The sequence below is a fragment of the Primulina tabacum genome, chromosome 16 (genome assembly GCF_025594145.1).
Source record: "Primulina tabacum isolate GXHZ01 chromosome 16, ASM2559414v2, whole genome shotgun sequence".
In the NCBI taxonomy this organism is placed as follows: Eukaryota; Viridiplantae; Streptophyta; class Magnoliopsida; order Lamiales; family Gesneriaceae; genus Primulina; species Primulina tabacum.
In genome coordinates this window covers 30,060,867-30,132,330 of record NC_134565.1, presented here as the reverse complement: position 1 = coordinate 30,132,330, position 71,464 = coordinate 30,060,867, and the positions used below count along the sequence as shown (strand labels likewise).

General features: G+C 34.8%; 7 protein-coding genes and 2 pseudogenes across 10 annotated transcripts; 6 read left to right on the top strand and 3 right to left on the bottom strand.

Annotated features, from left to right (window-relative positions):
* Positions 1–13,318: 13,318 nt before the first annotated feature.
* Positions 13,319–15,859, top strand: LOC142530111 (BTB/POZ domain and ankyrin repeat-containing protein NBCL-like). The gene is made up of 2 exons (XM_075635891.1): positions 13,319–14,024; positions 14,744–15,859. The coding sequence occupies exons 1-2, from the start codon at positions 13,560–13,562 to the stop codon at positions 15,746–15,748; spliced, it is 1,470 nt and encodes a 489-aa protein (XP_075492006.1). The 5' UTR covers positions 13,319–13,559; the 3' UTR covers positions 15,749–15,859.
* A 1,572-nt stretch (positions 15,860–17,431) lies between these two features.
* Positions 17,432–19,215, top strand: LOC142529533 (uncharacterized). The gene is made up of 2 exons (XM_075635083.1): positions 17,432–18,619; positions 18,934–19,215. The coding sequence occupies exons 1-2, from the start codon at positions 17,572–17,574 to the stop codon at positions 18,966–18,968; spliced, it is 1,083 nt and encodes a 360-aa protein (XP_075491198.1). The 5' UTR covers positions 17,432–17,571; the 3' UTR covers positions 18,969–19,215.
* Positions 19,216–26,976: 7,761 nt separating this feature from the next.
* Positions 26,977–27,919, top strand: LOC142529688 (uncharacterized; annotated as a pseudogene).
* Positions 27,920–28,046: 127 nt separating this feature from the next.
* LOC142529687 (uncharacterized protein At5g39865-like) lies at positions 28,047–29,525 on the bottom strand. The gene has a single exon (XM_075635294.1). The coding sequence runs from the start codon at positions 29,277–29,279 to the stop codon at positions 28,173–28,175; it is 1,107 nt and encodes a 368-aa protein (XP_075491409.1). The 5' UTR covers positions 29,280–29,525; the 3' UTR covers positions 28,047–28,172.
* Positions 29,526–31,045: 1,520 nt separating this feature from the next.
* Positions 31,046–37,349, bottom strand: LOC142529599 (uncharacterized). 3 transcript variants are annotated; one of them, XM_075635168.1, is made up of 8 exons: positions 37,195–37,349; positions 36,075–36,259; positions 35,215–35,320; positions 33,666–33,848; positions 32,354–32,821; positions 32,183–32,266; positions 32,002–32,074; positions 31,046–31,357 (listed from the first exon to the last, which is right to left on the bottom strand). In XM_075635168.1, the coding sequence occupies exons 2-7, from the start codon at positions 36,138–36,140 to the stop codon at positions 32,010–32,012; spliced, it is 972 nt and encodes a 323-aa protein (XP_075491283.1). In that variant the 5' UTR covers positions 36,141–36,259; positions 37,195–37,349; the 3' UTR covers positions 31,046–31,357; positions 32,002–32,009. The 3 variants fall into 3 exon arrangements, with proteins under 3 accessions (XP_075491283.1, XP_075491282.1, XP_075491284.1); XM_075635167.1 differs by lacking the exon at positions 31,046–31,357 and adding an exon at positions 31,621–31,830; XM_075635169.1 differs by lacking the exon at positions 31,046–31,357 and adding an exon at positions 31,621–31,830 and having other exon boundaries at positions 36,093–36,259.
* Positions 37,350–39,335: 1,986 nt separating this feature from the next.
* LOC142529936 (two-component response regulator ORR10-like) lies at positions 39,336–42,100 on the bottom strand. 2 transcript variants are annotated; one of them, XM_075635658.1, is made up of 5 exons: positions 41,773–42,100; positions 41,499–41,602; positions 41,323–41,400; positions 39,840–39,910; positions 39,336–39,737 (listed from the first exon to the last, which is right to left on the bottom strand). In XM_075635658.1, exons 1-5 carry the CDS (start codon positions 41,882–41,884, stop codon positions 39,416–39,418), a joined length of 687 nt encoding a protein of 228 aa, XP_075491773.1. In that variant the 5' UTR covers positions 41,885–42,100; the 3' UTR covers positions 39,336–39,415. The 2 variants fall into 2 exon arrangements, with proteins under 2 accessions (XP_075491773.1, XP_075491774.1); XM_075635659.1 differs by having other exon boundaries at positions 39,840–39,907; positions 41,773–42,099.
* A 5,637-nt stretch (positions 42,101–47,737) lies between these two features.
* Positions 47,738–51,978, top strand: LOC142529360 (protein STRICTOSIDINE SYNTHASE-LIKE 10). The gene is made up of 3 exons (XM_075634871.1): positions 47,738–48,140; positions 50,860–51,123; positions 51,261–51,978. Exons 1-3 carry the CDS (start codon positions 47,866–47,868, stop codon positions 51,826–51,828), a joined length of 1,107 nt encoding a protein of 368 aa, XP_075490986.1. The 5' UTR covers positions 47,738–47,865; the 3' UTR covers positions 51,829–51,978.
* Positions 51,979–56,797: 4,819 nt separating this feature from the next.
* LOC142529547 (protein STRICTOSIDINE SYNTHASE-LIKE 2-like) lies at positions 56,798–60,818 on the top strand (annotated as a pseudogene).
* A 1,802-nt stretch (positions 60,819–62,620) lies between these two features.
* On the top strand, positions 62,621–65,849 carry LOC142529469 (uncharacterized). The gene is made up of 6 exons (XM_075635003.1): positions 62,621–62,975; positions 63,581–63,687; positions 64,241–64,349; positions 64,455–64,616; positions 64,697–64,870; positions 65,424–65,849. Exons 1-6 carry the CDS (start codon positions 62,700–62,702, stop codon positions 65,451–65,453), a joined length of 858 nt encoding a protein of 285 aa, XP_075491118.1. The 5' UTR covers positions 62,621–62,699; the 3' UTR covers positions 65,454–65,849.
* Positions 65,850–71,464: the final 5,615 nt, after the last annotated feature.

Genomic DNA, 71,464 nt, shown 5'->3' with positions numbered 1-71,464 from the left:
AAGGGGTCAGTATAATCTTCTCCTTTCACAAATACTGTGGTCTTTGAGCGGGTGTTGGACGACTCTCCATGCTCATACGTGCTTTCAACATAACCAAGACCAGACCTACTACCCGTTCCCATATTCAGCATTGTCTCAAGCTTTGAAGAGCTTGAATTAAATTTTGCGAGTGTTTTTGATGCCTTCTCAAGCTCATCTCTGACTTTACATAGTTCAACGTCCTTCCTACTCAGCAAAGTTTCAAGACGTGAATCAGTGTTCTATTTTGCGAGTTTGGAGTTTGTCTCATTTCGTTTAAGCCAGTCATCATAGAGTTCTTCGTACATCATCTGGACAGTTTCCACAGTCAGTTCTTCTTGATCAGCTTCCTGGGTGTCACCACAACCTGAATTTTCCAGAGATTTAGCATTAAGGCATAGTGATCTTGAAGTGGTGTTGCGACCCGGTGTTGCAACACCAGTGGCAACACCGAGGGGATTAACCTGCAATCTATACATATCTCGATGAACAGCAGAAAAAGAGGTACAATTGTCTCCTTCTTTGGAACCACACTCCTCATCAGTGTCCTCGTCACTCAGCGTGGCTGCCATGATTTTGTTTATGCGAAGCCGATTGGCGCATTCATTGGCGTAGTGACCAAATCCGGAGCATTCTCGGCATTGGACTGAGTCAAGTTTCATTGTTTCTGGACGACCTAATGTTTCATTCCTTGATTTGAAATTTCCTTGAGTAGGAACGAAGGTTTTGTTTCTTTCAGTAGGGACGAATGAGGGTTTCAATGTAGACACAATTTCTTTTTGTCTCTCATCCGCTTTAAGTAGTTACCAAATTTCTTGGTAATCAAGGAAATTGTCTCTTCACCTAGATCAGATTCATTTGCCTCTTGAATTAGGCTGTTCACCGAATCATCAGTGGTTTGCAAGGCAATTGCCTTCCCTTTACTCCTTGTCTGTAACTCCAGATTCATTTCAAACGTTCGGAGAGAACTTATCAAATCTTCCAGATTGAGTGTAGAAGTGTCCTTGGATTCATCAATGGCACAAATTTTGATATTAAAGCATTCAGGAAGAGATCTTAGAACCTTGCTGACAAATTTTTCATTGGACATAGGATCACCAAGGCTGAAGGCTTCATTTTCGATGTCACGAAGTCTTCGATCATATTCAATAATGGTCTCATTCTCCTCCATCCTTAGGCTTTCGAATTTTGAGGTTAGCATCCTCAGTTTGGTCCGGCGGACACTCTCAGACCCTTCACAGTGTTTTTGAAGAATATCCCAAGCTTCTTTGGCAGAAATACAGTTGGTGATGAGACTGAACATGTTAACGTCAACAGAGGTGAATATATCATTGAGAGCTTTCGAGTTAAAATTCGATGTTTGAACTTCATCATTTGACCATTGGCTTTCTGGTTTTGCTAAACTGTCTCCATCATTGTCAACAGTTTTCGGAGGAAGCCAGCCATCTAGAACTCGTTGCCATGCTCTTTCATCAATGGATTTAATGAACATCCTCATTTTGACTTTCCAGAGAGCATAATTAGACCCATCTAGGACTGGTGGTCTGAAAGCCGTGCCAGATGTTAACGGATCCATTGAATTCTTTGATTATTTCCTGTAAAGGCAGCAGAAGACCAAAATCAATCACTTAGTGTATCAAGCGTTGGCTCTGATACCACTTGTAAGAGCTGTTGCGCATAAGTTCACAGGAAATATTGATTAAATATGGATCAGAATTTTGGTGTTGTGTTACGGTGTTGGCAACACTGTCACACAACACTGCAGCGGAAATTGATTGATCAAAAATACGAATAAATTAAGTAAAATAACCAGAGACCAGAATTCAATTATGCACAAGTACGAATACTTGTGTGATGCCTCAAGGCAACAAATTTACTAGAAAAATATATAAATCGTTTACACATAAAACAATACTAGTGAAATAACAAAACTAAATTCCTTGACACACCAAGGAATTAAAACAGTATCAACTGAATGTTTAACACCGAAACTAGATGCTATGACTGAGCATATATTAAATAAACCAAAGCACAAGGAGTCCTTTTATCTGCATCTCGTCAATCCGTCAAAGCAGCTGCTCAAGAAGTTTCATATATTGCGGCTGATCCTCCTTCTTTCTCTCTTGCGGTCGTGGCTCTACTAATTGATCTCGTTCCTTATTTATTTCTCCATCTCAATCTTCCTTGATCCTCTATCTCTACAATCAAGGAAACAAAAATGTTTAAAAGGTATCAAACTCTTATCAAGATATGGTCTATCCTATAGATATTTCCCAGAGTATAATCATTCCATAAAATAAAAAATCTATATCTAAGGAAACAAATCATTTGTATAATCTAGAAAGGCAAAAATAAACATATCAATAAAAGTGTGGAATCAGATTCCTTTCACTCCCCCTCCCCCTCCACAGAATGTGAATTGCTTTCCTTCTCATGACAACTTTGTAAAACACACACACAAACACTCATGAGTGTGTGTTTTACATGATTGGTTAGCATACTTGGAATTAAATAAAACGAGGGAAGGGCCAAAATTGACGACTCATCTCCAATTAGATTATAGCATATGTTGTTCTAGGTCATGCCTGGACATGAAGATTTGAAATAACGGATTTCAATAGTAATTTTGATGGTTTCAAATACACACAAGATATGTGTCGTTTGAAGTTCTTGACTCATATAATTTTCCAGTTCAAATTTTTTTTCGTCAAATCAAATCTATCAATCCAAACATAATATCAGAGAGTTAGGAATGGAAGTGGAAGATGTTAAAACAATAAGATAGATCTTAAAATGTGATTTTGGAATTGATATTCTAATGGTGTTAAATAGACACATTTATGTGTCTAGTGGAGGCATGAAATCTTAATTTCAAGTGTATATTGCCCTGAAATATCTCAGAAAAGATACAATTTCAGTTATATTTATATTTATAGAACATAATTACCTAATGAGACTGAAAATACATCACTTCATTGTACTTTGTTGGACTATTGTTGGACTTTTATAGTATTGGGCTTGGTCCATTTGAATGAGAAATTGGACTAGCTTGTGGATGGTAAGTGGGAACTGTCCCACATAGGAAAAAGAACAAGACATTGGTGAGCTTATATTGATTTACACTTTGTAGAGGTGTAAGTAAGATTGGTCAAGAGGCTCTCTCTCTGCGCCCGCCGGCGCAGGGGGGGTGCAAATCATGGGCCCGATTTGCAGTGGAAAAAAGCTTGACTTGTGTGCAAGCGTACGAGCGCGACCTGGGTGCGTCGAATGTCGGACCGATCAAGGCAAAATTTTCCACCAAGGGTTCACTTGGCTTTTGCTAATTTTCTTTTTCGAAATTTCAGTTATGAATGACCTTCCAGCTGCCTGACTCTTCATATGGCTTGCATGACTGTTGGTGCTCCAGCTGGGTGACGGTTGGTGCTCCAGCTGGGCTGGCCTTTGGTGCTCCAGCTGGGTGACGGTTGGTGCTCCAGCTGGGCTGGCCTTTGGCCTTTCGGATGACCAACAGTTACAGTCATATGGAACCGGAGTGCCTATAAACAGAGGCAGCCTCAACTCCATCAGGGATTATCCAACACACTCTCCTGCACTCTCAAATTTTCAAAGCTTTCTTCTGCTTTCCTATCTTGGCTGCTGCTGCTGCCAACGGCTGCTGTTCCTCTGTCATTCCTCTGCCCTCGTGATAAAGTTCAGGTACTTTTTCAGTTCGCCGTGGTGGATGCCTTGTGCTACGGTACTACTGGTTTTCCGTTGTATCCTGGGAAACAGACGTCCACGTTCATCCTCGCAGCACACACCGGAGGGGACGAATCTGTTTTAAGGACACTGTATTTCATACAGGCCTCGGTTTGCTTTATTTTTTGCACTGTCCTGCTGTTTTGTTTATCGCACTGCTTCGCTTGTTTTGCACATTGCTTTATGCTCTGTACCATTCCATATATTTTGGATAACAATCTTAAAACAGATTACTTATTACGAGCTTTGTTTCAGATATGGCTACTGAAACTAACGTGCAAAGGGAAACTGTTCAAGTTGTCCCTCCTCAAGTTGTCCCTCATGGTACCCCATGTGCTGCTGCGGTTTCTGTTCCAGCCAGCCACAGAGAAAAACCTGAGAAGTTCACTGGTGTCGACTTCAAAAGGTGGCAGCAGAAGACGCTGTTTTACTTGACGATGCTGAACTTGGCCAGATTCCTTACCGAGGATGCTCCTAAACTCAACGAGGGTGAGGGAGATGTTGAATCTATTAGTGCGGTTGAGGCATGGAATCATTCTGATTTCTTATGCCGAAACTATGTACTAAACGGATTGGCCGATTCGCTCTACAATGTGTTTTGCGAAAAGAAAACGACTAAAGAGTTGTGGGAATCCCTTGACAGAAAGTACAAAACCGAGGATGCCGGGGCCAAGAAGTTTCTTGTTGGTCGCTTTCTGGACTTTAAAATGGTGGATTCAAAGCCGGTTATCAGTTAAGTTCAAGAACTACAAGTGATTCTTCACGAGATTCACGGTGAGGGGATGACTTTGAGCGAATCATTCCAAGTGGCTGCTATTGTTGAGAAACTACCACCAGCTTAGAAGGATTTCAAGAATTACTTGAAGCACAAACGAAATGAGATGAATGTTGAAGAGCTCATTGTTCGACTTCGTATTGAGGAAGACAACAAGAGTTCGGAAAGAAGATTGTTCTCTCCTGTTGCTGCTAAGGCAAATGTTGTCGAGCATGGTCAAAGCTCGAAAAAGAGAACCTTTTCCTCCTCCAAAAGAAAGTTGAACATGGGACCCAAAGGAGGCGTTTCAAAGAAGAAGTTCTCGTGAAAATTCTATAACTGTGATGGCATGGGTCACAAGGCATCTGAATGTAAGAAGCCAAGGAGAAACCGAGAGGCGAATGTGGTAGAGAACATTTCTCAGGAGGTTTCAAACATGAATCTCTGTGCTGTAATATCATAGGTTAATCTGGTGGGTTCGAATCCAAGGGAGTGGTGGATCGACACGGGTGCCACTCGCCATGTTTGCTTGGATAAGGAGATGTTTGCAACTCTTGAGGAATCTGAGAATGGGGAAAAGCTGTTCATGGGAAATTCCGCCACTTCTGAAATCAAGGGTCAAGGAAAAGTTGTCCTAAAGATGACATCGGGAAAAGAACTGACTTTGAACAATGTGTTGTATGTACCTGACATCCGCAAGAACTTGGTGTCCGGGTCGCTTCTTAACAAGCATGGTTTCCGCATTGTGTTTGAGTCAGATAAGGTAGTTTTGTCTAAGAGTGGAATGTTTGTTGGCAAATGTAATGTTTGTAATGGTTTGTTCAAACTAAATGTAATGGCTATTAAGCCCGTGATGAATAAAGTTAATACTTTTGCTTATTTGCTTGAGTCTTCTTGTTTATGGCATGGTAGACTTGGACACGTTAATTACGATACAATTCGTAGGCTAATTAACATGAAAAGCATTCCTGCATTCCAAATTGATAAATAACACAAATGTGAAACTTGTGTTGAGGCAAAACTAACGAGATCATCTTTTAGAACGATTGAAAGAAATAGTGAGCCACTTGATATAATTCAGAGTGATATATGTGATTTAAAAAGTGTACAAACTCGTGGTGGAAATAAATACTTCATTACCTTTGTTGACGATAGCACAAAATTTTGTTATGTGTATCTTCTCAAAAGTAAGGATGAAGCTATTGACAAATTTGTCCAATATAAGAGTGAAGTTGAAAATCAACTTAGAAAGAAAATTAAGGTGCTAAGAAGTGATCGTGGAGGTGAATATGAATCATCATTTGCTGAGTTTTGTGCTCAACACGGTATCAAACATGAAAGAAATGCACCTTATTCTCCTCAGCAAAATGTCATTGCAGAGAGAAAGAATCGCACCTTGAAAGAAATGATGAATGCGTTGTTATTAAGTTCTGGTTTACCACAGAACATGTGGGGGGAAGCTGTTCTAACAACAAATTATCTTTTAAATAAGGTTCCCCGAAAGAAGCAAGATAAAAGTCCATACGAGTTATGGAAAGGTAGAAGTCCTTCTTACCAATACTTGCGAGTGTGGGGGTGTCTTGCCAAAGTAGCAGTACCCACTCCAAAGAAAGTAAAGATAGGACCTAAAACTGTTGATTGCATTTTCATTGGATATGCTCAAAACAGTAGCGCGTATCGTTTTCTTGTACATGAATCTCAGATACCTGATATTCACAAGAATACGATAACGGAATCAAGAAATGCTTCGTTCTTTGAACACTTGTTTCCATACAAATCTAAGGAAGAATCAAGTTCATCCAAAAGATTATATGAGACAATTGATGAAGAACAAGAGCTTGATCAAGACATTGAACCTAGACGTAGTAAGAGAGCTAGGACTGAGAAATCCTTTGTTCCGGATTTCATCACTTCCATGTTGGAAAGTGAACCTAAAGGCTTCAAGGAAGCAATGAGTTCATCTGAGGGACCTCTATGGAAAGAAGCCATCAATTCCGAAATGGAATCCATTTTACAAAACCATACGTGAGAATTAGTAAATCTTCCTCCGGGAAGCAAACCTCTAGGCTGTAAATGGGTTTTCAAAAGGAAAATGAAATCAGATGGAACAATAGATAAGTATAAAGCCAGATTGGTAATTAAAGGTTACTATCAACGTGAAGGGCTTGATTACTTTGACACATATTCTCCTGTATCGAGAATAACCTCTATTCGTGTGATACTTGCGATTGCCGCATTGTGGAATCTTGAAGTACACCAAATGAACGTAAAGACGGCTTTTCTAAATGGAGATTTAGAAGAGAAAATTTACATGGAACAACCTGAGGGATTTTCTGCGATTGGACAAGAAAATAAGGTTTGTAAACTGGTGAAGTCTCTATATGGCTTAAAACAAGCACCAAAGCAATGGCACGAAAAATTTGATAAAGCCATGATGGAAGTGGATTTAAATTCAGTGAATGTGACAAATGTGTATACATAAAAAACACTGAAAATGGATATGTCATTTTATGTCTTTACGTAAATGACATACTTATCATTGATAGTAATGATAAGATGATTAAATCCACAAAGAAATTATTGAACTCAAGATTTGACATGAAAGATTTGGGCTTAGCCGATGTGATCCTTGGAATTAAAATCCATAGAACATCAGAAGGGATAGTCCTAAGTCAATCACATTATGTTGACAAAATACTTGAGAAATTCAATAATGATGACTCTGCATTGGCTAGAACCCCGATTGACACCAGTCAACATCTATCAAAGAATCGAGGTGAGAGTATGTCTCAATTAGAATACTCTCGAGTCATTGGAAGTCTGATGTATTTAATGAGTTGTACAAGACCAGACATAGCCTATGCAGTAAGCAAATTGAGTAGATTCACGAGTAATCCAGGAGTTGAACACTGGAAAGCAATTATCAGATTGCTAAGATACTTAAGGTACACTCGTGATCATGGGCTGCACTATACCAGATATCTTGCTGTTATCGAAGGATACAGTGATGCAAATTGGATATCTGATATGAAAGACTCAAAATCTACAAGTGGATTTATAATCACTTTAGGAGGTGCAGCAATTGCGTGGAAATCTTCTAAACAAACTGTAATAGCCAGATCCACGATAGAATCTGAGTTTATAGCTCTTGACAAGTGTGGTGAAGAGGCTGAATGGCTGCGTCACTTTTTAGAAGATGTTCCGGGATGGGAAAAACCAGTGTCGGCTATATGCATACATTGTGATAGCCAATCTGCAATAGGAAGGGCATAAAATACAATGTATAATGGTAAGTCTAGGCATATACGTCGTAGACACAATACCATTAGACAACTACTCTCAACTGGAGTTATCTCTGTTGACTATGTAAAGTCAAAGGATAATATAGCGGATCCACTAACCAAAGGATTAAACAGAGAGTTAGTTGCGAAATCGTCAAGGAGAATGGGGCTCAAGCCTATAGAATAAATTGGTGCGAAGGAAAACCCAACCTACGCTGACTGGAGATCCCAAGAACTAGGTTCAATGGGACAACCTATTCGCATTAATTTGGAGAATCACTGTGGGGGTTATCCCTAGTCCATTCATATTATGAAACAGTGAATGTTGAGGATAAGCTTACGTCTTTTAATGATTCTGATGAGAAGTAATATAGAATCACCTATGTGAGAGAGAAGTGAGGCCGCTTCAAAGGAATTGCAAGGCTCAATTCTAGACCCTCTTGCAGAACCAGGCATTTGTTCATGGCCAAAACGAACACAATCATGAGAACTGAATAGTATTAGTAAGAGTCCTGTGTGAAGTATATCTTAATTCACACAAACGGCTGTACAGTTCAAAGACATCATGTCTACTGTCAACCAATGAATTGTTATGCTTTCACAAGGGAAGGTTCAAAGGGTAATACCTACCTATCTTATGCAAGATTCAACTGTTGAACTTTATCACGAAAAATCGTCGAATATCTTTCAATTTCCATTCATGTGGGGGATTGTTGAACTATTGTTGGACTTTTGTAGTATTGGGCTTGGTCCATTTGAATGAGAAATTGGACTAGCTTGTGGATGGTAAGTGGGAAGTGTCCCACATAGGAAAAAGAACAAGGCATTGGTGAGCTTATATTGATTTACACTTTGTAGAGGTGTAAGTAAGATTGGTCAAGAGGCTCTCTCTCGCGCCCGCCGGCGCAGGGGGGGTGCAAATCATGGGCCCGATTTGCAGTGGAAAAAGGCTTGACTTGTGTGCAATCGTACGAGCGCGACCTGGGTGCGTCGAATGTCGGACCGATCAAGGCAAAATTTCCCACCAAGGTTCACCTGGCTTTTGCTAATTTTCTTTTTCGAAATTTCATTTATGAATGACCTTTCAGCTGCCTGACTCTTCATATGGCTTGTGTGATTGTTGGTGCTCCAGCTGGGCTGGCCTTTGGTGCTCCAGCTGGGTGACGGTTGGTGCTCCAGCTGGGCTGGCCTTTGGCCTTTCGGATGACCAACAGTTACAGTCATATGGAACCGGAGTGCCTATAAACAGAGGCAGCCTCAACTCCATCAGGGATTATCCAACACACTGTCCTGCACTCTCAAATTTTCAAAGCTTTCTTCTGCTTTCCTATCTCGGCTGCTGCTGCTGCTGCCGCCGGCTGCTGTTCCTCTGTCATTCCTCTGCCCTCGTGATAAAGTTCAGGTACTTTTTCAGTTCGCCGTGGTGGTGCCTTGTGCTACGGTACTACTGGTTTTCCGTTGTATCCTGGAAAACAGACGTCCACGTTCATCCTCGCAGCACACACCGGAGGGGACGAATCTGTTTTAAGGACACTGTATTTCATACAGGCCTCGGTTTGCTTTATTTTTTGCACTGTCCTGCTGTTTTGTTTATCGCACTGCTTCGCTTGTATTACACATTGCTTTCTGCTCTGTACCATTCCATATATTTTGGATAACATACTTCACCATAATAGTGAGGACCTCTCCTTTCATCATACAATGGAAGCATCCAATTGCGACTCAAATGATTACTTGGGATTTTCTGATAGGAAAAGCAACAGCTCCGATTCTTGCTGAGTCAATTGCCTAGATTGACACACAAACCACACATACCAACCAGCCTCTGCCAAAATCTTCTCGAAATAAATATATATGTGATTTTAGGTAAATTAAAAGAAAAATTCCGATTTTAGTATCATATATTGTCTGCTTTGTGATTTTGATCGTTGTCTAATTTCAAACTTTAATTTTTTTGTTTTTAATAATATTTTGTTTTTGTATGAGAGCATGTGACTTGTGTGATAATATACAGAGTAGGTCTCTTGTGAGACGGTCTCACGAATCTTTATCTGTGCGATGAGTCAATCCTACCGATATTCACAATAAAAAGTAATACTCTTAGCATTAAAAGTAATACTTTTTCATAAATGACCCAAATAAGAGATTCGACACACGAAATTAGACCATTTCACAAGAGTTTTGTGTAATATATATAGGGAAACATGGCATCCACGTTAATATATATGTATAAGTAATACTTTTATATTCTTACACTTAGGAATTTTATATTAATATTTTCGGCTAAACCAACCACATAATATATGCTAAACAAATGTTTACTTTTCATCTTGTGCGGTTTGTTTGCTCTAATCATTGTGTCATTAGATCAAATAACATGTTTATTGAAAACTTTACCGATGCTAATTATTATTTCTAATTCCCAACTTCGTTTGACAAACGGTACTAAGAACAAAAATTGACTAGCGATAATATCTTCGAGTTTGCTTTAAATTTCAAGAATCTCACGGGATTTTCAAATTAATATAATCAAACACAAAAATTCTTGTGAGACGGTCTCACTGATCAATTTCGTGGGTCGAATCTCTTATCTGGGTCATTCATGAAAAAATATTACTTTTTATGCTAAGAATATTACTTTTTATTGTGAATATCGGTAGGGTTGACCCGTCTCACATATAAAGATTCCTGAGACCGTTTCACAAAAGACCTACTCTATATCAAATCACAACATCGCTCTTGATTCAAAATGTAATTTCTAACCAAAGATTATATATGTTTACGTGAAAATCGTTGATGGGACGTGAACTTAGTAATTTTGAATATTTGACCAGCCACAATGAATGTTGTGAGGTAGATTTGGAAAAGGGAAATTGAGGAGAAATGATAAAATAGGAAAATGCCAAAAATGTAGGGAGGCAAAGGCAGAGAGGGGGAGAGGAGTGGTGTTTTGTAAAGTTGGGGAAAGTGAAATTAAATGAAATTGGGGGTTTTGAAAAGACAAGTCAAATGTCAAATCTTAGCACCTCAAATCATAAGACAGTCAGTGTGATGTGTTGTCTATCAATATGCTAATGCCTTTTTTTGGGAAAGTTTCACCTGTCTGCAGACACTCGGCCAATGAACGATCCGGATCATTTTATATGAGTGATCCGGCCTCATCTTATGTTAAAAAAAAAAATTTGATTCGAAAAAATCCGAGCCGTTGGATCGATCCCTTGTGGATATTACCAGCAAGGGTAGGGTCGAGTAAACCCTTTTTTTGCCCCCTTTCTTTACCATGCTTTAGGGTAAAAACAAACACACCCTTATATTATATATATATATATATATATATATATATATATATATATATATATATATATATATCTTTTACTTTTAACTGTGGGATTTTAATATAAGAATATTTATTGAAGTAAATATAAATTATTTATAAAGATATTAATTGTTTGAATATATAATGCTAGGTCGATAGGTACAAGTATCTAATTTTGCTCGAGGTCAGTTTAGTTCAATTCTATACATAAATATTTGATTCATTGAAATCAAGCTTAAATTCTATTGTACAATTTTTTGAAAGTGTTTTTAATTTTAATGATATGAAAATTAATTTGTTCTTGATTTTATATCAGTGTCTATAAACTATTGGTATTACAACATAAAAAAAAGTATTTTGGTAAAAGAAACATATGTGACAGACTTGATTTAATGTTTGATATTATTGTAGCATGTCTATAAGTAGATCTAGCATATAAGTGAAATTTATCAATAATATGACCATTGTAATTTCAACAAAACTAATATAAACAAAACATAAGACGAGTATCCTTCATTAATACGACGTCTCTCCCAAAAATAACAAGTATCATTCATTAATATAATTTCTCTCCAAAATATCACAAAAACTCTTGTGAGACAGTCTCACGGGTCAATTTAGGGAGTCAAATATCTTATTTAGGTTATTCATGAAAAAATATTACTTTTTATGCTTAGAGTATTACTTTTTATTGTGAATATCGGTAGGATTGACCACTCTCACAGATAAAGATTCGTGAGACCGTCTCACAAGAGACCTATGCCCAAAATATACAGGGTAGTTTGTTTTCTAAAACAAATAAGAAACTTAAATAATTGGGACGGAACAATAAAAACCATTTACTCACACATGAATTAAAATAAACTTTCATAATTTTTGTGTGTGTCAATTATAACTATATTTCATAAAGTAGTGCATAAAAGTAAGTAAGAAATGGAACCACAATTCCCAAGGGTCATTAAATAACAAGATCCATGAGTTTATTATATGTACATGCATGTGTAAATTATTCTTAGAAACAAAGAAAAATTATGAAATTATTACTTGATACGTAATATATATAATTATTTGTGGGTTCTTCGTCAAAGACTGTTTTGCATAATTATTCATGTGATATGAAATAATGTAATTAAACTATTAATTTTACATTTGAATTTTTAAATGATCATTTCATGGATAAACTAAAGTTTTATTTTTACGAAATTCCCTAGAAACTTTTCAGTTTAATTAAATATAAATAAAAATAATTATTTAATATTTTAGTATAATATAATGGGGAAATATACTATAAATTATACACACATTAAGGCATAGTTTGGTACATAGGATAAGGGAGATATTGATAAATAATCTTCCTTATCCTACGTTTGGTACATTTTTAAAAAGCCCATGATAATTGTTTAAAAGGATAAAATGTCCCTTCTATTAGGTGTGATAATGTTAATTTAATGATAAAATACATCACAAATGACTTAATTACCCTCAATTTATAAAAATCCTAAACCATATCGTTTGATATGGAAACCCGGTTTGGAACACGTTGGATTTTTAATTTGTTAATTGTAGTTATTTTGATTTTTTAGAAAATAAACAATATTATTTTATTGTTTTTCAAATTTTTTGAGTACTTCGTTTGTTTTATAAGTGTCACATGTAGTTCTAAATTTAATAAAGTACATAATTATTTTTTGATTTTTCTTTCTTTTTTGCCATAAATTTATAAAAATAAAATGATATTTAAATTGTCAAATAATTTTTTAAAAATTATATTTAAATTGTAACGCCGATTTTGAAATTATAAATTTTATTATGAATTCAAGCAACCACTTTAAAATTATAAAATTTATTATGATAAGGTTAATTTTATCATTACAATCTAATATATAAATTTAATCACTATTGTTAAAAGCATACCAAACATTAAATATAATATCATACATCTTATTTATCATTAACTTATCCTTATATTATATATCACATGTTTATCTTATCATATGTACCAAACTATGTCTACATATATTCCAACGCACAGACATAAATTGGGAAATGAGATAATCAATTGGGATTAATTAGGTTCTGGTCCGCAATAATGGATCCCATGAAAAATTTATCTCCATTTTTCAGATTATTAATCCCATGTTATTATTTTATATCCCCAAAATAAATATTCCATCCACTTTAAAATTTAATCTCAGCCGACCATATTAGCCATTTATATTACACCTCTCTCTCTCCTCAGGTTTTTCTTTTGAGAAAATACAAACAAATAGCAAACAGTTGATCACCACCACCATCATCATCATCATCAAAGATCAATCGAAGGAACATATCAAATTAAAAGATGAAATGAATCCACCTTCAGGATTTTAGCTTCTTTCTCAATTCTTCAAGGAGAAATATTTTCCTTCTAATAGTATATCGATCTTTTTACAGGAGAAAACAGTGTATCGCAATGACCCCCGAAGACTCCTTAAGATCTCTGTCCCTAGACTACCTGAATCTGCTGATCAACGGTCAGGCTTTCAGCGATGTAACCTTCAGCGTAGAGGGTCGTTTAGTCCATGCGCACAGGTGCATCTTAGCAGCCAGGAGCTTGTTTTTCAGGAAATTCTTTTGCGGGCCAGACTCCCAGACGGGCTTAGACCCGATAAGGATGGGCCCGGGAAGTGGGTCGCCTAGAGGGTCTAGTATTCATGTGATACCAGTGAACTCAGTTGGCTATGAAGTTTTCTTGCTGATGCTTCAGTTCTTGTACAGTGGGCAAGTCTCGATTGTTCCTCAGAAACATGAGCCGAGGCCTAATTGTGGGGAGAGGGGTTGCTGGCATACGCATTGCACCTCCGCCGTTGATCTTGCCCTTGACACACTTGCAGCCGCTAGATCTTTTGGTGTGGAACAGCTTGCTTTGCTCACTCAGGTTTCCATATTTTGATCTTGGTGTCTGACTTTCATTTTTTTTAAAAAAAAATACTCAGTTTGTTGTTTGATTATTTTATTCTTTTTGTTTGTGGGTTCTAATTTTGAGATAAATATATAACAATTTTGGTTTTAAGAACTCGGATCGTATTTTTCCAGGTTATGTTGGTCAATACGGAATGATTGAATGAGCTTAATCGATCATAGTCATAAAATTTTCTTTTCATGAATCAGAGGTGGGGTTTCTATTAATGATCTAAAAGAAATCTAGTTCTTCTCCTCATTCTTGTGATGTTTTCTTCTCTTTTTCTTTTTATTTATTCCTGTAGTAATTCTTGGTCTGCAGCATATAGTCTGCTGCAAAAGTGGCCGGTTCTATCCATTTTAATTTTCACATTTTAATCTCACAAAACATGTATTCAACGTTATGTTCTTCCACTGAGATTCTTGTTATTTTTAGCAAAGGTTTCTTGGTAAGTCCTCGTCTTGATTTCATGTAACATTACTTTCTGAAATTTTTAAAGTTTTATCTCTTTGATCACTAGTCTTGTCTTCCACAGTGATCCCCAAAACCCAACTTTCCTAATTTTCTTTTGAAAATGAAATTAAAATCTTCCCGTTTGCACTCAAGGGCTTAGCTATTTCACATTATGCCCTCTAGATAGCATCAAACTATTATTAATGAGCCAATTAATACTAAGTTTTTTGATCAATTTGCAGAAACAGTTGACAATCATGGTGGAGAAGGCATCCATTGAAGACGTAATGAAAGTGTTAATTGCTTCAAGAAAACAAGAAATGCATCAACTTTGGACTACTTGCTCGCATTTAGTGGCAAATTCAGGCCTCCCTCCGGAAATCTTAGGTAAACATCTCTCAGTCGATGTTGTGGCCAAGATCGAAGAGCTTCGCCTTAAATCCTCCCTCGCCCGCCGTTCTCTAATACCCCATCACCACCCGCACCACCACGACCTCGGTGGCGCAGCTGCCGACCTCGAGGAGCAAAAAATAAGACGAATGCGCAGGGCCCTTGACTCCTCCGACGTGGAACTTGTTAAACTTATGGTAATGGGAGAAGGTCTCAATCTCGACGAAGCATTAGCTTTGCATTACGCAGTTGAGAATTGCAGCAGAGAAGTAGTGAAAGCTTTACTCGAACTCGGTGCAGCCGATGTAAACTATCCCGCTGGTCCGGCCGGGAAAACCCCACTTCACGTCGCAGCAGAAATGGTTTCGCCGGACATGGTGGCGGTGCTCCTGGACCACCATGCGGATCCCAATGTCCGAACTGTAGACGGGATTACGCCGTTGGATGTGCTTCGAACCCTAACGTCTGATTTCTTGTTTAAAGGAGCTGTCCCAGGGCTTGCGCACATCGAGCCGAATAAGTTACGGCTGTGTCTCGAACTAGTACAATCAGCTGCAATGGTGATTTCGAGAGAAGAAGGAAATGGAAACGCGCCACCTTCAACAGCCACCACCTCCATATATCCACCGATGGGTGACGAACATGCCAGTAGTGTAAGCAGCGGCGGCGCGGCCAACATGTCAGTGGCGGGTAGCGGCCTGAATCTCGATTCAAGAATAGTCTATCTAAATCTTGGAGCCCAAATGGGTGTCGGAAAATTGAGCGAAGGAGATGAAAGCAGCAGCCACAGAGTAGTCATGAATCGAATGTATCACCACCAACACCAACACCATCATCACTCCCACGATCAGTATTAACTCGACTAAGTAAACATATTCCTTCTCTATCAGTATTTATATATTATCATATTTTGAAATATAAGCTGGGATCTTGAAAATTAATGGTGGTTCAAAATTCATGAAAATTATAATTAATTTGTTGTCATTATTTCGAGGGTTTCATGCAAGGTTACAGATTCATAGCTCGTTCTTTTACTTATCTGCGGTGGGTTTTGTGGGATAGGACAAGAGTATTATCGAAGGTTTTTTGTAACCTTAACGCTGTGATGATGGAGCGGACACAGGTCAATCTTCTCAATACTTTCTCGGCCTCTATTCATTTTTTCTTGTTGCAAATTTTATTTTATTTTTGAAGAAGTTCAATATTTGCGTGTATATATATATATACACACATTTAAAAAAAAATCAATTATGATGCTTATAGTTTAAAATTATATTTTGATTTAAGTGGAATTGGTTTTTTTAAAAAAAGTTAGGGAGTTGATTTGCTATAATATGATTCAAACTCGTGATCTTGTTATAAACTTGAGACATAGTTCAAGATGAGCCTTAAAATTGATTTCAATACTTCAAAAGTTAATTTTCCACTTCGCTTACATTCTATTCAAAGAAATGGTGTGAATGAAGAAATGAAACCAACTCTCATGTTATTTCCCAAAGACACTTCGAACATTTTGATGAATTTAATTATAAATCGACAGAAATCTAAAGGGGAAGTTCAGATTTGGAATATCTACATGCATTTAAAATGTTAAAAATTTAACATCTTCCACACACACACACACACACACATACTTGTTATTTGCATTGAGTTTGTTTGGCAATATATTTTACGCATAACGTCGTATGATAAATTAAAAACCACTGCTATTTAATTGCCAATGCATACGTTTATGTAAAAGAACATATTTTGTCTGAAACTATTTATTTGTACATAAAAATGTATTCAAGAATGGTAACTTTGGTTTGATCTTGTGCTGGTAGGGTAATGGGATAATGGGGGTCTTTTGGAAGTTTATTGGGAAGTTTTCTTTTTTATCTTTTAATGAGAAATAAACTAGAAGGTACATGGACATGAGTTGTCTTTTCCATTTACTATTTATATTTTGTATATTTCTTGGTGCATGTATAAATAAGAATTTTGATTGGCAGTATTGAATGTGACCCACTTTCTTGGTCTCAAGCTCAAATCCATCAAAAATCTTCTTTGTTTGAGTTTGTCTGCAACCTTATGTAGGTTTACATCAATTATTGTTTACAAGATACTGGATATATTCGAGGTTTATCCAATGCGCGCAATACCAGTTATGCGGGTTCGTGTCTATAAAAAAAAGGCATGTTAAATTAGAACATTAAATTTAGATGAAGTGTCTTTTCATTATAATCGTATATTGTAATGCATGGAAGTAAATTAATGCGTTCGTTCGGTCATTTGTATCATGTCATGTGTATTAATTTCTTTGAGAAATTAAAATTCGGCTTCAAATTTTATGCATTTTAATGTAAATTACTCGTGAATTAAAATAATAATTCTTAAAGTTGTCCTATATAAATTATTAGAATCGTGTTTTCTTTGATTAGAACTTTTCCCTTCTTAGCTTAAATAGCATCTAGAATAGGCGGTTGTACAGCATATGCATAAGAGAACATTTTTCTTCAAATAAATGAACGTAAGCAGGAAAATGGGAGTGCTTTTCCTCCCGTCAATTTGTTCCGTCTTCATTTTCAACATGGTATCAGAGCGAGAATTGACTCTTCTGGATCTGATTCTAGGATTGATCAATCATAATTGATCGTCAGCTGTTTTTCTTCATCATCGAAGTTTCTTTGCTTTTCTTCTAATGGCGTCTGCTGCAATTGATGTGTTAGATCCATTTTATGTAAACTCATCGGACACTCCAGGGCTCAATTTGATCAATGAGCAATTGCTTGGTACTGAAAACTACGGGATCTGGAGTCGTGCAATGCAGATCGCCTTGCGAGCTCGGAACAAGCTTATCTTTATTGATGGTAGCTGTCCAAAACCAAATCCTGGTTCAGATAGTATGCTTCAATGGGAGAGATGCAACGCGATCGTCTTATCCTGGATCATGAATGCTGTATCCAAGGAAATTTTTAGCGGAATTGTTTATTCTTCTGATGCCGCGGTGGTTTGGAGCGATCTACGGGAACGCTTTGATAAGGTGAACGGCTCGAGGATCTTTGCACTACACCGAGAAATAGGCTGTCATGTGCAAGGTACCTGCTCAATTTCTGCATATTATTCGAAGCTTCGGCAATTGTGGGATGAATATGCCTCTTTAGTGACGCTGCCAATATGCTCTTGTGAGTCTTCGAAGAAATTCATTGAGTTTGACCAACAACACAAACTCCTTCAATCTCTCATGGGTCTCAATGATAGTTTCGTCCACATTCGAAGTCACATACTGATGATGAATCCACTTCCTACAGTGAGTAGTGCCTTTGCAATCATATCTCAAGAAGAATCACATAGGAGTTTGTTGAGTGTGCCTTCACAGCAGCTGGAGACTTCTGCCTTCTTTTCTGTGCAAAATAGGAAGAAGAATGACATGAGATGCGATCATTGTAATATGTTTGGACATCTTAAGGAGAATTGCGACAAACTAAATGGCTACCCTCCTGGACACAAATTTTACAAAGGACCGTGGAAAAATGGAAACCAAAAATTTATTAGGGAAGGCTATGACAAAGGCAGAGTAGTGGGCAAAGCTAATACTTCGGTTGTATGTGCTAATGAAGCTGATCAACCAAATGTGGTCCAAAATGCAGGATCCTTCTTTACACCTGATCAATATGCTGCCATTCTGAAACTTCTAGAAAAGGAACAGGTGACAGGAGAGCAGACCGTTGCTACTGCAAACATGGCAGGTACTAATCTGTCTTCCAACTCCTATCTTCACATTGAATGGATCCTTGACTCTGGTGCTAATGATCATATGATTGGATTTACTGGATTGTCACATGTTCTTAGATCTTGTGGAAATGCCGTGGGTTCAATACAATTGCCAAATGGTAGTACCACCAAAATTAGTAGTCTTGGCACCATTCCTATCAATCAAACCTTAACTCTCACAAATGTCCTCGTTGTTCCAGAGTTTCATCATAATCTCCTATCTATATCTAAATTCACTAAAGATCATCATTGTTTTGTCACCTTCTTTCCCCGATTTTGTGTGTTTCAGGGCCTGTCAAATGGGAAGATAATGGGGATTGGTAGAGAAAGGCAGGGACTTTACTATCTAGACAACACAAGCTTGAAGTCCTTGGATGCACAACATACCTCCACATCATTTGTTTCTCGATTTCCTATGGTTAGATCTTTGTTTTCAGCTGTTAACAATAATACACAAGCCACTGATGTATCAACAGAAACTTTGTGGCATCAACGCCTAGGACATATATCTTTGACTCGAATGCAAATGCTACATTTTTTACCAAATATTTCTAGTTTGTCTCATTGTGACATTTGCCTTTTGTCTAAGCAAACCCGCTTGTGTTTTCCGAAGAAAAGATCAGTAAATTCTACTTCTGTTTTTCAATTGATTCATATGGATGTGTGGGGACCCTTCCATACACCCACTTACAATGGGGAACGATACTTTTTAACCATCGTAGATGACTACACTAGAGCAACTTGGGTGTACTTAATGCATTCCAAGCTCGATGTTCTTCCTATGGTTAAGAGATTTTTAGCTTTCACCCAAACTCAATTCTCCATCACTGTCAAGGTCGTTCGGACAGACAATGCGATGGAGTTTTTCCAACATGAGTGCACATCCATGTTTCATGCTTTGGGTATCATCCATCAAAGTTCTTGTCCTTATACCCCTCAACAAAATGGCCTTGTGGAACGTAAACATCGTCATATTCTTGATGTTGCTCGCTCCTTAAAATTTCAAGCTTCTCTACCAGATAAATATTGGGGTGATTGTGTCCTCACGTCCACATATCTTATAAACCGTACCCCAACACCTCTTCTATCCAACAAAACACCTTTTGAAGCTTTGTTTGGTGCTCCTCCATCTTATTCTCATATGCGTGTCTTGGGTTGCCTTTGTTATGTTTCCACATTGCCTAAAAGGGATAAGTTTGCTCCCCGAGCTAGTGCTTGCATTTTTCTTGGGTACTCTAGCTCTCAAAAAGGATACAAAGTCCAGAATTTAACCACAAAAAGATTTCTTGTCTCACGAGATGTTGTGTTCCATGAAACCATCTTTCCATTATCTCCTAACCCTGATCGTGTGTTCATTTTCCCACCTATCTACACACCGATTATTGACCCTTTACCGTCACAAGCTTCTCATTTCCCACCTCCACAACCACAACCACATACTTCTCCTCCTGACACTGATTTTCCCCGTCGATCTACTCGCACTTCTCGACCTCCAATTTGGTCTCAAGACTACATATGCTCATTTTCTTCTTCTCCTCATCCCATTTCTAATTACCTCACCTATGATAAATTGTCCCCTTCTTACAATGCCTTTCTTTCAAATCTCTCTGCCAGAAAAGAACCTTCTTCCTACCATGAGGCAGTTGTTGATCCCCATTGGCTTTCTGCTATGAATCTTGAGTTACAAGCACTGGACAGTAATCGTACCTGGGAAATAGTTGATTTGTCGTTGGGAAAAATTCCTATTGGAAATAAATGGGTTTACAAGATCAAATATAATCCTGATGGTAGTGTGGATCGTTATAAGGCCCGCCTTGTTGCCAAGGGTTATACACAACTCTATGGGATAGACTTCCATGATACTTTTTCTCCCGTGGCTAAGATAACTACTGTGAGATGTCTTCTCAGTGTTGCTGCCATGTTGCATTGGCCTCTATACCAAATGGATGTCACAAATGCCTTTCTTCAAGGGGACCTTGATGAGGAAATTTACATGGTGTTACCTCAAGGTCTTCGAAGACAGGGGGATGATTGCAAGGGCCTTCGAAGACAGGGGGAGTTGGAAGGAACTAAGGTGTGCAAATTGATGAAATCTTTATATGGTCTCAAACAAGCATCGAGACAATGGAACATCAAATTTGCCTCCATCATGAAAGGGGCTGGTTTTTCACAATCCAAACATGATCATTCAATGTTTGTCAAGAAGGAACAAGGTTTCATTACGCTGTTACTGGTTTATGTAGACGATATAGTGATCACAGGTAACCATCAGATTTCGATCGAAGCATTGAAGCAGCATTTGCACAAGTATATCAAGATTAAGGACTTGGGGATATTGAAATATTTTCTGGGTATAGAGGTTGCTCGATCCAAAGATGGGATATGTTTGAACCAAAGGAAATACGCCTTGGAACTTATATCGGATGCGGGTTTAGCGGGAGCTAAAATTTGTGACACACCGATGGATCAAAACGCTAGGCTCACTTCAAAGGAATTTGATGACAGTGTAGGAAAAGATATTATGGATGATCCTTTGTTGAGTGATGCTAGTAAATATAGAAGATTGATTGGCCGACTCATATACCTTACTGTTACAAGGCCGGACATATGCTACTCTGTACAAACACTAAGTCAATTCATGAATAATCCTAAGTCGTCACACTTGGAGGCAGCATTAAGAATCCTACGTTATCTCAAATCTTCGCCTGGTAAAGGGATTCTATTGTCTGCCCAAAGCTCTTCATCTCTATCAGCCTATTGTGATTCTGATTGGGGAACTTGCCCTATGACAAGGAGATCGGTCACTGGCTATTGTATTAAGCTCGGAAATTCGTTACTGTCATGGAAAACAAAAAAGCAAGCGACGGTTTCGAGGTCTTCAGCTGAAGCAGAATATAGGGCAATGGCAAACACAACATGTGAAGTAATTTGGGTGCTTGGGATCCTAAAAGACATGGGAATGCAACTAACACTTCCAGTGATGGTTTATTGTGATAGCACGGCTGCACTACATATTGCGGCAAATCCGATGTACCACGAGAGAACGAAACATATCGAAATTGACTGTCACTTGGTACGAGAAAAGATATGCGATAAGCTAATCAAAACATCTTATGTTTCGACAAGTGAACAACCAGCAGACTTGTTAACCAAAGCGCTGGGAAGGAGCCAACATCAGTACCTGATATCCAAGCTTGGAATGCTAGATTTATTCCAAGCTTGAGGGGGAGTCTTAAAGTTGTCCTTTATAAATTATTAGAATCGTGTTTTCTTTGATTAGCACTTTTCCCTTCTTAGCTTAAATAGCATCTAGAATAGGCGGTTGTACAACATATGCATAAGAGAACATTTTTCTTCAAATAAATGAACGTAAGCAGGAAAATGGGAGTGCTTTTCCTCCCGTCAATTTGTTCCGTCTTCATTTTCAACAATAATAATGCGCATAAATCGCTCGAATATCGTAAATTTTTTGAATGAATAATGCATTAAATAGCACATGAAAATATTTTTATAACACAAGAATGAAACTTTTGTGGCAAATGCATTAAATAGCACATGAAAAATATTGCGGAAATCTTGTGTGTACAAATGTCTTCGACAATTTTCATGTTCGAAAAATCATGGATCTATGTATCTGTTTCTGTGTATAAATTGATGGGCTCATAATTTTAATTAAAGATGTGTTTGTGCAGATGTTTGTGATCAATTTTTGGACCTTACACGTTCTTTTTAATGTTTGATCATGTAACTAAGATCCCCTTTTTTTGTTAAAAAAAAACAATATTATATATTCGTATAAAAAATTAAAAAATTCTTAAGATCATAAAGTAAAAGTGGTATAACGATAGTATTGTATAACCTATATACGATACCAAAAATTATGGAATAAGAAAATATATATCAATATCGTGCCGAGACATTCTGTGTGTATTATTAGTATAACGATTATACCAAATTTTTGCGGTACACCTATATTTCGATATAGTATCGGTATATATTATTTTATACATATTAATTTATTATTTAAAAATATTATAATATATATGTATATATATATACTTAATTTATATATATTATTTCGGCATATCAGTATATACTAAAAACTTTCAAATTTTATATCGTTATTATACCGAAATTTTTGGAATATCGAAAATTTCGATAAATTCGATATTTTTCAATATAAAACCTCGGTATATCAAAAATTTTGCTATTTTTTTCCATCTCTATCCTAAAGTATGATTTCATCAATCAATTATTTGGGAAGAAATTTCAGTTATATATCGATAACTAGAACAATGTCACGGAGGATGATATATGTAAATGTTTAAATTATTGTTTATCTGATATCAAAATTCTAAATTTAGATGAGACATAAGGTTCAATATTCAACTATAACAAACTGTACTGTCAACTCTTTTTTCTTTTTTTTTTTAAAAAAAACCATTGTTAATTCATTATCGGTCTCCCCACATGAGGCAATGCATGAATTATGGCCGTTCGACCAATAGAAAAACTTAAAAATATGATATATAATTAAAAAAAATTCAAATCAAGATCTGAATGGTAATCTCTACCTGAGAAGTTTGTGCATCTGTTGTAGTGCACGTTTGCCTTTTGATTCCTCCATTAATTGTGTCACTATCGGCACACTGTTTAGGGAAAAATTATTATTATAGAAACTGATAAGATCCTTAAAAGATATTGTACTAATCTTTTTTTTTTTTTTGTCTTTAATTAAATAAAAAGGTTGTCGGCTCGTAGGTTTATAGAGTAGATTAGTGTCGGCTTAATCAACTATTATTTAAAATGCTTTCGCCACTTGAGAAGAGAGTGGCCAACAGATTCTGAAGTGACGGGGCAACCGCAAAATTTTTGTGTGTTTTTATAATTTGGTGGCATGCTTTCCAAGATTCTGGGCTATTTTTTTTTAGAGCTAAATGAAATTGTTTTAAAACCTTTCCGAAATATTTATCATATATTCACAAAGTTTGGATCAAGTTCAAGGTAAAAATATATTATTTACCATCCAAAGTTTGGATCTTTCATCTACAAATTAGGGTTTTACGTTTCCATAACCCAAAAATAAGTTATTTAACAAATATTTTTTAGGTGATCATTTCACATAGAGTTTGTCCAGCGCGGTTAATCGCTTGGTGAGTGTGATATGTAGTCCGAGAGTTTTATTCAATGTTCGTCAAAAGATAACAGTTTCAAGTTCCATAATCATAAAAAAAAAAATACAGACTTGACAATTTTGATAGATGATGGAGTGGGGCCATATTTTGAGTCCATATGTGTTTATATAATTTTGAGAGAATTCGAAATGAGTCTACCTGAATATCCTTTTGACCAATTGATTTTATGTACGTTTTCTTGAATGCAAACTTTCATATTTTGTTATAAATTATATTTATTTTTTGGTTGTATTTAGATTAGTATTTTTTAAATGGAACAATAAATTAAAAATAAAATATCCGAAAATCCAATGAAGGGAATAAAAATCTAAAATTAAAGTAACAGGAAATTCATGAATTTGAAATGATACGTGCCATGAAATTACTTGAAATTGCTTCAAAATGTATATAAAAGCGTAAGGAATGAGACGATGAAATTTAAAACATATAACTAAAATATGAGTTATTTTATGCTAAATCGAGAGTGTTTGTTTTGCCTCATATTTCAATATCATTAAATCGTGTAAGTCTTTTATATTTTTATGGAAGTTACATATATGTTAATGATATAAGGACTTAATTTTCCCCTTCAATCCTCTCATATCTCTAATTTTTCAATCACCCAACCAAATAATACAAAATATTTAATAATTACCATATATTATAAATATTTATATTTTAAATTTTTTATTGGAATTAAATTAATTACTAAAAATTATAATAAATAATAATAATAATAATATAGTGAAGCATCAGTGCTTTGTAATATTTATATTTTAAATTTTTTATTGGAATTAAATTAATTACTAAAAATTATAATAAATAATAATAATAATAATATAGTGGAGCATCCGTGCTTTGTAAGCATGGATGCTCTACGTGGACGAGTATCCGTGCTTTGTAAGCACGGAGGCTCGTCCACGTGGACGAGCGTCGGCGCTTTGTAAGCACGGACGATCGTCTACGTGGAGCATCTGTGCTTAGAAAGCACGGATAATGCTACACCTCATTATAACATGTGCTTACGAAGCACAGATTAAAGTTATTTTGTAAAATTATTTTATTTTGAAATATTTTTTTATTTTTAAATTAATTATAGAAAAAACCCTCCATCAATTTTTGTTCATTTTTTCAAAGAGAAACTATACTATAAAATTTAACGATAAAATTTAATACATCTGAGACGACCACGATAAAAACAAATGGGAAATGGCTGGCAATTGCATATATGATTTTATTACATCAAAAATTTATATAAAATTAGCAAAAACTTGTGTGAGACGGTCTCACGAGTCGTATTTAGTGAAACGGATCTCCTATATGGGTCATCCATGAAAAAATATTACTTTTTATGCTAAGAGTACTATTTTTTGTTATGAATATCGGTAAGATTGACCCGTCTCACAGATAAAGATTCGTGAGATCGTCTCACAAGAGACCTACTCTATAAAATTTAAGCAGCCATAAGACACATTGAACAACTTTATAATTCTTTCATCTGAACAAATGACTACCAAGTCTTATGTTAAAAAATTATTATTAACAAATGGCTACCAAGTCTTGTGTTAACAAGATATTTTGATCAAATTGCGTGTAAATTAATTTTGATATTGTATAAATTCTCACGATTGTACCATTTGATTCGTGAAATGAGACGATAAATTATGGATATTGTAGATAATAAATCAAAATACATATGATCATTTAAAAAAATGAGTTTTGATGTTTTATCATTCGCATCAAATTATGTAGAATAATGAAAAGAAAATAACAATCTATTCACTATTTTTTATTGACGAATCATTTCATCTTAGCTGATTACGGGCATCCCGATCCATATCATATTTTAGCGTAAGCTTTGCATTTAAAAAATATATAATTTTGAAACAAAAACAAACTTATTTCATGCTCATCTATTTCAAATTTTATTATACTATTAATAGAAAGTTACTTGTCAGTTTGTTTAGAATAATTATTATTTTTAACATAAAAACTTATAGAAATTATTTCATAAATCAATTTTGTGAAACAGATCTCCTACTCAATTTATGAAAAATATAATTTTTCATGCTAAAAATATTAGTTTTCACGATAAATATGAGTGAGTCGACATGTTTCATTAATTTAAATACGTGAAATTGTCTCACAAGAGACATATTCTAATATTACTCAATCAACTATCAATTTATAAATTGAAGTAATTCGAATAATTAGTTTTATTTATTTTATAAATAATAACTGTAAAAATAAGTTTACCCCCAAAAAACTATAATAAAAAAAAGTTTATTGCAATAACTTATATATTGAAAATAAGTGTATATCTCACCATTGATCTTTTGAGTCTTTGAATTTTAAAACATTAGTACAATAATTTCATTATCAATTGTTAAAAATATTTATATTTCTACATCGTAAATGTAATTATCTTTCATCCAATCATCACTCATTTGATCGAAAAAACTATCTCTACGGTGACGGTCTCAATCGGTATAATTAATATAAAATAAATTATTACTAACAATTTAATTATTTATTTAAAACTAATTTCTTGTTATTGTATCGAAATATATGACTTATTTTCTTCAAAAAGACAAATTAAAGTATATGACGTATGACGCATTTAAAAAGTTTTCAATAACTTATATATTACTAAGATAATTTATTATTTTTTTTATACAAATCTGATAAAAAATTTAATAAATATAATATAAAGATATGCAATTTAATTATAAAAAATTCTTTTTTTTTTCTGAGTGTGGAGTTACATGTATGTCCGTCTACCTGGCTATAGCCAGATGATCTATTCTATTTTAAATTTTTTTATGTTGAGATTTTAATTCAATTTGTATTTAACTCAAATTTAAAAATATTATTATTTTGTATTTTGTTAAAAAAAAAATTTAACTCGAGTTGTATTAAATTTGCGTCAGCATGGCAGCTGCCAAGGTGAGCTACACCTGTCAAATCTTGCTTGGGATGTCGGCACCGGAAGCGACCAAGTTTAATGTGTGAATTTGTACTGCTTTTGGATCAATTCCTAATCAGAGAAATTTGTCTGTTTTGCTTCGAAAAATTCATTGATTTTTTTTTAATTATTAATTAAAAATTGTTTCTATCTTTTCAAGAAAATCAAAGTTTTTTTTAACATAACATACGAATGTACTTCTCCAAACATGTTCGATTCCGAACTCGATTCCCAGGTCGGATCTCAATGCAGTGCTGTTTTAGGAACAATAGCTCAGGCCATGCACTGGTTTGATCTCTCCACATTCTACAAACAAGTCAAATGGACTCTCAAAAACCCGAATGGAGTAATTGCCGGCATGGTGTTACACCGTGCCTGAAGTTGACCCGAGTGTGGACTCGGTGTTCCAAAGATTCTACAGCATTGATCCGGAACCGTTCTGGGAACCGGAACTGGTGGACAATAAGTATGAAACTATCGAGTTTCCATTTGTGGCTGCGGATGGACTCGAGAACAATGGACCATTTCGGTTTGACTCGGAGAAGTTGATGGACGACCTGGAGGGTCTTTTGGCGTATTCAAGATCGTGGTCTGCTTACCGAACTGCTAAAGAAAAGGGCGTGGAACTTTTGAGAGATGAAGTTTGTTGAAGATTTCAAGAGGGCTTGGAGTGAAGACGGTAAGGTGTAGAAGATTGTTACTTTTATTGTTTATTTGAGGATTCGAAAAGTTGGCTCGTCTCAAATTGAATGAGTGCATCAATTTACATACACTTTGGTTCATGTATAACTTATGATTTACTTGGAGAGAGACTTTATATGTATGTGTCTACACCGTTTTATGTATGATCCTGCACATAATTCATGTAGGAGCAACACATGAATGTGATATATCCATCCGAATCCAGACTAAGATTTCCTGTTAGTTATTTGACAATAGTATTAAATGAAGCCTAGAAACGAGAAAGAACATTAAGTTTCAACATGTGCAAGCCCTTAAAACAGAGGTACAAGAAATGGTAATAACACACACTCGAGTAACAAGGAAATCTAGTCAGAATGACGAAGAAATGATTCATGAATTTCATATTTGCAAGTCCTATAGTAAAGGGGCATTAAACTCAGGTTTGCACGAAACGACGACAGTGACTTCAAAGCCAAGAAAGTATTAACACGACAGAGTAGATGAAACAACAGGTAGCATTTTCATATTGCTTGATTTCATGCAGTCTTTATTGATTAATATTATCAAAATGATAATCGGGAAAAAAGAACAGCCACAGCTACACAACATTAATATTTTGAACAATTATACACAAACACAGCAACCTCTCGTAGGGATATATAATCACAAACAATTGCCAAAGAAATTGTGTATGAGCAATTGAACTCAAGGGCAACAAAAAGGGCACCGAGTCAATCCATTCTCATTGCACTCGGGGCACCTACTCAAACTCCCTTCTTCATCATCATAAACCTTCCGGCTCCCGTTGCAATTCGAGCAAGGCACAAACCTCACGTCCCCACAACTCTCACACACAAAACCCCAATTCATAACTGGAAAACCTTTCAAAAGCTTAGCCAATTCTCCCGTTTCATTGAGCTGCTTAATCTCCTCAGCCCCGCCAATGTGATTCCCTTTAACAAACACTTGTGGCAATCCCACCACCGCCTTCCCTTTCAATGCGCCCTGCAACTCCTTCCTATATGAACAATCCATCGAAATATCCCTTTCATCTACACACACTCGAAAGCCACTCAAGATCACTCGAACCATACAACAATCCTCGTAAGTCTTCCTAATGCCCCTCAAGCTAGTATAATACAACACAATCCTATCCTCGGGACCAGATAAATCACAAGATTCACCACTAACTAAAGAGTCAACCTTTTCTGGCTTTGACATGCCATTTTCACAACTTGATAATCCATCATCAGACTCGATTTTTGACAGAGATGATTCATCGGATAAATGCTTCCACAAAGGCTTATATTTCGGTTCCTCAACAAATTCATAGGAACTCAATATTTCAGTGTCATCCACCTCTGCTTTACCTGGATTTCTGGGGTAGCCCACCATGTGAAAATCAAACTCCTCTTCATCAAGGCCTTCCATGAGCTCCCACGTATTGATAACCGAATCTGGAGAAAGAGGGTCCTCAGAATTTCCAAAATCTTGAACCTTTTTGGTCGGGACCACTGGATGATCAAAATCTTGGCCTTTGAAAATGGGGTCCGGCGGGTTAATGAGCACCAGAGATCCATAAGTAGAGGAGGTGAGTGAAACAAAGTGATTGGAATCTCCTTCCCTCAAGGGTGGATGATGGATTAAAGGGGTGGGAAGAGATAGGGTCCTCGAAACAGGAGTAGCAGAAGGCTCGGAAAATGAGTGATAAGGAGAAACAGACTGCGAATTCCAATGAGTTGGAGAAGAATTGAAGGAGGGATTCTTGCTTTGACTTATGAAATTAGTTGGACAAGAAGCTGTGCAGCCCATTATAAAGATCAAGAATCGGACTTACAAAACAACGAGACAAAGAAAATGAAAGCCAACGCCTTTGTTTCCGCAGATCACGATTACAACTACGATTGTAGAGTCTCCCTGTGTTTCATTAAATTTTCTGCAATTTCAGTCAACTGAGTAGTTGGGATTTTGTAGAGATATTTGGAGGCCACGGGGAGAAACGTTTGGTGGGAGGGATTGTCGGTCCGTGGGGACAGAGGGGGGAAGAGGAAACCGGGATTTAATGCAGTATTTAATCATCAACAAGTGTCGATTGATTACTGCGATAAATTCATCGAATGAAAAATTCTCGAAATAATATTTATAGATTATATAAAATAATGATTTTGATGAAAATATGATATGATTTATGATAAAATTATTTTTACTGTTAAAATGTTATTTTTGAAAATTCATAATATTTTATGTTTTAAAAAAAAATGAATTTTTTTTTTTTTTGAGATATATGAATTGATTGAGATAAAAGATAGAGAATACGGGAGGGTCCGTTTTTGTTGATGTGGGATCCTTAGTTTGGTTGATTTTATTTGACTTTTTTTTATTCATATATTTTACATAGTATTGTGAAGCTAATATGTTTTTAGTTTGCTCGAAATATAATCTTATAAATAATTTTAATATATGATAAATTTAGAATGCGTCAAATTAAATTATTAAAGACTAATGCATAAAATATATATTATATTTATTCTTATATGTAATTAAATAATCAAACAAATAAAATAAACAAATATATGCCGAGAAAAAATCTGCAAATTCATAATATATTGATTATGTTGACTTCAAAATTAATCCGGTAAATGTAATAATGGTAGGATATACTTTTTGCACGAGTTACATGGTGAAGACAATTTTTTTTTTTTTTGGACAAGAAAATTATAATTTTATTCATAACGAAAAAAGTCATTGATTACAAATTTTACTAACCAAATGGAAAAATCCCCCGTCTTTCACACAAAAAGTGAAAAAAATAAATAGCAAAAGAAGCAAAAGAGTGTTCAATGTCATTCGCCATGCCCATAACCTGGTGAAGACAATTATTTGACCTATGATCCATTTTATTTTTCCTAATAATATGCTTTCTAGATTAGAGATGAACAAGATTGAAAATCGGTGTGAAAAAGATTTAAAGAAATCAATTATGAGTTTTCTTTTCAAGCACATTCGATCAATTATTTCGAAAATAGTCAAATATACTAATGATTATGGAGTGAGATAATGCACCAAGAAGGGATAATATTGGGGAAAAAAAAAACATGACAGTTCTGGTGGATTGTGTTATACTTCAACGATCTTCATGATAACTACATTTCCTGTCATTTATGATAATCGAACATGTTACTTCGATTCTAATATTAATATAGAATTGAACACTTATCATTTATCAAAAATTATAGATTGTGGTAATAACGAAACTCAAATATTTTAAATCACACAACAACCTAAACGTTATGTTTCTATTATTTTTCAAGTAGATACAATTGTTGCACAACAACATCCGAGTTTTTCATTATTTATTAATGGCAACTTTAGGTTATTCGAAGTACACGTGATAGATGAGATGGAATGGAGACTTCTTTATCGTTTTCAAGGGTCATACTGCTCATTCGTGAATAAATGCACAATTTTAGACTCAATTATTATAAGTTGTTCTATTTATGAAGGTCCACATCCTTACTTTAGGGTCCCCCCTTCAATGTGAATGAAATCGATCCATCCAATGGCAACTCAATGATCCTCGTAGTAACTATTAATGGATATTCATAATTCATTCAATCATCCACACAATTTGTAGTTACTTCACTAAAAAACTTAATGTGTAATCCATATTGAATATCTTTAACACTATCAAGTCACTCCAAACCATCATGGCCGTATTTCCATACGAAGAGCAAGACTCCTTGATTCCGACCACGATCTACGGGTTCTGCTTGCGCGCACATGCCATGGGCCAATTTGATCAACACTATGGGGTGGTGTCATTCCATGTATGTGCTAATTAAACCATTTCTCACATCAACAACACACTTCAAACTATCTTTGCTCCATTTCTGTATAAAGAAAGGCTCCTCAACTTCTTGTAGCGATGGGAAGTATACAAACCCACTTAAATTAGTGAGTAAATTCAAGTCCAGTCAATTTCCAAAATTATCATTGATTAAAACTAGGTTTGGTTTTATGTCTATATGAGGATATTTCCAGGGTTCATAGTTTATTTAAGTTGATGAAATGTTTGATTGCTTAAAAACTGAGTGGGATCAGATGTGATTAATTCAATTAGTATAACAGAAAGTGTAACTGTGGATGTAGCAGATGCTCGCAAACTAACTTCATAAAGGGTAACACTGAGTATAGTAGACGATGCCAAGAATCAGAGTGTAGGAGGATCCTAATGCAAGAAAAGAAACTGATACACATGTACAAGCTTTAGCTACTTTCTTACTTGATCCTATGAACTCACACACCAATCAATGATACCTTCAATTAGTTTGAACCATTATGCTTCTCTAGTAAATCTTGAAACCTATTTACAAAAACTTCAAGTCAGCCAAGGATTCGCCCCAGCAACGACAAAATCGCAAGAGCAAAAGAACATATTCATATATGACAAAAATAGAAGTTAATGAACTAGTATGGTAGATAGGTATTTGACAACAATTCGAACTATTACACAAGTGATGGTTCAGAAGAGTACCTTGAAAATCATTCACCGCCAAAATCTTGGTAGCTTAAACCCTCTGATATAGTGTCCAACCTCCTCATGTCCGCTGAAAACCAAAACACAACTATTTTATTTGTTTCCTTTTCTTCTTTCTTTCCTCAGGAACCATGCCTATATCGTAAAAAAGAAAATACGAAGCGGGGAATAGGATTACCTTGCTGGTCATCCCTGAGACGAGAGCCCATGAAATTTGCATCGGTTCCCAGGAATGGAGATTTCGAATAGTTCTCCAGTATATCTGCAGAGATTCAGTAAAACATATAAGCCATGACAAATGAAATCAACTACTCAGAAAAACTGGAGTTCATCATTGCAGAACACTAACCCGTACTGTTAGAAAAATCAGCTGTCAGGTCCGATAAACTGAAGTTCCGGGGGATTTGCCCCAAGAACCCAAATGTATTCATCTCTGGGTCTAATATAGTCTCATTCAGAGTGTGTGAACTGGGTTCTACACCATCAAAGTGAGGCACAGATCCTTCTCCTATCACATTACGAGATTCAAGAAGATTGCTCTCTGAACCAAACATATACGGGGAATCACCTCCATAGCCAACTTCTGATTTGATTATCCCCCCATTCATGCCTCGCATTACCGTGTTTGAACCCTGAACCGACATCGTGTTTGATGGCCCATCAATCCTTCCAGTATCACTCATCATGTTGACAGCAACTTGCATGCATTGTCGCATGGACGGTGCCCCATTAGTGTAAGCATTAGGTACGACACTCATTGCTTGGAGCATGTTTTCTGGCTTTATAGATAATCCAGTAGGTCGTGGGGCTTGGTACGCTTAAATATTGTTTCATGCAAAACAAAATTTACTTCTCATGTCAGAACAGTTAGATGATTGCTGATAAATATATTTACTCGTCAAAGCAACATTGAAGTTCCGATATAAAGGTATATTATCGGTAAAAAAAAGTATTTCATTCATGTAAAGGAAGTACCTTATGGGACTCGTTCGCGCATGTGTGTGTATTATATGCATATATGTGTGTATAGATCAAACATAAGAATAAACAAATACCAAGCAAACCAGCAATAATACTTCGAATATAATTTGAGTACATTATAAAAATTAAAACCAACACATAATACAATAGTTCCAAACATTGTGCATATTAAAATCCACATATATAAAGATATAATTCAATTTTACACCCCAAAGATAAAAGCAAATGACACATAAAATTCAACAAATAAACATCTAACTGTCCATGTGTGTTACTATTTTTAGTCGCTATGTTATGCACCAACTATTTAAACAATGACTTCAAATCTAAATTATCGTGAGAGATACTTGAGGTTTTGGTTATATACACTGTCAATAGATTCGAATTCAGTATAAACTTTTTTGCTCCTCAATTCTAGTTATTTCTAATTTTTAATTATTTCAATAAAAACATTAAAATTCTCAAAAAATTAAAAATTAAAAGTAACCAGAGCAATAAACACATGGCCATCAGCCAAGTCCAATACAGAATCCATATTTTTCTATTTTGATTTCAAAAACTCTAATTAAAGTATTTGATACACACCTACCAAGTATCCGTAGCATCCAACGTGATACTTTGCCATGTTTTAAACTATTTGTGCATCATACATCAAATTTATTGATTAAAAGCAAACCTACTTGATTGAATATGAGATCCATTTGACGGAGGAATAAAAGTTGCTCCGGTTGAACATATTTGGCGCATTAGTTCCACCTGTCTTTCCAGCAGTTGATTGAATTGTAATATCTGGTCCTTAATTATCAGCCTCATATGATATGCCTTGAAAAAATCCTGATTTTCTGCTTCAAGTTTCTGCCACACTGGAATACGACCCAGAAGTTATTTCAAAAACTTACACACTAAACTTCCAATTATGGAATGGTATAAAGAATAAAGACACAAAAATCCCCTTCAAATGTCACATAAGAATAAAAAAATTTCAAAATAAATTGTATTTCAATCACCAGGTAAGCTACCTTAGATAGAATAAAGTTGTGGTTTGTCATCTATTTTGCAAGAAACAAGTTAAGGCCCGGAATCTCAAACATTCTTTCCTGCTGCTAAGACATGAGAATTGCTATAAGGAGTATATTTGAAGGTTGATATCGTCTTTTCAAGTCTCAGACCCTATTGTGAAAGCCCTGACTTTGAGATTTTCTCGTCTCCGTAGAACATGTAGATGGGCTAGCGGCCTATTCAAATAAAATACATTGATCAACACTAAGTGTTACAAGCCCATCAGATGTTACCTAAAACTTTGTGATACAGAGAACAGTAATATCACAGTGCTGGGGGATCCAGATAGTTTTAGACCATGATGAATGGTTTAAGGGATAAAGGAACTTTTGACCACATCACCACCATGTACATGCTAATCCTCATGCTCAAACTAGTCTTAAATGAAAGAGAGATTGATTCATTTCCCTGGAGTACTGGACTTTAATTCCTTTGTATGATCTCGAGATCACTGAATGACTTTTAAATTTATAAGTGATTGTAAAATGTCACAAAGATTTAAGGTCATTTCTTCAAATTGCTCTCCATTTCTAAGTTCACAGCCTTCGTGGTAACTTCGTCAATATTACCTATCAATTAAAAGGCTTGTCCAGGAAGACCATCTAATTCTCCGGAAAGGATCAATTGAAACCCTCTAATGATTTCTGCTAAATCAACATATTTACCAGGAGAACCGGTAAATACTTCTGCTACAAAAAAGGTTTTGTGATAAGAAACACTCAATTTTTCGCGCTCTTGCTGTAGTTAAACGATCCTCTTCGGATAATTCGTCCAACCCGAGGATAGCTATAATGTCCTGGAGTTAACAACAATGTAAAACACTGTAGCATTGACGAGAATGTGCAGATTTGTAGAAGATAGAAGACGAATGCAAAAAATTGCAGAGAATGAATTATTGTAATATGTAGGTCTGAGACAGTTCAAAATTTAAAAATATTCATAAGAAGGTCATATATTTTTAACATATTCAGAAGATGGCCATTTTTCAAAATTTCTCTGCAACTCCAGTCTCCTTAAAGTGAATAATTACGTCATGATAAGAAATTTACCAATACTTAAATGTAGCTTATGTAAGAATGATTCTTAAGCACAATGCATTAAATCAACTACCTAAAAACAAGCATAAACCGGAGGAGGAAAAAAATAACAAGAGGAAAGGAAATGACTTACCAAGTTCAGTGAAGCCGGGCTCAATTTTGGCCTGCTGTAATAGGGTACTCACAACTTCACCCTGACTCATGTAAAGCTGAAGACACCTTTCTATGAGATTTTGAACCTGTTACCATAGAGAGAACAAGAGGTTTGTGAAAATGACTACACTTTTTAGTACCAATTAATATAGCTTTAGATTCGATGATCGAACCTGACTAGACAATACCATCTATATCACACACCAGAGCAGGCACAAGTCAACTAGTCAAAACAATTTATATAGCCCAAAAAAACAATTTTATATAGCCCAAAACAAGTGATCCACTCCATAATCAGATATGTCCACACATCACAATATCTGAGTAACTACTAAAATTGTTTCATATATATTATGCATATAATAATTGTCTTGATAAAACAAATTAAAATTTTCTGCACAAGCAATTCCTCTACCTTCCAGTACAGAATATATGTTTCAGATTCTTCGTGCACTAAATTCAGCTGCTTATTAAAGGGAATGAATTATTCTGTGTACCAACACTTAAACATTCTCAACTTCAGAAGTTTCGGTTCTCATTACCAGAAACTCCTATATCATAAAGATATGTTTTTAAAATTACTAAATTCCGAATGATTTATCTAAAACACGATATAGTTGTTAGTGTAGCACGAAGATATTTACCGTAATTTCAGGTGAAATAAATGAAAAACATTCACTCTAGAGTTACAACCATAGTCTTTTATTGTACTTCCACGCTCATGCTTATCTTAAACATAATAATTGAAAGCACATGCCTGAACATATCGATCCATCTCTTCCCCAAAAAATGAGCACAGTTTACCAGAATAACAAAATCACAAATGGAATAAAATTATACCAATGTATAGAACCTTACAAGTTGTATATCCTGTACTGAGACTCTTCTAACATCTCCATTTGACATTTTGCAAGTTCACTGATACAATGAAATTAGGAGGCCAAAATATCATGCCACAACAGCTCAGCCACAGAATACGGTAACTTTGACTTCGTCTATCAATCAAAATGTGAAATCTACACTGCCTGGAACCATTATTCAAGATGTTAGTAGATTCAAGTACAGTAAACCCCTGGATAACAATATAGTAACAAGGGGCAATTATACCAATATATAACGCACGACGGAAGGTCCCATGAGCTCGAGCTTGTGCTTGTAGTATAAATGATAGATAACATAGTATCAATCAAGAGCAAAATGGCCTAAAACTCTTGGTTTGCAAACCCTTTATATTTTATTAAGTTGGTATTGTGTACTTGTTTTTGCTTATGTCGCCCAATCATACTCCTCCATAAACCAGATCTTAAAAAAACTGACTTTTACCAACAGGAAGAAGACAAACTAATTCGTGCTTAGAAGTACAAAATATCAATGCGGCTGGAAATCCTGGTTATTTATTGTAGCAGTCGGAATGTAGGTTTAACGAATTCAAACAAAGTAAAGATCGTCTGGTTCTAACTAATTCCTAGCGCATGCTCAAAATTTTACCCGGATATATTTCAAAGTTCTTTCTTAGTTGTTTCCGCCTTTTTTCTCTCTTTGTGAAAAATTTATTCAAACAAACCAAGAAAAAAACTCGTTTCCCAATATCTATCCCCTTACCTGAATCACATAACCAATACGAAAATCATTCAAATTTTCAAATAAGCACGCATTCTACGAATAAGGGTTCACCATCTAGAACTAAAACCAGTTGAGAAAAAATTATCACCAAAAACTTGGCAAAAGCTCAACACCGCCACCATAAAAATCAAATTCAAACCCAATATTAAACTATGATCCCGTAAACGATAACGCAAAAAAATAATCTCCAGAAAGAAAAGATCATCAAAAACAGAAAAAGAATCACACATGCAAATCACTCAATCACAGAAGACAGTGAATGGAAAAAAAAACAAAGATTAAACCCCCACAAACACGTGAAAGCACAAATATTCACAGGCTGGAAAATTCAATTCACCTGAAAATTGTTGGGGTTTTCTCACTTTTTTCCTCACAAACCAATTTCGGTTGCAAGACAGCAAGAGAATATTTTCTCGGGGAGAGGAAGTGATGGGCTTTGCTCGAATGGGTCGCGTTTCAATATATTCTAATGTTTTTTTTCCACAAGATCATAATTCCAGCAAATAATATGTTGTTGCCAAACCAAGGTACGGCTCTTTTTTCGCAACGTACAATCAAAGAAAATCCTACGTCCTAGCATTAAAAAAATCACCGGGCGTTATCCATTAAGGAAAAAGTTCATATGCCAAATAAATATTAAATATGGCTGCGGTTAGTCAAAACACAAACTTCCACACAACTTTTTTCCTTAATTGTCACGTTTCCATTGTACATAAAAATTATATGTTTGCGACGGGAGTGATTTTCAAATGTTAATGGACAGAAATTGCGTGAGACGGTCTCACGAGTCGTATTTTGTGAGACATATATCTTATTTGGGTCATCCATGAAAAGTATTGCATTTTATGATAAAGTACTATTTTTTATTGTGAATATCGGTAGGGTTAACCCGTCTCACAAATAAAGATTCGTGAGACCGTCTCGCAAGAGATCTACTCATGTTAATTAGGTTGTATAAACAATGGGAGGTTTTTGGTAGGTTTTAAGGTTAATGGAACATAAATGAATCAATCTCACATCGAAATCATATATATTCTAGCTTAAAAGATTTGATATATATATCAATCATATCAACAAGGTGCATCTTCTTATAAGGATTGTCCGAGTTGTTAGAGTAGGTGAGCGCTTGATCAATTGTCAGAAATTTGATTATTCTTACGAACACCTTCTCGAACGAGTTTGTTACATGTGATTTTTCCAGTGTGGTTTAACTAGCTTAATTTGAATGATATTTTGTTAGTATGGAGGTTTACTCAGTGTGCACTGAAAAGTAGCAGCAGTGAGTCACGTCATAAGAAAAATAAAATTATATGTTTAGGTTATAAAAATTTTGCATAAATAATCACCAAAAAAAATTAATGTTTGTAAATGATGTTGAACTTTCACGTCAAGTTGTCATGTATATGTGGTAATTGGTATACGAACTTTTATGAATTTTTATAAATTTCGAGATTTTCGCGAAGATAACGGCTTCTAAATATTAAACATATCTGTTAATTTTAGTATTTTTGGGATTCCCATTTGCAAAAACTCTAGACAAGAACTATGAACACCATTAAATCACGTGAATCTCTCTTACATTTTATTAGAAAACAACATACAATTCAGTTGTAAAAATTTCACCAGTCAGAGAGAAGTAATTGTATAAAAAAAATCTAATCAAATTATGCGAATCATGGGCTTGGGCCAACCCACATCTGATTTATATATAACTAAATTGACGGGCAAAACGGGATCCATCCTAAGCATACTCTCAAAGACAAATGGGTGGGCTACTGGATGGTAAGATTTTGGGGACGTGAAGATAAAAGTCGAAGGCCCGAGTTCTCTTCCGGCCCAACTACACTTCATTGTGTATCTAATAAAAGATCGATTCAACATGCTTCCGCCTTAAAAATAAAATTGAATCTTATTGTTCGTGGATGTTAGTGAAAGCATGTACTAAATTAAAATATGCACGTACATTTCATTTTATGGTCAGAAGCGAATTGAAAGATAAGCAGTGTAAATTTTTTAAGATAATTATCGAGGTTTATATTAAGGTCCATAAATACAACTAGATCGTAGATGTCAAAGCCGGCAAAACTCCCCGAAAATTTATAAATAGCTCAAATCATCAAGTAGGCTCTCAGTTCTTTGTCATATGTTCAGAAATTTTAACTTGAGCATCAAAGTGTTTTCGCCAAGCAACTCTGACGCCACATCTTGTTTTGTGATGCAGGTAACAAACCATGAAGTTAACTCTTTGGAGACGTTAGAGTAATAGTCGGTCGTACGACGTACTTACACAGATTTTCTCTAATCCGGTAACAACAATTTTTGCTTTTATATGAAAATGAACGCGCATGATTCGCTATTTCAGCGACGCTGTCATAAGACGACGTTCAACGTTCGGTGCGTCATGATAGGTCATATTTCTTGTAGTTGTACTGCAGATGAACGTAGTATTAATACCGCTGTTCCAAGTATTGCACATGATACAGAAAACGAATCCTTTATTGATCCTCCTAATCTAATTCTCCATGTACACATATATTCCATCCGACAACCGAAAAACCTCAACCAAAAATCAAGAAACAGAGAGAAAACACTAGAGATAATAACAAAGTAATTACAGTGAAACCACTGTATTTTTGCCTTAATCCGTCTAGTGAAAGCCCTTCATGATCACTAGATTTCCTCATGGCATTACTTTTATTTAATCCAACATTTTGCTGTTTCTGTGTCCGGATTCCAGTTTCTTCCTCCTTCGACTCTTCCCTTTCTTGATTTCCCATAATATTCTTGAATTTGGTTCTCATCAAATGGGGTTTAAGTTTATTTACATCTGACAACCTCACAGGCTTGAGGAAAAATTCTTCTGCTCCTTCTTCTAAGCATCTGTTAATTAGTAAAAAAGATTATCTGTTAAACATGAACACTTAATTCTTTCCTTAAAAACATAAATGAGCAACGACTTAATGAAAATTTTTACTCTCTTACCTGTTGATTCTTGAGGGAACATGCTCAGAAGACATGATGACTACTGGTATGTTTCTCAAATACGAAGACTGCTGTCAAATGAAATCAAATCCCATTTTTGTATATTAAAGTCGATTTCTCAAGTTAGAAGATGAAATTATTTATAAAAATAAAAGGAGGAAAGAAAAGTATAACAGAGACAGTAAACACGAAGAGTTGATGATCAAATCCGTCGACGTTCTAAGAGACTTTAAACACGAAGAGTCGATAATCAAATTCGTCGACGTTCCAAGTAGGTTACTAGATATTGACATAGCCAACTAGTTCGTACCTAAGGATCAATGTACCATGAGGGACAGATCAAAAAATTTAAGAGATGTAATATAGAGAACTGGAGATGAAAGTTCTATATAAATTGGTAATTTTTTACATGCAGCATTTAATAGAAATGTAAATTTGAATACAACAGATTTTACATAAATCACGCTTATATAGAAATAATTTTCTGCGACGCATATTATATTTTATCTGTGTAATTAATGAGTGGCAAATCTTTAAAAATAAATTTTTTTAAAAAAAGTATAAGACGACAATATGATGTATGAGTATGTCTCTTGTGAGACAGTCTCACTAATCTTTTATCTGTGAGCAGAGACGGATTCACTGTAGGACCCGGCCCCCCCGAAATTTTTTTAAAAAATTATTACTATATAAGATATATTTTATTATTTAGTATATATATTATTTGACCATAAAAAAAAATATCTATAATTAGTTTAATGGTTATAGACTTTCAAGATTTACACATGTGGTTCGCGTTCTATTCTCTGCAATTTTTTTCGAAAAACTAAATAATGGGTCCTTTACAAAGGGTCAAAGCCCCAATTTAAAACTTTCATAGTTGGTGGTGAGCCGGCTCCTCCAATCATATAATCCTAGATCCGCCTCTGTTTGTGAGACCAGTCAACCTTACCGATAGTCACAATAAAAAGTAATACTCTTAGCATAAAAAAAATATTTTTTCATGAATAATCCAAATAAGATATCCGTGAAACCGTCTCACACCAGTTTTTGTCATTTGTCATGATTTATTGTTAGATCCCAATGAATGATTCTTCTGATTTCAAAAAAGAAAAAGAAATAACATAGGAAGAATAGGACAAACATGTGGGATCCGTAAATGCGCTGTCATAATCTTGTTCTTCGATGGGGCCAAGATTTTGCAAATACTCTACTTTAAGTCAAATAAATCGCAAGAAATTCTATGGGCTCAAATGTGTTTGAAAAATAATATTCTACTTGATGCATAATTTGTAGCTCATATGACATTTCAAATTTGGGATGAGGGGCGAGTTCAACACATAATTTTAAATTTTATTTTATACCAATTTTATACAGAATTCACATATATTCCAATACCTTCTAAAATTGCTAATAAATGATAGGATTACAAAGGATTTATGATATTGTAGAGGAAATAACAGAGACCAAGAAAAAAAAATACCTTCATTTTCTTGAGTAAATCATATCCTGTCATTCCAGGCATACAATAGTCGGTAATAACAAGGTTTACTCCCAGTTCCTTGAAGGGACATAGATCAAACTAAGATTAATATTTTGACTCAGATTAAATTAGTTTTAAGTCTACATTATTTTTTAAAAAAATTAAATTAAATGAACCTGATGAATGTTGGGAGAGACAGAAGTTTCAGTTGGATTGCTTCTTTCTTCCTCAGACCAACCAAGAAACTCCAAAGCTTTGCAGCCAGAATCAACTGTCGTGACTGCCAAAAGCAATAACTAGTACATTAAAAAGAAAAAGAAATCGACATCCGAGATCGATTAAATCGAGCCCATGTATCAATCATTCCAACAAGAAGAAGGAAAAAAAAAGCCAATGGAGATAAAAATCCAAACTTGCTTCGAATTCAAGAAAACAGAATCTGGGCTGTACCTTGATAAGAAGATGTTTTGAGCAATCTCTCGATCAATTTTCTGTCAATTAAGCTGTCATCAACGGCCAAAACATGAAACCGAGACTCTGATGCAGCTGCAGCCATGCCCATTGCTGCTCAAATAATGAAATGATGAGGAGAAAGAAAGAAAGAAAGAAACAATTTGGGGAAAAGTTTGGTGCTTTTTTTGTAAAAAAAATAGTGGGGTTTGAATGAGGTGAAGGGAGAGATGAAGAGGGGCTATCAATGGAGAATGTAAGGTCCACCAAAATCCACAACCCACAAAGCAAGATCTGACCAGATTTGTTCCAAAGATTTTCTCAAACCTTTTCCCAACTTGGGATTGAATTTATGCTACCTAATTATTGATACATGGGGTCACATTGATGATACTCGAGGTATGTGTGGTTGTGTTTACAATATTTTTTGGAAATGACGAAAATTTGTGTGAGACGATCTCACAGATAGTATTTCGTGAGACGGATCTTTTATTTGGGTCATCTATTAAAAAATATTACTTTTTATGCTAAGAGTATTACTTTTTATTGTGAATATCGATAGGATTGATCCGTCTCACAGATAAAATTTCTCTAACACGGTATGCCTTCGTCGCTAATAAATCGAGGACAACCCAGCTAATCGAACTTTGAACCTACGATTCAGTTCGACTCGCGAGGGGGAGACTGGTGATACCCCATGGATGAGCCCATGGATGGGCCTACCACCCTTGGCCCATCCCCAGCCTAAATGGAGGACAAGCCCACCAAGGGCCCAGGTATTCTCTTATAAATACCAGGTTTGAGCGTATGATATTCATTCACTATATTGTTTTCAGCAGCACCCTTAGCTGTTCCCCCCATATATCTCCAGTATCTGACTTGAGCGTCGGAGGGGCTACGCCAGGACACCCTCCTGGCCTCCTCCTAACGTTCTTATTTGTGATTTCAGGCTCAGGGTAATTTCAAAACCTGCGTCTAGACCAGTGACGCTTGCTGGAATCGGACCCTAAATTTCCCGAGAGTATCAATATCCCTACATAAAAAAATATATTTGTTTAACGAATAGTTCGTAGTATTTTACATTTATATAATAAAAAATCACATTTCCTTGAAAAAATGCAAGGGAATCAAACAATATGAATGAAAGCATAAACGATCATGGTCCATGGACTATGCTCAGTTTGGACTCTATTTGAGATCTTCTCTCATAAACGATCTTTCTCTTTGATTTTCTCTCTCATGGGTTTTTCATATATCATTACTCATAGCACATCTTATCCCTTAGAAATGAGTTTCTTTCTCTCTCCCAACACTCAAACCCAAGACCTCCATGATAAATCCATAGATTCTTATAGTTCTCAATTGATACCCACATATATCTAGACGTATTGGGTTCGAATATTGAGAGAAAATGAACTCATTTTCATGGATGGAAATATGCGATGGCTAATAGCGCATCGAAAATACCGTAATGGATAAGGTCTCAGACGAGACCCATTTATGGAAGAAGGTCTCAGAAAGAGCCCAAATTCGAGAACTAATTATTTTTCTAGCTACATAGGAATTCTTAGTTGTTGGGGTAAAGTTTTGAGTGAGATTAGTAAAGAGATGAGCGACCTACTAGGAATTTATCGTTTGCCAAGCTATTCAGATTGCACTGCTTGATTTGGTTGGCTAAATGAGACATAAAAAATGACTTCAGATCTTAACGGCTGATATTGTCTTTGTTGGGGACATGACCGACGGTAGAAAAATGGTAAAACTGATATCTAATGGATATGAGAAGCATCAACATATAGACACGTACCTCCCCGAATTAATTGGCCTAACAGCCCGACCCATTAGCAGACAAGTAGTTGCACTTTACAGTGCCACAATTATAGAGAAATAAAGTTTCGTGTTGGCTAACAGCTATAAATTTTGGCATAGTAGTAAGAGTTTGATCCTAATAATTGGTATAATAGCGAGAACATGAGTTCAAGTATCCCAAGAAGCATAATTATATACTTCTTCGAGAGAGAAGTTGAGTGAAGTGCGCATGAATGAGAGTAGTAATAGGATGTGTAACCTCTTGGTAAGTTCTAGTACGTCAAACTGCTGACGTTGCGCTGCTTGATCTGGTTGGTCAGGTGGGTCGTAAAAAAGTGGCGTCAGATCTTAGCGGGTAATACCGTCTGTACTGGGGACAAGACAGATGGTAGAGAAATGATAAGAGTGATATCTGAAAGATATGAGACAGTACCAGTCGATAGACGTGCACCTTCTCAGACTCATAGACCTAACAATCCGACCAACTAGCACACAAGTAGATGCACTCTGTGCTGTCACAAATATAAAAAAACAAAATCACGTTATTGTTTAGTGCTATAACTTTTGACTTAATATTAAGTGTTTGATCATAACACTTCAAAAAATACTAGTTGAAAGCGACTTATCTCTTCAACAAACAATATTTACACATCAAATACAATGAACTTTCCTCACTCGCGCGCGCGCGCGCACACATATATATATATCTCGTGCATGAGATCTGATTCACCCTTTGATTTTAACTTTATATTTTATGTTATTATCGAAATAATTATTGCATAATTTTACCAATATATTTAATAAAAATATATTGAAAGAGTATATATATTTTATTTCCCATCTATTTATTGAAAAAAATAATTAAACCTTTTTCTTACGCCAACTTGTAAACAGCATACAAACAACACATTGCTTCTTTCCGGCCAACCTGTGAACAAAGCCAATGAAACTCGTTGGAAGCATGAAGTGAATTTTTTATTATAACTATAATTAATTTTTAAAAATAAAATGTCGATAACTTATAACACATCTTTCATAAAAGTCTCAGGTTTAAGACGATGATCTTTCTTCTCCTTAATACCCACCCTTTCCGTGAATTCTTGCAAAATACATTTCACGATTTTATCGAACTAAGATTATTACTTTTTATTGTTAAGAGTATTACTTTTTATTGTTAATATCGATAGTGTTGACCCGTCTCACAGATAAAGATTCGTGACACCGTCTCACAAGAGACCTACACTGTATCTCATTAAACATATCCCATGACCTTTTTATGTCAAAGTTAAACCCGATTATTCAGGTTATTTCAGATCTAATTGTAACAATCGACCAAAAAATATAGAGTTTAAATTGATCGATCACGTGCCGAGGTACAATAGTTTTAATATTATTCATAAAATTTATAATGAATTTTGCATACACCATAATAAACATATAACATGCAGCCAAGCAAAATATTTATTTTTTGTTTTAATTAGTATATATAGCTTAAGAAGGCACATTGTATATATTGGTCTCCTCAATTCGTTTGCAATATCCACATTCATCAAAATAAACTTATTTTATCTTTTGATTATCTAGATGGGGTTTGAATTTAGAGAATTTGGTTTTATTTTTTGTACATAATTAATATAAATTGAACAATTATTGTTTCATAAAAAACCAAAATCGATAATGATATTACAACTAAATTAATTTTTAAATCGTAGAAACAACTCAAATATCATGTTTGTATATTTAAAATGAAATTAATACTCTTATCATAATTTTTCATGAATCGGGTCGGGTTGAAGATTTGTATCGTAAAATCATCTCGTGAAATGATTTTTCAGGAGTTTTTTTTTTTTTTTGAATAATTTAATGAACACATGGTCACATATTATTCACCCATTGCTCCTTCTATAGGGCATCGCTGAAAATATACAACCCATCCAAATCTTTTGGTCACCCATCAAATCTTTTGGCCAGGTTGTACCCAAGGTTCTCTTGTTTCATTCTTTGTTTTTAAATTGCATTGTTAAAGCAAGTCGGATGACTCATGCCACACCTGATACCAAGATCTAAAATTTGGGACGAAATATCGAATCTGAGACTCGAGTATTGTAACAAATTTTCACCTAATTTTTGCACCATTGAAAAGAGATCTTAATCCATGCACATTGCTAAATCTTGGGTATTGAACATTTAATTATCAGAGTCTAGGCAATACCATTATGCGGGATTGAAAGATTCCAATTCATTTGGGGTGATTGTGCTTCAATCCAAATATATCCAAATCATTGTTTTAGCATTATACTTAGGATATCCTGAATATATTTATTTTTATATATATAAAAATTCAATAGAAAATATATCCAAATTACTTTTTGCTGGATAGAGTTGGATGTTCGAATGTGGTTATTATTTATCATGTTCACAAATTATTATAAATAATATAAATATTTCAAAATTGATCAACATATCTAAAACATTACAAATAATATAATTTTTTTTTTCAAATTTCATCAAATATAATAAATCATTGTAAATAATATATCATTCAACTCATCCATACATAACTCATTTCAAGACTCATCAAACATACATAAACTATTAAAATAATAATATAATAATAAAAAAACTCGTGGGATCAGTCCGTCCCACTCTACGACCCAAACGGACTAGCCCGTCTAAGCTCGCCTTTGAACGAGTCATTAAAATAATAACTCAACTTATCTATTTTATGACGGGATGTTTTGGCGCAAGAGACTCGTTTTGACCGCAATATTTGGAACATATCTAAAATATAAGTTGTTGAACCTTTAAAAACAAAATAAAAATAATTATGTTTTTGAAAAGGAAACATTTGTGTAGCTCGGGCTCGAGAATAATAACATTGTCTCAAATTCAAATATGCTTAGATTTAAAATTTATTAATACACGGAGTAATTGAGATTCTTGATTGCAGAATGAAAATTTATTTTATTCTTGCAAAATCTCACATGTTTAATTGAACTTTCTCCCATTTCTATTGGCGGAATTGACGGGACAAAGGAGAGGGGAGGGTTTTTAATCCAAATCTTTTGCAACATACTCTGTAATATCTCATAATCAACGCACATAAAAAAATCATTGATGGTACACAATTATTTATTTTATCCTATCCTTAAGATAATACCAAATATTTAGTTATTATAAAGAAACATGTATCTTTTTTTATGTTTTATTAATCAATGGAAAAATGATTTAACTTCTTTGTAGTTATTATATTAGGTTCGTGTTTGGTTTGATTAATAACATGAGATTGTGAGTTGTTTTGGAGTTTTATCTCATGTTTGGTACGCCACATTATCCTCGTATTTGGTATTTGGTGTGTTTAAAGTCACAACCAAAGTATTAATAATATTGGTTTAAAAATGATATTTTGTCTTAGTCTGGTGTAGATATGTCAATGAGACGGGTATAACTAAACTCAAGACCCGTCCTATTAAGAAAACTTTGACTCATTACCCCTCGCCCCGGTTAAATATTTTTCGGACCCGCCCCACCTCGAATACGAAACGGGGTTGATTACACCTGTGAGACCCTAATTTTTTTAAAATAAAAACAATAATCTTTCTTCTCACATGAATGAATTATGAAACAGACAAGCATCTAAATACAACACAATAGAACTCATTTCGTATATGTATCCACATATATCCACATATAATCTTTGAGGTGAACTACTGAAAAAATGAAAATTAATAAAAATAAAATCTTAGAGTATTTATATCTACATATATGGGATGGCTATGAGACGGGTATTATAGGACCCATAACCCATCCCATACTCGGACGGGTCCGAAAAATTGGATCTGATACCCGTCCCATGACCCATTTAGTATGCACACCTGCCCCATATACGCGAGTTCATTGCGTGTCTGGGTAAAAACTCGGACCCATTGACATTCCCTAATATGATGTTATACATAAAAATAATATCAAACATAATATTATTTATCATAGTTTATCATATTATATTATATTTTCCTATCCATTATTTTTTTATCATTTATTTATTGATAATTCAACTGGCATGAAAATCCAAACCAATCACTCTCAATAGATTGTATGTCAGGATTAAGATCGAACTAACCTATACAAAACATGAGTTGTACCTCTTTTTTTGTAATTATCGGCGTCTTTTCAAATTTCACCGAAAATATAAAAGGCCACAGCTCATCTTCGGACATTTCTAGGTTCCGTTTCATTCAAATTTTTGGTAAATTTGATCAGCATAATTCCAATTAACCCAAACCCATGAACTCGAAGCTTATCCTAATTGCAATAGCGCTGCCACTGCTCGCGGTGGTGATTACCTTCGCCAACACCGGCTTGTTCACGCCGCAGCCACTTCGTGGGTCGCACGACGTCCTCATCCAGGCAGATAGGATCCACTTCACCGGAGCAGTGGGGCCGGAGAGCTTGGCCTTTGATTCCAGCGGCCGAGGCCCTTACACCGGCGTTGCCGATGGCCGAATTCTCAAGTGGGACGGCGGAGATTGGGTGGAATTCGCTGTCACCTCATCTAAAAGGTAATTAAAACGCTCCCATCCACGCCACCTGTACTACGTGTATATGCGTGTTTTTTAACTGGGTTTTTCAGTATATAGCTTCACTTTTATGTTTATGAGCAAAAATGCCCGGCCTAAAGTCGGACAAGTGGCCGGAGAAATTTGGTCAGAGAGAACCGATTGAATTATTTATTGTGCTCCATTCTGTAAATTATGTTTATACGAATTAATGTAATTAAAATAATCTCGACTTTATTTAGAAAATTAAGCTTAAGATTTAAATAAACTAAACTAATGGGGAATTTTAAGGATGATTTTGGGTACATGGTTTGAGATGCAAAATTTAACTCAATTTCATTCATGTAAATCATATTAATTGATAATATCAGATATTCCAATTTATAGGCCAAGAACCTGCAAGTGTTATTCATGGCCTCTTCGAAGTGTCGAGTAAATATTATTATTTTAGTGTCAGTTTTGATATCACTATCAGAAATCAGTCATAAAAATAATTTAATCAAGTTTTATGGTTCTCTTTCAAATACCTCAAAAGAAATTGTAGGCTTCTTGAACTCTACAAAAATCATAGGTTGTGTTTTCTTATGATCTTATTCAAAATCTTCTCTCTCAGATGCCAGATTTGGGATAAATTTAACATCCAATTATCTATAAATTGGAAGGCAAATAAAACAGCAAGACACAAATAAATTATAATGCAAATAATAGTAGAGAAAATAATATGTAAAATATGAAATTAAAATCAAGCTCTGTAAATTTCTATAAACAACCAATAAATTTATTATAAAATAAAAAACAGAGACATTTTAAAAATATCATAAATAAATCAATACAAATAATAAAGATTACAAAGTAAAGTTGATTATGTGACCAATTAATTTTCTCCGTCTTGTGAATCAATTATCCCTTGTTCGCTCCTATGTCTCAAATTTGTGTCCCAAACCTCCTTGAATGCATAATTGTGTGGTAGTGTTGTTTGGATATTGTGTTGTTGGGTGTTCTTGGATGAAGAATGATGAAAAGTGTCACCTGCTCCTTAAAAAACGGCTGTCATCTTTTATTTATATCATTAACGGACCAAAAACCTCGCATAAGACGAATCACAGTCAGGTTTCCCTGCAGGGCCCAGAAAATCTGTGCCCCGAATCTGAACTGTATCTTTTGGGCAGCATGCTGGGCCCCAGCACTCTCGATTCTGCGAGCATTTTCTGTTTTACCGATTTTCGTGCTTTCTTCACCCCCTTGCGTCTTTTCTTCTACAAGATGAATATTAGATTATGTTTGTGCTTAAAATCAATGGAAAACATCTTATGACATATAAACATGACAAATTAGGGACTCATCATGGCACTTGTAAACGTCTTAAGACTCTCAAGTATTCTTTGATTGTTGCCTAAGATAGCTAGTACTCATCCCATAAGGTCCACGAAATCCGCATGGATACTGTCTACGCTTCAAACTTTTGGTGTTGGAGAAAACTTACACAGCCTCGATTTTATTTCTTTCCATCGTGAATTGGACTACAATTTGGCGATTGTTATCCTGTTTGATCACACTACTTTTGGAATTTCCATAAGAAGAAAGAATCTACCTTGCACTTCTGCATTGCTATTTGAGATGCAGCAAGTTCATTAGCTATGTTTTACTATAATTTCAGTGTCATTTAAGCTGACAAGAACCAGGTTGTTGCGTATCCTTGGGATAGGTGGAGTACTTTTTTTACACTTGGTTACTGAATGTTGGACTGATTGTCCTTTTTCGATCTTTGGTGTCCAAATTTGCATGTCTAGGCGAAGGAAATGTGGCTTGGTTTAGATATGCTATGAGTTCCTTGGTTCCACAATCAATGGTGGAATTGATACTTTAGTTTGGATGTTTTCTGACATCATAAATTAATCTCTTGAGTTGAGCTCTCTCTCTTGTTAAACTCTGGTTATATTACTGATGCTTTTACTAAGAGTTGGTGTAGCTGTCAAAACTATTTTAGAAAGATCTACGTATATCGAATATGGATAGGGTTGTGGTTGCTTAAAATATGTGCTCAGTATAGAAATAGGTGTGGGAAAGTCATGGTGTCCATGGCTATTGGCTCCTGATAAGGTGGATAATCTTGAACACCCACTTTGGCTCCACAAGTAATTATATTATGCTACTCAATCTTTGCAAGATCTTAAATCTAATAGACTAGTTATTCAGATCAAACTCTCAGAAGCACGATTTTTAGGTTGCATCAATGCGATCTTGAATATTGAAAGCCTCGTCTTGTTAGTGTTGGTAATGTCGGCCATGCTCACATCACAGACATGTTAAGTGCATTTGTCAACTATGACTGTGTAAGTGAAGCCATATAAATTATGTCGTGGATGTCGATTTCTCAAATGGTAGAAACTATCATATTTGCCTTTTGGGTTGAACTTTTTTGTGAGGCTTATGTTTAATAATATGGAGACATACAGTTCGATTTCCCAAATATCATGATTCATCCTCTGTGTTTTACTGATTAGAACTCAGTTAATTGGTGTCTCTGTTCCAGAATATTGAAACCCTTATCATGTTTGTTATTGCATTGGCAACATGTAGAAGATCGTTTAAATGATGGCAATTCCAAATTTTGGTTATTCATTATCTTGAGTTACACAAGTATTTTATGCCGAAATGTACTTCTATAGTTCTATTAGTAAGATTTCATTTGAAAAAATAGATTTCTTTGCCTGTACTGAAGGGAGAAATGTTCTCAACCATTCAATCCAGCAATGGAGAACGTCTGTGGTAGGCCATTAGGACTGCGGTTTCATGCAAAAACCGGAGATCTTTATATTGCGGATGCTTACTTGGGACTCCAAGTAGTTGGGCCAAATGGAGGAATGGCTTCACCGCTAGTAACAGAAGTAGAGGGCAAGCCTTTGCGCTTCGCCAATGACATGGATATTGATGAAGATCAAGATGTGATTTACTTTACGGATACTAGCACGGTATTCTACAGAAGGTATTTGGATTTTAAACTTTAATTTATTTGCTTATACTGTGATTAAGAAATTATCCTTTTTCTTCTGTAACATGAGATCTGCCCCTGATTCACGGTCTAACCGAAAGAATTTAACAAGCTTTTGTGTTTGATGTAAGGCAATTCATACCCTCAATCTTGACCCAAGACAAGACCGGCAAGCTGATGAAGTACAATATATCAAGCAAAGAAGTCACAGTTTTACTTCGAGGCCTTGCTTTTGCCAATGGCGTAGCCCTGAGTAAAGACCGTTCTTTCCTCTTAGTAGCTGAAACAACGACGTGCAGAATACTGAGATTCTGGCTTCGAGGCTCTGATGCCGGAAAACACGAGACATTTGCCGAACTCCCAGGTTTTCCAGACAATGTAAGAAGAAATTCAATGGGTGAGTTTTGGGTTGCTCTCCACTCAAAAACTGGACTTCTTTCTAAATGGGCAATTTCTTATTCGTGGTTCGGAAATACGCTTTTGAAACTCCCCCTCACGTTCAAGCAACTACACTACTTGTTAGTTGGAGGCAAACCTCACGCTGTTGCAGTAAAGTTAAGTGACGAAGGTGACGTTCTGCGCATTTTAGAAGACACTGAAGGGAAGACATTGAAGTTTATCAGTGAAGTAGAGGAGAAGAATGGTAAGTTATGGATCGGCTCTGTGCTCATGCCATACATTGGGATCTATACCTTGTGAAATAGATGCACCCAAGTTCATGGATTTGGTTCATTTTTCTAACTGGTATATTTTAGATGCGACTAATCACAGTTGGATCGAATGAAATGTGTGTAATTGACGTGAATTTTTTCATTTTCACAATTAATTTTTGATAAAGCGGTAAACATTCCGTCATATTAATATCAAAGTGAATGTCATATGTTTTATTATCATATATTGGAATGAGTGTAATCAGGGACGGATCCAGGAATAAAAGTTGGAGGGGCTTGAAGTCAATATGATAAGTTATATATTATTAAAAAAAAATTTACATTATATCGTTCAACGAAGTTGTGCCCTACGAGATTTTAAAACATAAAATTCATCAATAATAGAATTTACATCAATATGTTTAGCTAAATCTCGTTCAATATAGAGTGTCAAACAATCGGCAAGAAAGTCATCCTCCATTTTATTGCGAAGTGCCGTCTTCACATGCTTCATTGCTGAAAAAGCCCGCTCTGTAGTGGCAGTAGACACAGGTAATGTCAAAACAAGATGAATCAATCTAGTCAACATAACATAAACACTTGACCGTCCACTCTCGGTCAATTGCTGACACAACTCAACAAGTGTAGAAACCTTTAAATTCTGCATCACATCAAGTTTATAATGTATCAATTCATACTCCAAAGCAACAATTTCTTGATCTGTGAAATCTCCAGGATAAAACTTCTTCGCAAGCTTGCAAATATCATCACTGTTAAATGAGTCAAATGAATTTTTAGGATCTAAAGCTGTACTAAGAGAAAGAAGTTCCACCGATGACTCATTGAACCGAGTATTTAACTCCATCAAAATGAAATCTATTGCTGCATTAAAAACATCAAAGTGGTAGTGATGTTCTATTGTAGTTTGCCGACAGGAACGTCCAATCTTATATAGACAATCAAGGTCAGGTACATCAATTTCATTTCTTGAGCAAAAAACTTTAACTTCCTGAAGAAATTCATTCCACCCACATTCTCTAAATTCTTGAATGCAAGTTTTGGTAGTAGTGACAAATGTGATAGCAGTCAAAATGTCTTGAGATTTTTTTTGAAGAATTTGACAAAGAGTATCTGTTGTTCTCATAATTTTATGCATAAGTGCAAAATAAACACAAATTCAAAGCTTGCCATGTTTCTGTAAATCCCCCGAACTTCAGCCTTAACTCTTCCATTTGGAGAATAATCACTGAGAACTTCAAAAACTTTGCAAGTTGCAGTGTACATACCTATCAAGCTTTTTACCGAATCATAGTGAGAACTCCAACGAGTAGCTCCTGCTCGTTGCAAATTACCAATCTGGTTTGCACCACTTCCAGAATCACGTTCTCCAATTGACAACATATACTCAATTTCATTTCTTTGTGCAGTATGTAATTCAGCAATGCGCTTAGTAGAAGAAGTGACAATATTAACAATATTGTCCAAATGAGAAAAGAATTCCCAAATAACACTAACATCCTTAGCTGCAGAAACCAATATCAGTTGTAAACGATGTGCAAAACAGTGGACATAGTATGCATAGGGACAATCTTTGAGAAATAATGCTTGAAGTCCATTCTACGCTCCACGCATATTGCTAGCACCATCATATCCTTGGCCTCTGATTTTCTTAACATGGAGATCATGATGAACAAGAACATTTGATATCTCATTTTTCAAATTCATTGAGGTAGTGTCACTAACACTTTTGATGGCAAAAAATCTTTCTGTCAAAATCCCATGATTGTTCACAAACCTCAATATAATGGCCATTTGCTCTCGTTTAGATATATCTCGGGCTTCATCAACAAGAATACAGAAGTATTTATCTCCAACTTCTTCACGAACCATGTGTCGTACTCTATTGGCCATAATATGTAAAATCTCTTTCTGAATTTCTGGAGCGATACATTGGGCATTTTTTGGAGCATTCTCAAGCACAACTTCATCAATTTCTATATTCATTTTTGCAAAAACCTTCACCAATTCAAGAAAATTTCCACGATTAGATGAAGATAGAGATTCATCGTTACCTCTAAAAGCACAACCTTGAAGTGCTAGCCAACGAACAGCTACAATTGAGGTGCTCAAACACAGACGATTTTTCTCTTTTTCCTCTTTAGATTGTGCATGCATCACTTTATCAATATGTTGTGAGGGCCTCATCAAATTTTCAGCCCTTCTCTCACACATAGTATGAGGTGAAGAAGCTACAGAACCAATATGAGCAAGAAAAACACATGTTTTTCCTTGGTTTACCCTTTTCCAATTGTCAAATCCTTCATTGACCAATGCCGAGATATTAGATGAATTAACATCATTTAGGAAAAGAAAACAATAGAAACAATATGCCTTATTTGTTGAAGGCGAATACTCCAACCAATAAAATTTCTGAAACCATTTTTTCTGAAAACGACGATTCTGGCTTCCAAATTTTGTACCTGGATACTCCAACATATCTGGTTGATAAGGCCCCATATTTAGATATGAACGTCTTATCTCATCTCGTACATTAACATGATATTCACATATCTGTTTTCTTTTTCCCGGATCTCGTTCAATAAAAGTAGACGAAGACTGATGATCGTCTCTAGGAGAGGAACATGAAGGAATTTGGATATTAGGAAATAGAAGACTTTCACTGGATTGATGTTGCATTGTAAGGACCGTAGGAATTGAAGTATCTTCACTAGCTTGACGATCTCTCTTCTTAAAGAAAGAGGATATCAATGTTTTTCCTTTCTTTACAGCAGATTGATATTCTATTTTGAAATAGTTCAATTTATAATCCTAAACAAGAATAAAATAATTATTAAACAAGTAATAGTCACTCAACAACAAACAATCAAGAAACCACAAATCACACACAGAGAAGCTATAAATAACAAAATAAAAAATGTATAGCCGATTCTTACCTGGATTGTTGCCTTGCCGATGAGCAATTCGATTTCTTCGGGAGTCCGCAATTCTATTCTGTCGCTAAAGGGCTTGGGACTTGGGAGAGAAATTTTGTAGAATTGAGGTGGGGCGGATCAGAGGATATGGGATGAATTTGGTCTCATCCTTGTAAATGGACGGTTGGACTAAGACATTGATGTATGACGGTTTTTGAAACAACCGTCGCTATTAGCAACGGTTTTTCAAAAAACAGTCGCTAATAGCGACTGTTATTAGCGACTGTTTGAATAAACCGTCACTAGTAGCGACGGTGTAATTAAAACCGTCGCCGATCCACATCGGCGGCGGTTTTACTAAAACCGTCGCAAATATTAGCGACGTTTTTGAAAAACCGTCGCTAAATTATTAAAAAAGTGGGCTGGGCTACAGCCCAGTACAACCCTAGAATACATCCGTCTCTGAGTGTAATTATTGAAAGTGAGATTGTTGTGGTGCGATAATTGTCTATTATTGAACTGTGCTGCTAGGATTGTTGTACGGTTTAAAAAATTTGAGTCGTACCATTATCATCGGATATAAGTTTTGGTAAAATGACAATCATTTGGGTTTAATATTTCATATATATAGGCTGTATTAAGTTCTTGGAAGTTGTATGTATAAAATTTGACAAATCTTCTTCCTTGAGCTAATTTTTGAAGTGAAATTAAATATAAGTTCATGATCTTAACATGATATCAAAACTCACGTTCACCGTTATATGTTGTATTGTTCTTGTAATTCATCCAATAATATTTTATAAACTTGATAGTAATTTCTTCTACTATTTTCTCTTTAACGATGTGTTGTCACGCTTCCCTATTGAATTTTTACATGATTTATTTACTATGATTAAATTATTTTAAAACGCATTTATTGCTCATTTGAGGAATCTACGTTAGTAGGAAACAATTTTTAAATAAAAATTAAAGAAATTTTTAATGAATGAGACGCCTATTATTAAACATATATTATTGCCTTGGAATTTAAGCACCTCTATTCTCAAGACAATTACAGTGCTACAACAATTTCAGACACTTACTTTTATGAAATAATTTAGTACGTACCATAATATCACTCTTCACTCGAAGCGGTACACCATGCATAAATATATTTTTATGTTTGGACATTTTTCCATTTGTTATGCATGTGCATTATTCTTTTCCGAGTTAAAAAAACAAGCCACATACAAAGAACACAACATTTTGTGAGACTCTTACAAAATTGACTTATTAGGTGTCTCACGAGTCAATTTTGTAAGACGGATATTTTATTTGGTTCATCCATAAAAAATATTATTTTTTATGCAAAAAATAGTACTTATTATTGTAAATATGAACATGATTGACTCGTCTTACAGATAATCATCTTTGATCAAAATTATAATTATCCTCCATCCTTCCCCTCACCTTACCAAGAAAATAAAATTTAAGCAACTCATTTAGATGGAAATGATTTTACAGGTTCAGAAAATAAAAAGTAGTTGGATATATTAAATTATTGATACAGTAAATGCAAGTTTTTCATTTTTGGTTTTGTTACCGATCAATTACGATCCTATTCAACTAATTTACATTTTTTTAAAATTTTAATTATGTGGTGACATCGAGCACCTTAGCTGTGGTCAGCGGCCCGTGCTACGTCATTATTTCTGATATCATGTCAGCATTCTGATGAATAAATACTAATATTGAAAAAATGCGTAAATTAAACCGTGAATTGATTAACAACCTGGTAAAAATGAAAAAGGTACAAATTATCAAATATTTCAATATGATGTCGATGAAATTAAGATTTGGTACGCTGTTTAATTTAATAAAGCAACTGCTCTCGGATGTTGAGGCTTACTCACTCATAACCCTACATAATTACGTACCAATTAATTAATTGAAGATGACTTAAAAAATTTACTGTGTGCGCCAGATTTTGAAGGAGATGTCAGGCCACCCTAGGGACACGACGTTTTAAAGAGCCCCATATAAGCCTTGCCAACTTACTAGGCTTAATATATATATATATATATATATATATATATACATGCAAGAATCCCACCAATTCTTTAGCCAAACCAATGACCTTAAAGCTCCATTCAATTGCAACGGCGATTGCATTCGCAGCAACCCTTTTAGTATCATTCGACAATGTTAAGATTTGGAGCAAAAATTCCCTGGGGAATGGAACCTTAATGCCGGGAAATGATCGATTTGTTCTAGATTATGAGCTGATAGGGCTACCCAATGGAGCCATTGGGCCGGAGAGCTTTGCGTTCGACGATACTGGCAGTGGCCCCTACACCGGAGTTTCGGATGGGAGGATCATCCGGTGGCAAGCAAATGAAAGCCGCTGGGTGGATTTCGCCGTGACCTCTCCCGAGAGGTGAGTATCAACCGATGATATTATCCCATACGCGTTGTGTTGTATGATCAACTTTGCATTTCGTGAAGATATATAGAATACGTGCAAATTAATGCATTCGCATGTGAAATGTGGTTAGGATGAGTTAATATACGCTAATGCTTTTGCTTGTATAACTGATTTTGTATTATATCATTGTTTATACAAAGCCAGCATACGTAGATATAGTAAAATACAAATGTTGCTTATATATGTAAAAACATGGATAGTAAAGTAGTGGTTCATTGACTTATCTTAGAAAAACAAAAATCATTGTTGAGATGATGAGGAAAAGTAGATTAGGGTTGAAGGTGGTTTTAGGATTCTCGATCCAATTTATAAATCGGATAGGAAAACTAATGTTGTACGATGATACAAACATATCCCTACAATGATATGATATTGCAGAATTTGGACTTAAGCTCTCGTAGATTTGGTTTGGACTTTATCCAAAAAAGTATCATATCAATGTAGATATCTTGCATCTTATAAACCCGCGATCTTTCTCGTTATTTCCATCATGGCACTTAAGTATCATTCCTAATAATCATCCCATCAAACAAAAGATCGTCATTATTCTCATGGTCCAGACCTTCCCTGAAGTCCATCTTCTCCACTTGAAGCACCACTTACCTCTAGAGGTCGTCATATATTTACTTAGAACATTCACCTCATTCGTTTAATTACCCAATGATTCCACACATCATTTCTTGTATAGTGATCAATTCCAAAGTTTATTAAGCATTTTAAGTTAAATATCTATGTGGTAAAGAGAAATGAGCATATCTGAAAAAAAAAACACTCATCTTTCTTATTGAAAAATTTAGCTGCATGAAAACGAAATTCGATGGGCATATAATAATGTATAGTTAGTGGAATTCGATGTCGCATTAAAAAAAGGGTGGGAACCTAATTTCTTAACAATTATGAGATGATTGGAGAAGTGGGGACATTGTAATTTTCGAAATTTTAGTTGATGGGCAGTTGTCATATATATGTCAATAATGGCTATTTAGCATTTTAGTTGTTGGTTGGAAGTCGAATGGCAAAAATCCATTATTCTTGCCCTCGAAAAACATACCAGTCAAATGTCAAAAGTTAGTAGCTTCGAAATCGAATGCAAACAAGAGTTTTTAGGTTTGGAATTTGGATAATACAGCTATACTCTACTCCACAATTGATTATCTCTTTGTTTTCTAGAGTAGGTCTCTTATGAGACGGTCTCACGGATCTTTATCTGTGAGATGAATCAGTGTTACCGGTATTAATAATAAAAAATAATATTTTTAGCATAAAAAGTAATACTTTTCAATGGATGACTCAAATAAGATATATGTCTCACAAAATACGACCCGTGAGACCGTCTCATACAAGTTTTTGCCTGTTATCTAATCACAAATTTATGTCAGGTGAGTTTTGATATAAATAAAAGAACTTGAGTTAGGGAGTGTATACATATATATGTGTGTGTATTACACACACGAGGTTTGATATGATGTGCACACTGACTGTGGACATCTATGTGAATACTATTGAAGTGACATTCACATATTAGATGTCAGTAATTGATGTAAAAACATAACAAATTATATATTATTATATTTTTTGGAAAAAAAAAATGAAGATATGTTTAGGAGTTCCTTGTCATCACCTCCCAATTTTGGCCCATCTCATGTCAATATGGTGAGGTAAGATAATTTATATTATGAGAATCAGGACAATAACACAGTTTGGACAATATTTTCAAGTTTTTTTATATTTTTAAAAAAATTAAATTTCCTATAATTTTTACACAGATATCAATTTCTCTCTAATTTTTTATAAATATCGACTAGGTGTATTTATATTATATTAAATTATTTCATTTATCAAAATATATTGATTTGTCGTCCGTGTCTCAAAAATCCGACGAGTTAACATACGATACGCGCATCCTGTTATCCAACGATAATAAAACAATAAGTAAAATTTACCTCATAAATCCTCATATATGATCTTTTAAACCCCCTACATTTAATTTAATCATTTTATTTTATTTTACTTAGATTAAAGCTAATTTATCATAATATGTATGGATGCGAAGGTCCAAATGATCACTCGGTGATGGAGCACATTTGTGGGAGACCATTGGGCCTGCGGTTCAACGAACAAACAGGCCATCTCTTCTTATATGGGCCTCATTGCTGTGGGCCCAAATGGTGGGTTGGGCACCCCACATTGCAAAACAAGTGGACGGAGTTAGTTTCGGGTTCACTAATTCATTGGACATTGATCAAAGTAACGGGCTTGTGTATTTTACAGACAGCAGCACACGTTTTCCACGAAGGTAAGATATATAATAACAAAATCAACATTTTCATAATCCGATTGGTGATTAAATTGATTTATTTTAAAAACAGTCAAATCAGTTGAATCGGTTTAACCGAACGGTCGGACAGATATTGATATAATATAATTAATAATATATTTTAAATTTTAAACCTAAAATATGTACATAAATAGAACAAAAAATATATTTACCAAAGTAAAAACTTAAAAAATATATACATATATCCAAAATATCAATTATGGTTATATATTTTATTAAAACAAAAACAATAGATTAAATAAAATGTAGAACTATTAATAATATTTTTAATGAAGTCTTAAAATTTTAAAAATAAAAAAAAATTAAATTTTCGAAAAAAAATAAAAAACTGGTTGAACTGATTGAATTGTTTTTTTGTTCATAGTCGGTCCAACCAGTTCTTCACAGAGTTTGACAGGTTTGATCGTTAAATCAATTTTTGAGAGTGTTTCGGACCAGATTCATGACCAGCTCCTGGTCGAATCAGTCGAACTGACATGTCCGATCTGGTTTGAAAACACTGAATGGAATATCTATATATATATATATATATATATATATATATATATATATATATAAATAAATTTATATTTCGATTCTATATAATTATTTTTTTATTGTTTTAAAATTTTAATAATGTTAACTTAATTTTCCCCACGCCACGTCTATAGGAACCATATTCCCGTGATTTTAAGTGGTGACAACTCGGGGAGATTGATGAAATTTGATCCCAAAACTAAGGAAACGACTCTACTTTTGAGCAATCTCATGTTTCCAAATGGAGTTGCATTGAGCAAAAAGGGCGATTTCTTACTTTTCGTAGAGACGACTACATGTAAATTATTCAAATTTTGGCTCAAAACATCGAAAGCCGGGATTCTTGAGCTCTTGACTCAGTTGCCCGGATTCCCAGATAACGTCAAACGGAATAAGAAGGGCGGATTTTGGGTAGGGATCAATTCGCGAAGAACTAAATTATTGGATGTGGTCATATCAAATCCTTGGATTGGAAACCTTCTAATCGATTTTTCCGTGGATTTAACAAAATTACACGCGCGCTTGGCTCGGTTTATTGGGAGCCCAGGAATGGGAATTAGGTTGGATGAAGATGGGAATGTGATGGAGGTACTTGATGGCACAAAGAGAAGCAGATGGAAATTTGTAAGTGAAGTTGAGGAAGAAAATGGGAACTTGTGGATAGGATCGGTGACGAGGGCTTTTGTTGTTAAAGAAAACATGTCGAGGACTTCTTCAAATCAATATGAAATTTTTTAGTTATCTTTTTTAAGAGGCAAACTTATATTATATTAAATATAAAATGGAGTTGCGAGAAAGTTTGTAGATATTAAATGTATTTTTTTCATTTTTGTATTGGAAAATTGACTTTATCGGGGTTTAATTTACATTCAAGACGATTAAAATATTGTTGAAAGTTGGAATACTAATGCATGTATCAATAAGAGTTTTTATTATAATCTCTCTCATTTATAAGCTTTTTGCACTGAATTGATAAAAGGGCATATTTATCACGAGATTTCGTTCATTTTCGATTGTATCAAATATATAGTTCATCTCGAAATATTTAGTATCATTTTTTCTTGTTGTTTTACTAAGTTATATATGTAATGACCCGACACCACTCACCCGCAATCATTACTCATAGGACTTCTCCAGCCCAGGCACTGAGCTTTTACCTTTCCAGGATACGAACCCAAGACCTCCTGGGCATATTGGTCTTGGCAAAGCAATCCTGGTACCAATTGAGGTATGTCCAGGAGGTCTTGAGTTCGAATCTTGGGAAGGTAAAAGTTCCAGTGTCTTGGCTGGAGAAATCCTATGAGTAATGATTGCAGTGAGTGGTGTCGAGTCATTACAATATCACTATTATTTAAATCTCGCTAAAAATACACACATTTTTTGAATAAATTTAATATATATAAAATAATTTTTTTTATAAATTTTACTTTTCAAATTATTTTTTTTAAATTTGTGTCAAATATAAGCAGCTCTATATCTACTACTCAATCAAGAATTATTTAAAAAAAAAAAAATCAGACGCAAAGACCAAAAAGCTTGATGTTTTGATAGATCAAATGTTGAGTGCGTGGAGAATGCAAAATTTGAAATTCAAGAAATGGGACCCACCCTGAATGTATTTGATTGGCTGGAAGGGTATTCAAAAGGCTGTAACAAAAAATGGGTCCCTAACAACATAAACCACAAAATTGGGCAGCCTTTCCTCCACAAATTAATTTTGACTTTTTTCACTCTAAAATCTCGTGGTCTTCTTTTGTACATAAAAAAGTTATTGTACCAATTTGGACCACTAGGAAAATTAATATATAAATACAATATATCTATATATTAAATGAAAATGAAAAACATTGATTTAAGTTTTAACGACGTCATTGAGTAGATATCTTGTGAGAGACGGTCTCATGAATATTTATCTGTGAGACGGGTCAATCCTACCGGTATTCACAATAAAAACTAATACTCTCAGCATAAAAAATAATAATTTTTCATGAATGACCCAAATAAGAGATCTGTATCACAAAATACGACTCGTGAAACCGTCTCATACAAATTTTTGTTCAATTCTATATAGGCTTGTCAAGAAAATATGTGAGACATAATTTCACTTTAAAGTGAAATATATAAATAAATTTCAAATTTTAATTTTCTTTGGTATACAAATTCTAAATGAATTTAAATGTAGTTCATATCAGGTTATATATAATCTCAATATTTATTATTGTGGATCTGAAACGCAGATAAGATGTGTGTCATTCGAACGAAAAATTTGAACTAAATCTATGATATGATGTGTTTAGAGAATACATCAAAACGACAAAAAAATAAATAATTGAAATTTGAAATTCATTATGTAAGTAGATTACCAAGTAAACCAGAAATTTTGTTATCATGATTTTTAAATCTTCAAATTCAAATCCACATGTTGGAATTTAAATGGAAGAATTTGTATCCGATTATTACACATTGATTTAATGTAATAAAAAGAAAATCATATATACCAAGATATGAATCAGGGGTATAACAGTAATTTAACATGTGAACGTCTTTCCATTTATGCTTCTCTCTCCTTGCTTTAACAAAATTCTCGAGTGTATAACACACACAGACCCATTCCTAGCAGTGGCACACAGCTCAATGTAGGATCACTTTCGAATCGATTCCAAGGAAAAATGGCTTCATCGGCAAGGACCAAGATCAGCAAACTCTTCGGTATCACGGCCTCTGGAGCGCGGCGTCGATCGTCGTCTTTCTCGACCTCCGCCGCCGTTGCGGTCGATCCGCGGCCGCTACCGCCTCCGGAGGAGGTGTTGAATGGGTCGAGGTTACTGGGGTTGGTTAAGGAGTACGAGGATTATCGAAGGAATCTCTACGGTGGGCTGACGCATAAGGCTTTGTTTGTTGATGCTGTGGGTACTCTACTTGTTCCTTCTCAACCCATGGCTCAGGTTCCTTTCTTTCTTTTTTTTTCTATTTTTGCCTTTTTGCTTGATTTTCTCGCAATTTTATGTACCTTATGTAATCTTTTTTTATTTTTTGGTGGGGATGTGATTTCTAATTCATTTAATTGTTTATAATCAAGAAAAAATAATCTCGAGGTACAAGAGTTTCAATTTTTCTGTGTGCGCGACATGCATGAGATGCTTGGGCAAATCAACTATTTTGTGTGCATGAATTATGATTATTATTGGGGTTGAGGGGTGAAAAAAACTTTGTCCTAAATGATTATTTTTTTAAAAAATGTTAACTTTAATTATATGGAAACACGCCATTTCCGCTTTCATTAATTCCTTTTAGTACTGTTGTACAAATTTATGCACATAATTTGCTTTTGATGTTTTGGGCGGATTTTTTGTTCAATCCTTCGCATCTACCTAATTCATGTTATGGATAATTTCTTCTGGGTATTTTGCACAATCAGTTTTTGTTGGCATTTAAGTTCCATATTTTACTGGCATTTAAGTTCCATATAGAGTGGCCCTTGTGCCTTCTCCATCTGTTTTTATTGGCATTTAAGTTCCATATTTTACTGAAATTTCTTGTTGTGATCCAGATTTACAGGGAGGTTGGTGAAAAGTATGGAGTGGAGTACTCAGAAGTTGAGATACTAAACAGATATAGGCGTGCTTATGGTCAGCCTTGGGGTAAATCTCGCCTCAGGTCTTATTCTCTTCTCCATAAATTTTAATGAAGTTTCAATATTTTTTAATTTACCCTTGTTGTAAGCGAAACAGCAGCCAGCCATAGGGGTGTTGATTAGTTATGTTGTCTTGTTTGAACTAAATATTGCAGCTTTGTTATCATCATAATTCGAGGTGGATTCAGATTTGTGATTCATTTTATCCTTCATATTTGAGAGTAGTGTGTGAAATTGTTAGTTTTTTGTCTTCCCAATTGGTCTGAATGAATAATTTCAATGAGACTAAGTAGTATCTAAAAACCAAACCGAATCTTTTTCACTTTTCGATTCATTTCCTCTCTCTCTTGTTCTCCTATTCATTCAAGCTTCTATTTCCACGATTAACTTTCTGAGGCTTGCACGTCGATCTTGCTATCTTTTATTGCATAGTTTAGGTTACTAATGCTAGTTTTAAATATTCCTTAGTTCATTGAGTCCAATTTCGTTTCGTGCACCATAACATCAATGGATACCCTTAACGAGTAGGCTTGCTTTGTTTTGGTAGTGCATGAAGACATTTACTTGTGCTTGCAGATATGTTGATGATGGGAGACCATTTTGGCAGTTCATAGTCAGTTATTCAACCGGTTGTTCAGATTCGCAGTATTTCGAGGAGCTATATGATTATTATACCACTGAAAAGGTTCGCCGGTAAACTGCAAATGTTGTTTCTGCTTTAAATTCATTAATTTAATTCGTTCTATAAACAGTACGGTTTATTATTTGTTTGTTATTGTTTCTTGGACAGGCTTGGCACCTATGTGATCCAAATGCCGAGAGAGTTTTCCATTCTCTTCGAAAATGTGGAGTAAAAGTGGCTGTAGTATCTAATTTTGATACCCGGTTAAGGCCGTTGTTAAGAGCTCTCAAATGTGATCACTGGTTTGATGCTGTGGCCGTGTCAGCTGAAGTAAGTGGAAGTGACTCTTTTTTGCATTTCCATTCATTAAGGCTCTTAATATATGAAAACATAATTCCTATCCGAATCAGGTCGAAGCTGAGAAGCCAAACCCCACGATATTTTTGAAAGCTTGTGAGTTACTGGGTGTACAGCCTGAGGATGCTGTGCATGTCGGTGATGATCGTAGAAACGACATATGGGGTGCTAGAGATGCTGGTTGCGATGCTTGGCTTTGGGGAAGTGATGTTAACTCCTTTGAAGAGGTATATATCTTAATTATTTTTCAGCCAATGTTTCTGTTTCTACTTCTAGTCTTAGGCAAGCGTTTTTGGAACATGTTGTTTTTAAAGAAATGGTATTTGGTTTGCTTTTGTTTAAAAAAAACGTTTGGAAAGCCGAAAATAAGAAAACAAATTATATTGTTATTAGGATTTCTGCATTGGCTGCTCTTCAAAAAACGTAAGATAAAAAAATGGAGACAGATAGTATGATATAGGTCTTTTGTTCCAACTTCTGTTTGGAAAAGATAAGAAAATCTCGTTTTTACTCCCACATGCAATCATTAAACTGCTTTGTTTTCTCTCTCCTTTTCTTTTTTTGTTTTTAAAGTTGGGCATTTCTGTATCTGAATTCACCGTTCCTCTTTCAGCACTAGTTATTTTTCTCGAGTACCAGTATACCTAGTAGATAATGCACATTTTGTGCCAAAGACTTAGAGAGTTTGATAACATGATTTGTTTTATAATTTTGTTCCTACGAGATCTTGTATGACGAGATATATCGACGAACAACTGGACTTTTGTTTTTGCGATACAGGTTGCTCAGAGGATAGGAGTTCTGGTCTGAAACTGGTTTCTTGTTTTACCAGAAACATGTGGAGATGCAGTTGCTGGTATTGTATGAAGTGTTCGATCCTTGGAATGGTTTCATTGTATATATTTTGTTGTCTTCGTTATTTTTCAATGTGTTGTAAGGGAGAAATGTTAAGGACAGAGGTCATTTTGTATAATATATACAACAAATGGAATGGGGGCAGAATCAGAGTCAAATCTAACTGTGGTTGCTAATGGCTATCCATGCAACCGGGGTGTATAGATCTCTCGGTATAGCGTAGCCATGACCAAAGGAGTGGTGGTAGAACCAGAGACAAAGCTAACAGTGGCTAAAGGGATGACCTTATCCAGCAAAAAGAATCAAATTTTATGCCTAGTTTTTTACAATGGAAATTCTCTTTAAGTTTATTGAGCAGTCCAATCATTTTTCCATTTCGCCTCTCTTTCAGTTGCCACAGTCCCGCCAGAGAACTAGGACAATTCAGCCACAATTTTTCTTGAAAATAATACGCTAAGTAATAATTCCAAGTCGAGGTTTTCATCTCCACGTCTCTGATATTCATTCCTCCTTGAATTTCTAAAATCGCATCTAGAGGAAAATATGAAAATATAAAACGTGATGACGACTGAACCACAGGCTATAATGACGTCATTCATATCAACACCTTTCATGTTTTTGTATGTTATTTGATCAAGAAAAGGAATATTAACAAGTTGGAGCAAAAACAAATAAACAAAAAATGCATGCGGGTGGGAGAAATGAGACAACCACATTTGGTATGAATTCCAATGACAGTGAGTTCCCATTCTTATATATTTAGTTTACTTAAACTAATTAAAACTTATTTTACTAATGAGAATAATATTAAATTTATTATAATATTATTATTATAATATTTTTTGAGCAGTTATTATTTTAAATTTTTAGTTTGATAATATTGATCATTAAATATAATTTCTTTTCTTTCTTTTTTTTTTTCATGTCTTGATGTACAAATCATGGAATTAAATTAATCTACCATTTCATTTTCATTTTTAATCATGTCCTAATTTGTTTCATTCCAATGTACCAATGATATCCTTTTTTTCGAATATTTTAAGCTTTCCTGATTTAACAGGGCTGCTGATCCAACAGATAATTACAGAGTCTAACATAACTGAATTCAAGAAAAAAAACTGAATATTCATAAGAATAAGTTTTTAAAGGAGTCTAATTGTATAGAGCTAGACTCACAAAACATACAAATGATACTAATAGCCAAACCGATTTAAGGATATTGATGAAACCCAATCGACAGTCTATCTAAATCGTTCAGTCAGTCCGAATCCAAGCATTCCCTGAATAATCAGTATAATCAGTTATAAAGGATCGAAGCCCAGCTAAACGAGCGGATAAAGTTTTTCGTACCAGCAGTCACTGAATCTTAATATAATATCACGTTCATACGCACTACTAGGACATGTCGGAAAGGAGATGACATGGCAACGACGACATGACAATGGCGACATCTATATTTGGAAACATATATTATTTTGAAAAGATTATCATTATAGATTAAGCTATAAATATATCAGTTGAACAAGTTCTAAAGATTATACGGTTACATAAACGATCTCTGAAGTTTTGAAAACTAATTGATCTTCTCTGAAAAATATTTTTACGAGCCAAATTGAAAAGCCAACACACATTGATAAGTTATTAACTAATCATTCTGATGATTAAATTTGTGCTTATAATTTTTTTGGGAAATATGTGATATTGAGAGTAAGAAGTTTTATTGCTCAAATCATTTTAGATTGAAGTTTACTAAGAATTTCAGTTAGACAGTGTTAAGTCTTATTGAAGTAGGTGATTTCAAATTGCTTATAATTATCAAACTCTTTTAGTACAATCTTTCTGTGAAGAAGAAGGGGTAAATTAGGAATATTGAAGTCTCCGACATCCAGAAACAACTTTGAGCGTACTTAATTCTCAGTTTATCTACCTTAAATACTACTCAGCAGACTCATTAGAATTCAACTGATTTTCTTGATAAGACATTTGTTCGAATGGTCTCAATCGGTCTACTTTCGCACAAATCATACTAGTTGACTTAATAAAAACCAAACCGACAAGAATAAAATTTTATTGTTGCTAACCCGACTGAAATATTTGTTGGAATAAATTTATTCACCTCTCTAAATTTATTTTCGATCATAACAAGTGGTATCAGAGCGGATTTATTCTTATGACTGAACACAATATTCAAAATGGCTTTCAGCAAAATCTCAATGTTTTCTAAAAAGATTTTGATGATTGAAAGATCAAGATGCATGCTCATCTAGCAGTAGGGGTGGGCACGGGTCGGGTTTTTCGGGTTTCGGGTAGTTCGGATCGGGTACCCGATTTTTTCGGGTTGCATTTTCATTACCAGAACCCGATCCGATTCTGGCCAATACCCGCCTTTTCGGGTACCCGATGAGGTCGGGTTCGGGTAGGGGTCGGGTTCGGTCTTTTTTTTTGACAAAACAACATTTTATCATTTTGTGCTTATCAAATAATATGTGACGAGGAAATAGACTTATCAAAATAACATTGTCTCGTGAATGTCTACAAAAGTTAAATACAAAAAAATCGAGAATAAACTATTTAGATGCATATATAAGAAATTAACAAATCTAATCTGGAAATCCATATGTTTTTTTTTTTTTTTGCAAAATGGGTTTTCAATTTATTAAACTGGACCGGTCCAATTATAAGCCCATATGTTTTTTTATTTTTAAAAAACAATCGGGTACCCGATCGGATAATTCGGGTAGCAATTCTATACCCGAACTTGATCCGACAAAAATATAATCGGGTTCGGGTACTACCCGAACTCGAATAATTACCCGATTTTACCCGACAATTGCAACCGATCGGGTTCGGGTCGGGTGAAACCCGAAAAACCCGATCCGATTGCTCACCCCTATCTAGCAACACAAGATGATAATATATGGTACGTCGTCACTAACACTGTCATTGACATTTCTGATAGTGTTCCTCAGATGATTGAAAAATCGGGAAGTGAATGGACTAGTGATGACAAGAAAAAAGGCAAATCTTGACAATGTTGTCACTGACATACTATACAAGACATTGAACAAAAATACTTTTAGCAAGATAAAAAATGTGTCCCACTGCCAAAGAGATATGGAATACACGCATAAAATTATGCGAAGGAAATGATCAAATAAAAGAGAACAAATTGCTTGTGGCAATCAAAAAATTTGATAGTATCAAGATGAAGTTTGGATAATCCATGTCGGAATTTGATGAAAGAGTGATCAATATACTTAGTGAACCAGCTGTTTTTGGCAAGGAATACGACAATATGGAAATAATCTTGAAAGTTATGAGGCCACTCCCAAGAGAACAGGATATCAAAACAATGGCTATGCCAAAATCAAAAATCTTAACAAGCTTGAACTCCAGGATTTGTTTACATATCTCAAAGCATATGAATTCGAATTGGAAACAAGAACTGATGGTGTGTCTTCAACCAAACCGAAAAAGGCCCTGACTGCTGCAACTACTGAATAAATTGTCTTGAAAGAGAAATTATTTATGTAGTGATCCAATGTCGTTGTTTGTTAAGAAACTTGGGAAGTTCTTTAAGGAAGAATCATTCTAACTTTCAAAGCTCAAGCAGAAGCAATTATCACAAGAAATAGTCCCCCAATGAGGACAATGTGTGTTTCAACTATGAGAAAGTTGGACATTTCATAGCCGGCTGTCACAAGCCAAAGAAAGACGACATGAAGTCATTCAGAAAGAAAAGAAATAAGAAAGTGCTTATGGCTGAAGACAAAGCCAAGTGGGTTGACTCATCCGAGTCAGACTACTCCACCAATAAAACTTATGAAGAAATGGTACAGTGCCTCATGGCTTATGCTGAACTGGAATCTACCTATGATGAGGTATTTGACTTTTGCTCAAATGATTTTACACGAGAAGATCTCATCATTGCACTCAATAACATGGTATTAGAGTACATGATACTTTCTCAATCATTCGAGAAAACTAATGCAAAGCAAGCAAGCCCAACTGATAATGATGTTGAACCTAATTGGGAACAGTCCGGAAAAGTATTAAGTATTAAGGCAGAAATTGCAAAGTTAAAAACTGATAATGAAATAGTACTGAATGAGCATCAAAAACTTATTTCTGAGAATAATAAACTGGCCGAACTGATTAACATTTGGAATAAGTCGTCAGTAAGTCTTGAGAAAATGCAAGAGCTGCATAAAGCAATCAGGAGACAAAATTGGTCTCAACTTCAGTAGTAATGGTAGCAATCCTACTGATTGTGGTACTCAGTCGAAATTGAATATGCTCAAAGAAAAATACATTCATTTTGTATAGTCTGGTATGATACATGAACATTGGAATCCAACTTATCAAGTTGAGAAACCTGTCGAACTGATGAACAAATATATAGGCATTGAGAGAATAATCAAATATTTCAATAGTTTTGGTTTTTTGTTATCTTATTCTCTTTGAAATATGCATATATATAGTTGAAGAGTTTCAACATTCGAATTTGCTTTTCAATGATCATCTGCAGAGCCGTACCTATTGCGAGGCGAGAGAGGCCATCGCCTCAGGGCCTGACCATCACAGGGGCCCAAAAATAAATCTCATGTTGTTGAGTTCTGCACCTAAATAGTATGTGCATTGGACATTTAAAAAAAAAAAAAATTGGACATTGACCCATTGAAAACATGATTAAATATGATGATTGTGTTCATTGATGATTTAATCAAATTATGTAGAGTCCAAACAATAAAACTACACGGCTCATTAATTAAATTTTTAAAAATTTTGTATGCATAAAATGGTAATGTTTGTCCAATATATTTATTATTTTATCTTGTGTCAATTCGTGTGTTAAACTTTTATATTTTACTTGTCGATTATTTGACCTCTTTTCTTAAATTCATGTAGTTGGACACATTTCAAAAAATAAAACACAAAAAATTATGATACTTACCTATTTTACATATCTTTATTTTTATTTTCTTGAATAAAATATTATATTTATTATTTAAAATAAATCATATATTTTTACAATATTGGTTCATTATATTTATCATTTTGTATTTGGATAGTTTATATTGATAAATTTCAATTTTAGCAACATATCTTACAATTTTTGCCAATTTCAATCTTTTTCCAATATAATTATTTATATGACACTGCATTACGTTAGAGTCATGTTGATGTTATGACGCACGAAGAAAAAAATCGCAAAAAGATAAATATATAACTCGTAAATTATATTTTTCTTATATCTATTATTTGGTTATTTTTAATTTGCAAACTGAGATTTACAGTTATTTATCACAACAAGATTTTTTTTTAACATATCGCTTCAGGCCCTGTGAACCACATGTACGACTTTGATCATCTGTAGTGTTACCCGACATAATGAGCATGTAGCTTTGAGTCACCGCACATATCATATGATCATTTAATATTTTTTTGTGCTTTTGAGACTTTAAACTCCCTGTTTTTCATAAAGCTAGCAGACTATGTCTGAAATATGTAGCTTTATGTCATTCAAAAGTTGATATGATAATGTGTAATCATTCTAAATAGGGCAAATTTTGAACTGTTTGACTTGCGGTATACTTTTTGAAATTACTCTATTCTGACTGATTGCAGCGCGGTTGGAGTTTCAACAGTTTGAACACATGTGTAATGCCGGTCAGTTTGACAACTGATTTCTTGCGGTTAGAGTTCAAATAATCTGCAGTTTGATTTTCTTGCCAAAATTACTTGAAATTTTTATGCTCTTATCTGAAATATTTGAAATGATCAAACTGTCTGAAAACCTGAATTTACAATTAAAAAACAGTTAAATCTGAAATAATATAATATTGTTATTTCTAAATTACCAAAATTTAATGTAATATAGTCTCTGATTGACTTGTTATTGTTATTAAATTGTGTGAATGTATGCCAAAAAGATGACAAATAGTATAAAAAAGACATGTATAAAA

What these genes read in the sequence shown, in the direction of transcription:
- LOC142529533 (XM_075635083.1), top strand. Translation starts at nt 17,572, where the DNA reads ATGGCGTCTGCTGCAATTGATGTGTTAGATCCATTTTATGTAAACTCA. An exon ending in TGCTACTGCAAACATGGCAG is followed by an intron (nt 18,620 to 18,933) that starts GTACTAATCTGT and finishes TGTGTGTTTCAG; the next exon opens with GGCCTGTCAAATGGGAAGAT.
- LOC142529687 (XM_075635294.1), bottom strand. Translation starts at nt 29,279, where the DNA reads ATGGGCTGCACAGCTTCTTGTCCAACTAATTTCATAAGTCAAAGCAAG.
- LOC142529469 (XM_075635003.1), top strand. Translation starts at nt 62,700, where the DNA reads ATGGCTTCATCGGCAAGGACCAAGATCAGCAAACTCTTCGGTATCACG. An exon ending in CTTCTCAACCCATGGCTCAG is followed by an intron (nt 62,976 to 63,580) that starts GTTCCTTTCTTT and finishes GTTGTGATCCAG; the next exon opens with ATTTACAGGGAGGTTGGTGA. An exon ending in TGGGGTAAATCTCGCCTCAG is followed by an intron (nt 63,688 to 64,240) that starts GTCTTATTCTCT and finishes TTGTGCTTGCAG; the next exon opens with ATATGTTGATGATGGGAGAC.
- LOC142529360 (XM_075634871.1), top strand. Translation starts at nt 47,866, where the DNA reads ATGAACTCGAAGCTTATCCTAATTGCAATAGCGCTGCCACTGCTCGCG. An exon ending in GCTGTCACCTCATCTAAAAG is followed by an intron (nt 48,141 to 50,859) that starts GTAATTAAAACG and finishes CCTGTACTGAAG; the next exon opens with GGAGAAATGTTCTCAACCAT. An exon ending in AGCACGGTATTCTACAGAAG is followed by an intron (nt 51,124 to 51,260) that starts GTATTTGGATTT and finishes GTTTGATGTAAG; the next exon opens with GCAATTCATACCCTCAATCT.
- LOC142529936 (XM_075635658.1), bottom strand. Translation starts at nt 41,884, where the DNA reads ATGGGCATGGCTGCAGCTGCATCAGAGTCTCGGTTTCATGTTTTGGCC. An exon ending in CAAAACATCTTCTTATCAAG is followed by an intron (nt 41,603 to 41,772) that starts GTACAGCCCAGA and finishes TGCTTTTGGCAG; the next exon opens with TCACGACAGTTGATTCTGGC. An exon ending in GTTCCCTCAAGAATCAACAG is followed by an intron (nt 39,738 to 39,839) that starts GTAAGAGAGTAA and finishes ACTAATTAACAG; the next exon opens with ATGCTTAGAAGAAGGAGCAG.
- LOC142529599 (XM_075635168.1), bottom strand. Translation starts at nt 36,140, where the DNA reads ATGTCAAATGGAGATGTTAGAAGAGTCTCAGTACAGGATATACAACTT. An exon ending in TGATTTTTCTAACAGTACGG is followed by an intron (nt 32,267 to 32,353) that starts GTTAGTGTTCTG and finishes GAATCTCTGCAG; the next exon opens with ATATACTGGAGAACTATTCG. An exon ending in TCTCAGGGATGACCAGCAAG is followed by an intron (nt 32,075 to 32,182) that starts GTAATCCTATTC and finishes TTTGGTTTTCAG; the next exon opens with CGGACATGAGGAGGTTGGAC.
- LOC142530111 (XM_075635891.1), top strand. Translation starts at nt 13,560, where the DNA reads ATGACCCCCGAAGACTCCTTAAGATCTCTGTCCCTAGACTACCTGAAT. An exon ending in AGCTTGCTTTGCTCACTCAG is followed by an intron (nt 14,025 to 14,743) that starts GTTTCCATATTT and finishes ATCAATTTGCAG; the next exon opens with AAACAGTTGACAATCATGGT.